The sequence below is a fragment of the Mytilus trossulus genome, chromosome 3, assembly GCF_036588685.1.
Source record: "Mytilus trossulus isolate FHL-02 chromosome 3, PNRI_Mtr1.1.1.hap1, whole genome shotgun sequence".
Classification (NCBI taxonomy): Eukaryota; Metazoa; Mollusca; class Bivalvia; order Mytilida; family Mytilidae; genus Mytilus; species Mytilus trossulus.
Window position 1 is genome coordinate 4646704 of NC_086375.1, and position 72089 is coordinate 4718792.

Consider the following 72089-nt stretch of genomic DNA (forward strand, 5'->3'; position numbering starts at 1 on the left):
AGATAATAGTAACTGCAATTACGATTATCCCAATATGGCGTCGGTAGATATAGGTAAAATCTTTACACTCATTTTTCTTAAATGTAGCATGCTTTTGTCAATAGTTACTCAGCTGCAAGGTTTATCTATACCATTACATCATATTTGAATCGTAACGGTGCACTGGAATCGTCTGAGCGCTTTGAAAATTGCCTTTGAAAAATTCGGTATGATAATCGTAACTCTATGGTATTTTTCTTCTTTGATAATCGTAATTTTCTTTATCGGATAATAGTAACTGAAACATAATAAATATGTCTTTCTGCATTTCAATGGTATTTTGTGTGTTAAAAATGCAAATGTCAAGTTTAACGATGACATAAACGCATATAAAAATACATGAAGAAACTTGCAGGTTAATATATAGGACAAATTTACCTATATATTTATATATACAGTCATGGGACAAAAGTGAGTTCCCAGTAAAAAAAAATCCTATCATTTCAACTTGTATATCTATTTATAACTGACAACAATATGAATAACCTTTTAATTTTAACATATTTTATTTGCAAAAGTAGCAAAAGGGAATGGACACAAGTTATAACATCATTAGAGACGTCCTCTCCCAATATAAATATAAACACAAAGTACATTAGATAATGGCAAAAAAACCACAACATAGTAGTAATGCATGTAATACATACTTCAAACAAAAATTAGAAATAAAAAGAAAAAAGAAAAAAAAAACAATATAATAAGGAATAATAATGAAACAACTAGACTGAAGTGAAAGGTTGTAAAGTAGAAATTTAGAATGTTAATTGATTGTTTTAAATCTTTGTGTTATTCTGATATAAGATTGTACGGACTCAAAAATGTCTTTGTTTTGCTGAAAAGAAAGGTCACCGTCACCAGATAATAGAAGCTCAATGGATATAGCATAACTTTCTAATTTTGAAAACAGTATTTCTCTGGCTTCGTTGTGAAGAGCGCACTCTAAAAAATAGTGTATACTATCCTCAACAGGGTGGCCACAGCTGCATGCGGGACTGGGTTTCATATTAACACGATGTAAATCTGAATTTAAAGAACTGCACATATTTCTCAAACGTGTATGAATAATATTAAGTTTTCTATCCCCACAACTAAAATAGGAAGGTGGCTGTATCAATTTGGACTTCATCTTTCGTTTAAAAATATTTATGTTTTGGACGTAAGTATGTCGGGGGTAAGGCTATTCCATTCAATAGTAGTGGATGGGGAAAAGAATTTTCTAGTTATGTCTAGTCTATAACCGAGTACTACATAATTATTACTGTTTCGCAAATCATAGTTAGATACTTGACCAACAAGCGGGGGCATTACATCACAGAGATAATCAGGGGCAGTCCCATTATGTAAAGAATAGAACATATTGAGCTTTCTGGATTTTCTTCTGTCCACAAGCAATTGCCAGCCAGTTTCAAAATATATAGCTTCCCGACTAGCAAACACGGGCAACCCAGTTACTAACCTTCCTGCTTCTAACTGAACATGTTCTAAATTGTCGGCTTCTTGTTGAGTACAACCATCCCATAACTCACATGCATATTCCATAACGGGTCTTATAAAAGTTAAATATATACGAGCAAGATAATTTCTATTCAATAAATATTTCAATTTTTTAAGAACATTTAATCTCGCGCTTGCACACTTTAAAATATTTTCTATATGTGTATGGAATTTACCATTGGAATCAAAAGTAATCCCTAAGTGTTTATGACAGGAGACAAATTCTACTAATTGGTTTTGAAATTCTATTTCAATATCATCTGGGGAAGTATGGCAGGAGAATATCATAGCCTTTGTCTTATTAGGGTTAAAGTTAATAAGCCAATCTTTAGACCATACTGAAATTTGTTCTAAATCGCTGTTTAAGACATCCTCTATAGTGTAAGGGTTATTGCTGGAATAAAAAAGAGATGTATCATCCGAAAACAATCGAGTTAGACTTGTCAAATTATCAGCTATGTTATTTACATAAATAAGAAAAAGTAGGGGACCTAATCCAGAGCCTTGCGGAACTCATGCATTAGTATTATCAAAAGGCGAATAGGCATTTGAAACAAAAACGCTTTGTTTTCTTTTTGAAATATAACTTTCAAACCATTTATACAGATTTCCATCAATACCATACGCTTTTAGTTTTACTAACAGGCCACTATGCCATACCCTATCAAAAGCTTTCGAGGTATCACACAATATAAGAGATGTTATACAGCGATCATATCCTATAATAAATTTCTATTATCTGGTGAACCTTTTGATATATACATGTACCTGTTAAAGATACGGAAAATGAAGCAGCTGTCGAGTCAGCTATTGTGGTAAGTAGATATTTTGATTTTTTTCAAAGTTTCAGTGTTGTGTGCGCGTTATAAGTCCGTTTTTGTTTGGTTTTTTTTAGGGGGAGGGGGGAGGATGGATTAGCTTCAGAAAAATGTATGACAATTAGGTTAGGCTAATTTTTGTTTTCATTTAATAGAAAATAACTTATTATATGGCAAGTATGCAAATACAAAAATGTTCCTTGTTTAGTACCTTCAATATTTGTCTCTACAATATCTGCCATGCATATGTATGCATCATACTTTTCATATACCGAGTATTTATGAATTTTTGAATTAGTTTGTTTCTAATATTGCGGAATATGCGTTATTTTATTTTCCACTTTGCAGTCATTCTTTGAATAAGTATTTCTTGTAAGACAATTTAAAGCCACATCAACTTCATTTCTTCATTTTCGGGCTTTTGGCCAAACTATAAGAGAACACAAATCCATGTTTGTCAAAGAACTCCACGTTACTTAATTTCATAATACACAAAAAAATCCCAACCTTTCTCTATTCTTATATAGCATTAAATGTTTAAAGGATGTCATATTGTTATAATTCAAAATTAAATTTGTGTTGTTTATAGTTATATTCTGAGACATCGAAATTTCAGTGACAGTCATGAAGTAGCTAAAATGCCAAAAAATATGGTATGATTAACAACGTATATATATCTTTATTTCTCAACAAACCAAATTACAATGGTATAGAGATACACACAATAATTACATAGTGTATATGTACAGACATACAAAAATTATACGAAAGCAAGAGGAGGTACATATCATATATTACGATATACATATTAAACTAAATGATATCAAGTACATGAATTACCCAGGAGAGCCTAGATGAATATTTACAAGTCTTATATATTTGCACAAGTTATTAAGATCAGAAAGATTTGTTCTATTCATCAGTTCATTAAATTTCAATGCATTTGGTTGATTTCTATATTTTTTTCTCAAAAACTGTTTACGATCATCATTGAATACAGAACACATAAAAATATAATGAAATTCATCTCCGATGTCACCAGAATTACAAAGTAAGCATTTTCTATTTTCTCTTGCAACGTTTTGCCATCTACCAGTCTCAATAGGAAATCTATGACTTCCTGTTCTCAATCTACATAATGTAATAATATTTCTATCATCTAAATGTTTAAAATAATATTCAAATTCACAGTTTTCTTTATGCATACGGTAGTTTATAGCTTTTGGCGATTCTTGCACGTTAGTGTGCCATTTCTGTTTAAATTGATCAACAAGATTTTGTTTAAAAATAGTATATAGCCATGTATCGTTTACAAAATATTGGGTATCCCACACAAATGATAAACCAGATTCATCAAGAATGGATTTAACATGTTTCAACCAAGTAATATTATTTTCATATTTATACAATGAGTACTTGTATAGTATTGCAGGAGGTTTTTCTTGTTTTCCAGACAACAATTTAGTCCAGTAGTTAATTATACGGAGTTTTATATCAATCTCCAAAGGATATCTGCCCAATTCTCCGTATATCATGAAATTAGGTGAAGAATTTTCAACCTTAAGCAAAAGTTTGCAGAATTTCATATGAACCCTTTCTATAACCGAATTATTACCAAAACCCCAGACTTCACTCCCATAAATTAAAATAGGTTTAACAATCTTATCAAATAATTCAATTTGACATTCAATAGAAAGATTGTGCCATCTGCCTTTTTTGATAACGTCGTACATAGCACACATTGCTTTATTTGCTTGTGCTTTTTTAGCCTTTAAAAAAATTCCTGTTCTACTGAATAAGACACCTAGATAAGTAAACTCATTAACAATTTCTAGTACAATATCTTCATAATTAAACTTAATATTATTAGGTAGTCTACCTTTAGAAAAAATTACAATTTTACTTTTTTGTACATTCACTTTCAGTTTCCACAATTTACAGTATTCAGATAAAGTATCCAGTTGCTTTTGTAAGTCAACCTGAGACTCTGATAACAAGACTGTATCGTCTGCATATAATATAATAAAAAGTTTAAGATAACAATCTAGTTCAGTTTCTAATTCATCTGATAGAGATTTCAAACCATCTATGTTCTTTTCTATTAGAAAATCTTCTAGATCATTTACATATAAAGAAAAAAGTATAGGAGATAAATTTTCCCCTTGCCTAACACCAACATTACAGGAGACAACTTTCCACAAGAGACCAACATGACTCAGGAATTAACAAAAATAGGTCACCGTACGGCCTTCAACAATGAGCAAAGCCCATACCGCATAGACAGCTATAAAAGGCTTCGAAATGACAATGTAAAACACTTAAGACGAGAAAACTAACGGCATTATTTATTAAAAAACTAAATTTTATGATATACTAGATATAGGAAGATGTGGTGTGAGTGCCAATGAGACATGCAACTCTCCATCCAAATAACAATTTATAAAAAGGTAAACCATTATAGGTCAATGTACGGCCTTCAACACGGAGCCTTGGCTCACACCTAACAACAAGCTATAAAGGGCCCCAAAATTACTAGTGTAAAAAACAATGTCATAACATCACAACATAGAAAAACACACGTTAAAATATCAATTGGCAGACTTAACTCAATCAAAAAACATAAATTAATACACATATGTACATGTAGCTGTTTTCCTAAGAACTGTTAATAATATATGCATAAAAAGAAATGTCATAAGATGTTGGAACGTTTCGTAAATAATTCATCGACATAACTTCATTATATGCTATCAGATATATGTTTTTAGTGTCAATATCAATAAAACACTTTCCAGTTACGATTATCTTTTCATTTTTAAATACCATAATTACGATTATTTTTTTTCCGAGTTACGATTATCATACCGAATTTTTCGACGGCAATTTTCAAAGCGCTTAGACAAATCCAGTGCACCTTTACGATTCAAATATGATGTTATGGTATAGATACACCTTGCAGCTGAGTAACTATTGACAAAAGCATGCTACATTTAAGAAAAATGAGTGTAAAGATTTTACCTATATCTACCGACGCCATATTGGGATAATCGTAATTGCAGTTACTATTATCTCTTTAATACCAGTGCTTATGATAACAACTGTAATGCATTTTCACAGGTATTTTAATACAATATTATGAATATACAAATGAGATGTGTTATGATTGCTAATCGATAGTGACTATCCACCAAAGACCTATGTTACTAATGGCTGGATTGGTCGTTTCTCTTAAATGTTCTCTCAAACATTAGCTGTTAATGCAAATTGAATCAAAACAGTTGGAACGACAATTGTGTCACGAAGTTGAAAACAAAAATGTTCAAAATATATATTCAAAATCTAAGGCTATTGCAATAGTTATCAAAGGTACCAGGATAATAATTTAATCCGCAAGACGCGCGTTTCGTCTACAGAAGACTCACCAGTGATGCTCAGATCAAACTGAAAAGCATTGAGGACCCAAATTCCCCAAAATTGTGCCAAATACAGCTAAGGTAATCTATGCCTGGGATTAGAAAATCCTAAGTTTTAAGTAAATTTCAAATTTTTTTTAAACAGGAAATTTATAAAATGACCCTATAAAACTTTCTGCAATATGTCCTTCATTTTTAAAAAGTCACATATAATGAAATTTTGAGTTGGGATACAAAAAAATGCGAAAGATTAATCATAAAACTAATGAGTGAAATAGATTAAATATGCTGTAAAAGTGCTACTGATTACATTTTTCCTTTAGAAGTTTAAATATTGTATGTCGTCTTTTAAATGATGGCACGTTTGCTTGGCTTGGTGCTTGTTATTAGAATACGGTTACCATGGTATAATTTGATGTAATGAATTATAAAAATTCTAAGGAAATCTAGACAATGGCATACATGAATTTCGAAACATATAATTCTTGTTTGCCTTTAATAAGATGAGGCTAATTCATTATGTCACGTGAAGGTGATTAATGGTTGACTTGCTTGCTTGTTATTTGATTTTGCAATGAGATTATGGACTTTCCTAATTGATTTTCCTCTGAGTTCAGTATTTTTGTGATTTTACTTTTTGCTTTACTTGTCTAAAAAGTTAATCACAAAAAATACTGAACTCCGAGATGGCAAAATCAAATGACAAAACACATATATGACGAATGGACAACAACTGTCAGATTCCTGACTTGGTACATGCATTTCAAATGTAGAAAATGGTGGATTGAACCTGGTTTTATAGCGTTAACCCTCTCACTTGTACGACAGTCTCATCAAATTCCGTCTAAATGCTTGCTCAAATATGGTAATCAAGATTGACATCTGCAATCTAGATAGGCAGCGCTTCAGCTTGTACACGCTATGCTCAAATGTTATTCATTGTTAAGTATAATGCAGAGTATAATGTAAGCGAGATGTAGCCCCGACTATCTATTGATTGCATATGTCAATCTGAATTACAATGCTTAAGCAAGCATTAAGACAATAAAGCAAGCACGCAAACATAACATTTCTAAGTGTTGCTTGCTTACCACCCAATAACATGTTTGATGTTAACCATTTTCTGGATTCTCTTATAACTTAAATAATTCATAACATTTAATGATACATGTACAATGGTATAATAACATGCACCAAGCCATATCAACGTGCCATTTTAATAGACTATATACAAAATTTCTAGTTAAATGGGATACATGTCACCAGTAACTTTTTTTAAACATAACCATATAAGCAGGAGGTTGGGCTAGCCATACAACCAACCATTATCACTAAAAACATCCAAGTCAGAAATATGGCAGTCTTTATCAAATATTTTTTTCTTTTTATGTGGGGCTTTGTTTTTATTGTACTTTAGTGTTCCTCTTTTAGTTGATGTTACCCTAAGTTTTAGTTTGTAACTAGAGTTTGTTTTCTCTCAATCGAGTTAATGACTTTTGAACTGCGGCATACTGTTGCCTTTATTTACAGTATATTATCAATTTTATTCATTAGGTTTATGACGGCTTATCTTTTGCAAATTTATCTCATCTTAAAAACATATTATATACGTATGTTTCGAAACATGAAGCTAGTGGGACTTAGTGAAAAATCGTTAATTGGATTTATGATATTCCATAGCCAAGGGCATTTTTTGTCCCCAAGAGGTTAGAATAGGAAACTAGTGGCTTGAAAAGATGTCTAGAGAAAACAATTGTATCTTAATTCGGCTAATGAAGATAAGTTGGTTGAACGAAATAACGTATACAGGTTCTTGCCAGTAACCATTTTATTTTTAAAATAAGGATGGTTTGTTAAATATAGACATCACTTGAATCGTTCGAGTCTTTTGCAATCCGTAGTCACACAGTTTTGAAATAACTTTGAACCTTTTGGTTTTGAACTTTTTCAAAAATGGGTCACCGGTCACACTAAATTTCTTTCCCAGGATTCAAAATTGTTCACCTAGTAAAAAATGATCTTTAATTTTACTTTTTATTTTTGGTGTCTCAGACATATTCCCAATTCTATCAAACAATAAAGTTGTTGAGCAAAACTACTTTCTACCAAATAAGAGGAGCATAAAGCCCTGCTCCACTTAAACTGCCACATGAATATGTTTTAAATAAAGGCAACAGTAGTATACCGCTGTTCAAAACTAAATCCATGAACAAAAAACAAAATCAGGGTAACAAACTAAAACCGAGGGAAACGCATAAAAGATGGCAGATATGTGGTGACAGCAGCTGTGTTTTTTGTCAAGCCCCTACCCGCCATTCCCTATGCAATCCTTAATTAAAATTATTTCAATAAGACTATAATAAAATTAACGGTACCAATTTTCTTGCACCAGATGCGCATTTCGACAATACATGTCTCTTCAGTGATGCTCGTGGCCAAAATATTTAAAATCCAAAGCTTATATAAAAGATGAAGAGCTATAATCCAAAAGGTCCAAAAAGTATAGCCAAATCCGTGAAAGGAATCAGAGCTTTGCATGAGGGAGATACATTCCTTAATTTATAATAATTTCTTATATTTTGTAACAGCAAATTTAATAACACAAACAATCCGTATTTTCATGCCAGTACCGAGGTACAGGCTACTGGGCTGGTGATACCCTCGGGGACTAATAGTCCACCAGCAGAGGCATTGACCCAGTGGTAGTAATCAAATTAACGGTACCAATTTTCTTGCACCAGATGCGCATTTCGACAAAACATGTCTCTTCAGTGATGCTCGTTGCCAAAATATTTAAAATCCAAAGCTTATATAAAAGATGAAGAGCTATAATCCAAAAGGTCCAAAAAGTATAGCCAAATCCGTGAAAGGAATCAGAGCTTTGCATGAGGGAGATACATTCCTTAATTTATAATAATTTCTTATATTTTATTAGAGCAAATTTAATAACACAAACAATCCGTACTTTAATGCCAGTACCGATATACTGGCTACTGGGCTGGTGATACCCTCGGGGACTAATAGTCCACCAGCAGAGGCATCGACCCAGTGGTAGTAATAAAATTAACGGTACCAGTTTTCTCGCACCAGATGCACATTTCGACAATACATGTCTCTTCAGTGGTGCTCGTGGCCAAAACATTTAAAATCCAAACCTTATATAAAAGATGAAGAGGCTGAGCTATAATCCAAAAGGTCCAAAAAGTATAGCCAAATCCGTGAAAGGAATCAGAGCTTTGCATGAGGGAGATACATTCCTTAATTTATAATAATTTCTTATATTTTGTAACAGCAAATTTAATAAAACAAACAATCCGTATTTTCATGCCAGTACCGAAGTACTGGCTACTTTCGGTACTGGCTACTGGGCTGGTGATACCCTCGGGGACTAATAGTCCACCAGCAGAGGCATATAAATGAGGATTCATAGATCTAAACTTGCTTGTTTATGAATTAAGTTTTCAATATATAAATGTAAACAAAAATCTTAATCCTCATTGGGAGACAAACTTCTTATGGAGTTGATTGACAATCACTTTTGATGTTTATAATTTCTGAATCTATCTATCATACAAGACAATACGCAACAATGTAAAAAGAAGTGAAACAAGAATGTGTCCTCAGTACACGAATGCCCCACTCGCACAATCATTTTTCCTGTTCTGTGGACTGTGATATTGGGGTAAAAACTCTAATTTGGCATTAAAATTAGAAAGATCATATCATAGGAAACATGTGTACTAAGATTGGACTTCAACTTCATCAAAAACTACCTTGACCAAAAACTTTAACCTGAAGCGGGACGGACCCACGCAGACCAGAAAACATAATGCCCCTCTACTATCGTAGGTGGGGCATAATAAAATTACTTGAGGGTAATAACTTCTTTAGATTTTGGCCGAAGGTTTCAGTTATAAATCAGCATACTTGCTGATAATTTTTGTTGTTGTTTACAGTATATGCCTATCAATTTTTAATTTTCAAGATAATAGACAATAACAAGAAGGCCAATAAAGGCAACAGTAGTATACCGCTGTTCAAAACTCATAAATATAACTCTTATTGAGTTGTCTGATGGGTTTCAATCATGTACCATTTTTAGTATGAACTATTGCTGATATTTTTTGCTTTTCACAGTGCCTTAAAATCAACTGATTTTCAGGGTAAAATTCCAGATTTTTTTCTTTCTTATAAAACCAAGTTCAAGGTACAACGAAAGATATTTTAATTTTTAATATACATATTTTGAACATGACAAGTTTGTACAAAACGAACAACAAGAATGAGAGATTGATGATCAACCTGGATGACCAATACTTCTATATTGATAATTCTAATTAATTTATACAAATTTTTTAATACCCGAATATTCAAAACAAAAACTTTCTTTTTTATTGGAATAGCCCCAGGTTAGAGACGGTTGGGATCCCGCTAACATGTTTAACCCAGCCACATTATATAAGTAAGTGCCTGTAATTCAGTAGTTGTCGTTTGTTTATGTGTTGCATATTTGTTTTTCGTTCATTGTTTTATATAAATAAGGCCATTAGTTTTCTTGTTTGAATTGTTTTACATTGTCTTCTCAGGGCCTTTTATAGCTGACTATGCGGTATGGGCTGTGATCATTGTTGAAGGCTGTATGGTGCCCTATAGTTGTTAATATCTGTCATTTTGGTCTTTTGTGGATAGTTGTCTCATTGGCAATCATACCACATCTTTTTTATATTGTAGACAAATGTGACAAGTTGAGTGAAAGCAAAGTCTTAAACATGAGAAGGAAACAACAAATAATAATTTCTCCACCAAATTAAAGCAGTCTGTTTACTTGTTTGTTTATTAGTTTGCAGATACAATGTGGGCAATTTCTATTTGGATAAAGTTATCCCATACCCCATTTACATACTAACAAAATACATATGCAGGTCAGGAATAATGCAATGGCTGCATCTTGCTTTAGTACGAGTTTCAAATCTTTAATTCCAGGCACTTGCTCATTATTGAAGGCTGTACGGTTACCTTTATACTGTGTTGTAAACTATTATTTGTCTTTCCATCTATTCTAATTTTGTTTGTTTCTGTCATTAAATTAATGTTATCTATTCTTCTATTTGTGGCTCTTTAATGCCTCAAAATCTATCCTTTTCCTGAAAACTTCTTTTGTTTGGCTTCCTTTTATATAATAACAAATATTTATCTGAATATTTTTATTGACTTTTTAACTCAATATTTTAGCATGATTTATATATGTATTTTACATCATCATTAACAAAATGTACACATCAACAATTAACAATAAAACTTTTATTACATACTAATTCATTCATAAAAAAATGTTTGACTATTTATAACATGATCAAGGACATGACAATGTTTATTTCATCCAAGTATGGCATTTATATGACCAGTGGCCATGATTGACTTTTATTTGCAGTCCATATCTTTAATCTATACACTCATACTTGCACACACTGTATGATATTTTTTTCTGGTCAGTTCAATTACAATTTTTATCATAAATATTTCATTATTATTTGCATATTGCAACTGATAATGCTGTGGGAATTTGAACCATTAATTTACCAGTTTCTGCCTCAGTAATTATGGTTTGGATACTTTAAATATAAAAAGTCATAACAAAATAAAAATAGAATTTACCTCTTAGAAACAAAAGTGGTGAATGCTTATATTATTTTGGCTGTAATTTTTTTTTAACATAGCGGCATGCAGACTATCAATTACTTATATATACAAAAAGTTAACATATACAGGATTCTCTTGTTCAGAAGTAAAACAAACTCAAAACAACCTGTAAAAGTTCCCTCCTCTTGTAAGGGTATTAATGCCCCATTTTTATTTATTCTCCAGTCAAGAAATACATGTAACAAATGCATATGTAGGTTTAAATGAACACAAGATGGCCCACATCTAGGTGGAATCATGTTGTTAAAGAAAATAAATAAACTGATAACTTCACTCCCCTGACGTCATTCATTCATTGGCGACATCAGGACATGGTTAATGTTATCAAACCTAACTGAGAATACATAGAAAAAGACTTTTAAGGACAATGTCAATGTAACAAGATGAACTAGTTCAAATTCCTGACTGAACAACACTAAAATTCTCACAATGCAAATAAATTCTTGGAATTTTTCCATATTTGAATTCTTTCACAAATAATTCTACAATTAACTGATCTAACATAAATATTTTGTAGTCCAGTATAAACTGGTGGGAGACATAATTAGTACTATACCTGCCTGAATACCAAGTACTTGTATTTGACAGACAAGACACCCATAAAGTTCTTTTTATAGACCTGTATATTTGTGACCACATGTATTTGTAGTCATATATATAATTCAGGTATATATTATGCACCAATAACATAAGAATTATTTCAATCATCTAGCACCTTGAGAACAATATAGAAAATTAACAAGTGCCAATTTACAAAGCTTACAGAAAACAAATATCCCATTCCTAATCATCATGAAATAAATTGATAAACTAATAAAACATCTTTTCCACTATCTAATGCCAGTTTCTAACTGATAACCATAAGGGAAATCAAATGCATATGAAACCACTCTCAGTTTCACCAATTATAAATAAATATAAGTATAATTTTGTATTTAAACACCTGTAATGAGGCAATAAACTCATCAAACTGTATTGTATTCTTTCTCCTTCATTCTGAAAACTATCTGTATATTTGTTTTTATGGAAACCAGAATTTTGTGTTTTAAGCAAATTGTTGACCTTTAACTGTTGCCTTGACCTTGACCTTTGACCTAGTAACAACATTCAGTAAGCATGGTAAGGGTGTTCTTTATTATCATAGTTTGTAAGATAAACACTCCTTGAAAAACTGAATCAGCTACGTAATGTCTAATATTTTTTTAAATGCAAATAAAGATAATTTTCAATGACAAGTATTTTCTTCAATAATACTCAGGCGCAGATCCAGGGGGGTGGGGGCCGGGGTTGGAACCCCCTTTTTTTGGACGATCAATGCATTTGAATGAGGACATGTAATTAGAACCCCCCTTTTTAAATTGGCTGGATCCGCTCCTGATACTAATAGAACAGCTAGAAGTGATTTCATAATTACATTTCTTTAATAGAAAAATATATACAATTTACTAGAATACTTCTCAAAGAACCTGATAAGAAATACTTTAAGAAACCCTTAATTCTAGATTGATGATTAATGCTCACAAGCACAAAATAATAGCACTTTGACAATTTATAAAAATGATCCAAGCAAAGTGACCTTTTTATTTGTTTGAAGGATTTCCTACAGACAAATCATTCTTTATAATTTGATTTAATCTTAATGTTTATGTAATGTTTACACAGTAACTTCAAGGTCAAAGTTCTGGAAAATGCATTTAGTTGCATACGGCAAAAACTTTGCATTGGGAAGTATGGTTTCTGTTTGACCAGGCTGTTACATTGTATATTAAATCAATTTTATGATTTATTTATTTTTTATCAATTTAAAACCTATTAACAAGCATATGCATACTTATCCTCCCATTATCCATGGACAAAAGACAATTTCATTTGTAAAGGGAAGCAACTCTAGACAAACACTTATGAACCACTGGAAAATGAATTCTGAGGTTAAAACTTTACGTACACATTCCACACATATCAAGTTTGAATTCTTAAAATATAATAAAATCCTTATTCCAGGAAAAGAATGTTCTTTAAGTATGATAATCAGTCACTTTTTAATGAACGCTTCTGACTTTACAAAGAACAGTTCTGGCGGAAACATTCTATACTTAGAATAGTTATCTGCCCTTGAATACACTTCCTGTTAACATGAACCCACAATCTGTTCCAGTTCCTTGGAGCAGAGTTCTGTCAGCTTTGGAAGCCATTTGTATTGCACCGTTTCATTATTGTTTCTCATTAATTATTCAGACTCCATTTCTTCATCCCCATTTTCCATGGGAGAATCTTCCATTTCGTCGTCATCATTGTCATCAGAATCTTTCTCTTCCTCATCCCCATTCTGTTGGTCTGGTGTCTTATCCATCTCTTCTTCATTGTCATCAAATAAATCTACATTATCCTAAAAGTATCAAATAAAAATATCTCTCAATATATCATGCATAAATTTCTTAGTTGCAATTTTGTATTTGCGAGTGTTCATTTCATTATATGGTTTTAAGGTATAATTTACTGTTCCTTCATGGTAACCTTTTTCTGTAAAACTAGCACTTCACAAAAATCAAACTTTATTGTATTGCAATTGAAAACAGGATATTTCTTAAATATTTAGAAATAAGATTTACCCACTGAAACAACTATCCACTTAAAACCAGTTGAAAAATATTGAGAATGTAAAGATCTACACTGTAAATTAAGATTAAGCTCTACTGTTGTTTATTTCATCAAATAAAACCAGTTCCTCTTATCTGACCTGAAAGCCAACAGAATGAGTCATACAGTTTCTTTTATTTTCCCATTTTAATCTGATGAGACAGAGTATACAACCTCACAAAATATAACCTATCTTACCTCTGTATCTGACTGTGTTGGAGCAAAATCATCCAATCCAAAGTCTTCATCTGAAGATTCTGTAATACAAGGGAGACAATTCTTATGTTAATGCAATAATAAGGTAAAGAAATGTTTTAACACATTATAGTAGGTATAACAATTACTTTTACATTGTCCTAAATGATTATTTTTTATTAACCTTTATTAGTACTGTTTGAACCTAAGTTTTTGAGAGCAATAAATGATTTATTACTTAAATAAATAAGGAGCTATTTGACTAAAAGGGACTTAAATAAAGAAAGCAAAACATTGCCTACCTTCTTGATACATTAATAATGGCTGTTCTAATGACTCAGTTTCTACTTCTGGTTGGTCTTGTGCTGTAACCTGAATTATGAGGAAAAAGATCAACATTTTGAACCTTGCAACTATTTAGATATCTGCAGATTCAAAGCATTCACTGGAAACCCTGCTATTTGTAAATTATCAAACGATGAATTTGTACAGAAAAGTGACATTTCCTTCCCCCCAAAGATTAACTTTCTAATACTACATTATACACTTGAAAAAAAGTAAAATATCAAAATTCCAAAACTCAGAGTAAATTCAAAATGGAAAGTCCATAATCAAATGACACTTGTACCCAACTGTTGACTTCTAAACATCTATTAATTATTCAAATTAAATTGGCTGGAATTTAAAATATATTTTTAAATACCTAACTTTTTTTTCAGCTGATTGCATTGAGTGTATATGTAAAAATAATATGCTTGCTAGATGAACTGTGAAGTCATTATTAGGTAAGGAAAACTACCCTCCTTCTGAAATAGATAGATTATTTGTCGGACAAGTCTACTCTTAAAGGAGGGTAGTTTACCTTACCTATTAATGACCTCACGGTTCAGCTACCAAACAAGCAAACAAAAGATTTTACCTTTTGTATGCATTACCTGCACACTCAATGCAATCGTAAATATATATAGGTGTTATCTTTCCTTTATTTACCTGTGACAAAACTAGGTCTAATTTCCCCTGTAAGCGAGACAGTTTGTTAAACATCATTGTTCTAGAATCCATCATCTGGTACAAGGTACTTAAATTTTCAACCATATCAGGAAACTACAAATATTAAATATACAAGAACATTAAATTTAACAATCAACAATAAGAAAAGAAGAGCATTCCAATGTCCTCTGCCACAGCACAGCTCCATAGGGGCAACTACAATAAGTGTCAATTATATCTATGAAGGCCATATAATTATTCGAGAAATAAACATGGAAGATAGCTTACACTACAATTATTTTTGATATAGTTTCCATTTCCAAGGGTAGTACTCCTGTAAAATCAGAGCTCATTTTTTAACTTGCTTAATATATTGCTGATCTAAATTTCTTACATAAAAATTGAAAGAACACGAATACATGATTCTGAAAGAAAAACTAAAAGGCTCATGGAAACTTGGATCTTTAATCTTTCAAAATCCACCCACAAATCTATATCATAAAATTCTGCTTTAACACATTTTCTCTAGTGCTGCAATTTAAAACCCTCCAGCTCCCTCCCTCAAAATCTCTTGACTAACTCCTCTTGATATTTTCTCAAGTGTCAGTATTTCACTTACTGTCATAAGATATGAAGTATGAATTGTCAGCAGTGTTTTTATCCATCTCAGAATCTTCGATGAACTGAAAAACACAAATAAATCTAATTAGAAAAATAATCATACACAATATGAAAAATGCGGGAAAACATCTAAAATTCTGAAAACTATTAAACAGAGAAAACATTTTATATAGGGTACTCCATTGATTTTCTGTTTGAATGGTTTCACAGAAGTATTTTTTTCTGTCCTTTATAGCTTGCTGTTTTGTGCAAGCCAAGGCTCCGTGTTGAAGACAGTGACCTATGATGGTTTACTTTTTTAAATTGTTATTTGGATGAAAGAGTTGTCTCATTGGCACTCATACCACATCTTTCTACATCTAAAACAATAAATATAAACATAAATTCAAGTGTTAACAGAAATTCATTGATTATTTTTATTCATAAATTTTGAACAACTGAAACAGATTTTGAGCTTTACCTATTTCTTAGACATCTCAATATATTGTTGAAAACAGGATGTTGCACTCTAGAATCTCTTGGTTATGTTATTCCTTGGGTTGCTGTCTCAAGACATTTATTGTTATAATAGATAATAGTTCATGAACCAAAGGTATAATAACTAAGATGACAAACAAGTAAGTACTTACCTTTGAGCATGTGTATGCATTCTCGATGATAATTCCTGAACCAATGGAATAATAGCCTGTATAGGTAACTTCCGCACAGTATTTTGTACAACTTTTTCTGAAGCTTGCATCAGCACATTCTAAAATTACAAGAAAGCAATTGCTTAATGTACAGTGGAAAATATTTAATTGGTTCTTCTCACAAGACAAATTAACAATCAATATGCAACCTACAGACCCTGCCAAAAAAATGTTGCGCAGGGACTTCTTGCACTACAAAAAGCCTTAGATTAACTTCCCTAATTCTGACAGGATGAGGTTACAGATTTAAAGATGCTCAATTTTAATAGCAAGGGTTTAAACCTTCAGGGATGAACATATTTATATCCACTTGTCAATCTTGCAGTAAGGGTTAACTAAAACAATTAACTGTTTTAATTTTGCTGTACTTTAGATAAGAGCTAACCAGCTTCACAGCAATCGTTTTCATTGTTGATGTATGCGTATTAAAAAAATATCAAATTTTTACATATTCAGCAGGATTTACAATTGAATCCTATCATGTCAATAAATAGCTCATGAAAATAATTGTTTATAGTAATTTGTATTTCTATATTTCTTTTTCACCTGGACTGCATACCTGGCCTTAAAAGACCTTTAATTAATGACTCAAGTTTTAAAAATACATACGTTTATCATTTTTTTATCTTGACTCTGTAGCCCCTGTGTTAACAGTCTGGCTAATGTATCAGCCTGGGGTGGTTCTCTTGTAGGGTGACTAGGATGATCAACACTGATAGCATTCAATCTCTCTTCCATACTCATCTGTAAAGAAAAAGAAACATGATTTCATCTTGTGGGGTGTTCTTGACATGATGAATTTTAACTTTCATTTGCATACAAATATCACACGAAATAAGACAATATGGGAGAATCTGGGAAAAGTTTCCTTTTGGCATCCCCTCAGAATAAACTCAAAGGGTTGATTGTGTTTATAATGCAGAGCTCCCATATGGGACTGTTACTAGAATTTATTTCTCTTTTGACCTAAGATGTACTATTGGCAGATTTTATTTCTGCAAAACAAATTTTATTCCATCTGAGACAACAAGAAATGGTCACCATATCTTTCATTATGAAATTCTGTTAAACCAGAGATTATAAGAAAATTTAGAACTGAGATCAAGTACACAATGAGTTATCAAGTTTGACAAAAGTTTAAGACAAGCCAAAATTGGCAATGAATTAAAAGAATGCAATTAACAAATTCCTCATTTATGAAAGCTTTTTTCCAATTTCTGTGATGGACCAGTCCTGAAAAATGATAACTACATTTGTAATGGAGGATTTTCTTTGGGCCTTCTTCCTGGTTCCTGTGAAGGACTAGGGAAGGACCAGGGACCAGTCCAGATCATAGATGATACTTACATCTGTAATTGATGGTTTTCTTTTAGACCTTCTTCCTGGTTCCTGTGAAGGACCACTGGGTGCCATAAGACCAGGTACTAACACTGTAGAATCTTTGGAAACATCTGGGGTTTGTACCTGGATAAGGAAGAGAAATCATGTACAATAATTACATTATAATTAAGAGTACAATGAGTACATTACAAACATAGATCACTAAGAACTATAGTACATCTGGGGTTTGTAACTGGTTACGGAAGAGAAATCATTAATATAAGTAACATTTATTATCAAAATATTTTGAGTACAATGTAAACATTACAAACATGATTAACTAACTGTATACAGATCATATTGCATTATATTATCAAGTATTATAGTTGTAATAAATTATTGTTTGCTTTTTAACAATGAAACTTTACAAATTTCCATGTCATTTGAGGTTTAAGACAAGAGAAAGCCGACTTGAAAGGAGTTAAGCCCTTTGAATGGAAAAAGAAAAATTAATAACAATAGCAAGACAAGAAAAGTTTTGCTTAGGTATAAATGATCTTTAATATAGGTTTGACTGTACTTTAAAGGCTCTTGTAGCACTCAATGTAACATACATCTAAGGCTTTCCATATAATGACTGAGCAGTTCTAAAGATATCAAATCAAGAAATGCAGAACAATGAAACAGATATTTCCTAAGTGCTGTTTCGGAAAATACTATGTCCCCCCCAGGGAAGGCAATTTTTTTTAAATATTATGCGGGTGGTTGTATTTGAAATACCAAAATGCAAAGGGAGTGCTGTTCTAATTAAATTTTATTTCTGTGGGTGGTGGGGGTTAAAAAAAAAAGTGCCGTCCCTGGGGGGGACATAGTATTTTCTGGAACAGCCATAAGCTAAAGCTTACCTTTGACAAACTTTTATCTGTTTGAAGTGAAACTTTCCTGGGATCTTCTCTGATTAAACACTGTACAGGATCAGCAGAATTATATTTCTGAAGAACATAATGAATTTAAGTTATTAGATATGTTATAGTTTTACTGCTTTGGAAAAAAAAATATACATGTACAGGTCTTAAGCACATATGTATCAAACTTTTCCTGTTTACTGGATTGCACTTCAAAGCATAATGGTATGTTCCATATAAAATCACTCGGTGTTGAGATTTAAGTGTTGTTGTTTTTTAGATCGATTGCACACAAGGTTTTTGCTTTTTTAAAGATGTCTAGCTAAGTTTTGTTGTATGGACTATAAATTTTCTTTCATTCAAAACCTTGTTGAATAGGATAAGATTATCTATAAATTTGCATGAAATATTATTAAACTAAATTGGAGCTTAAACTTGAGTGTGATATTACTTACCACTCTTTCAAATGTTGGTTTAAGGAAGTTTCCATGTACAATAAGAATGTCTTGATCACAAATCTGAGCTGCTAGTATAGGTATAGGTAACGGTAAGATGTCTTTGGCACCTGATGTTGATACTTGTAGGAGCACTTTAGGTTTCAATGGCTTTTTTAATCTCCTGAAAGAAGAGCAATAAAACAAATTATAATTCTATTCTTTTATTTTTTCTGTTTTCAGCTTGCTCTCAGTAAAATGTATAAATACTGTGTTCTCTATTACTGTATTGCTTTTACTTCAGTTATGGTAGTCAATCAGCTTAAAATAGTAATGTTTTTTGCCTGTAATCATTTATACTAGGATAGAGATCGGAAAACAGGATATTGTCAAAAAGACAACCGTGTCTAATGGTGCCTAGAGATCTTTTATTAGTCACAGTTTCAGCTTTATTCACAACTTTGGTATTTATTTTAATAAGATGATATAGAGCTTGGCATATTGTCTAAACACTAGTCTTGTTTTGGACACTATGGTTACCTCTATAAGTTTTTGGGTGGTTGGGTTGGTGACTTATTGATACATTTCTGACACCTCCATTCATTCATATGATATAATATGATAACATTGGAAATTATTGCTTGTACTTTTAACTATATATAGTATCAATAGTTTATATCAATGTTTTATATAAAAAACGGTCATCATCATCATCATCATCATCTAATTTTCAAATTCTGAAGTGTGTAACCAACTAAAACTTTAAAGCTTTCCATAAATAGTTCAGTAGACTGGAGATATTCAAATTAAAGCATTTCCAAGCCTTACCCATTTAATTTGTGCTCAAATATTACAACCTGGCCACTTCTTGTTACAGCACACAACATTACAACCTGCAAATGTAAAAACAAAAATTAGTGATAATAAATTTTTTCAGCTGTCATTTTCTCAGCCATTTAAAATGCCAGCTGTAGTTGCAGGGGTTGAATTTAAGCTTTTTTGAGTACTGGCCAGCCGGACCAGTGGACTGAAAACTCTACTGGTCAGGCTCCAAATCTACTGGTCCTGCAAAACTGACATTTATTTGACAAACACTAATATAAATGACAGATGTTTAATTTTATTTTGATGCTTTCCTTTACATAAGTTAGACAGTAACAAAGGAATAGTCTTTATTCTGATTTTGATAAAGCCTTTGGTAATCTCAATGATTTTCTTTATCAAAATCAGGATTAAGGACAGAAAAAATATCAACATTGTCTTCCACGTCATCGCAATCCTCACGACGACCATAGGGTGCCTGACTAGGTCGTCTGGAGCGCTGTCAAGAAATATTCCACACTTCAATCCAATCTGAAATTTGACTAACCAGTTACGAAAATACATTTCCTATCTAGGTCTGTCACTGCAAACTTTTCACATATTGTACAGTTCATTTAATTCCGATCTACTATACAATGCAACCATTCACGATCTCTTTCCCATGATTTTTGGAATTTGCGTTTCCTTTTGTCACTTTCGTATACTTTATTTCTCACTCGAGATATTAATTAACTGGATCAACAGTACCTTGTAATTGATTTTGCAGGTAAATTGTTTTGTAAACAAACAGAGATTGCGATGCAATCAGTGATTTTTATCGACAAATTTCTACTGGTCCACCCACCAGCTGACAAAATTTACTGGTCAGATGCAAATTTTACTAGTCCCGGACTACCGGACTAGCGCTAATAGCGACCCCCTGTAGTTGATATACATGTATGCTTAGAGTACTATAAGCAATATATCATAAATATTTTTTGTCCACCATCTTTGTTGAGGGCATCCTTTTTTCTTTCCAAATACTCAAATAATTCACCTTATCCATTTATAGATAAGATAAAACTTGAAATATGAATAATTGAACAGTAATAAACCCAAGTGTCTATTCTCCTTGAACATCCATCAAGAACTGAATTTCAAATGAGGGGGTTTGTGAATGTGTGTGTGTGGACTCGTATAATTAAGAGTCCTCTTATTTTGTGAAGAAAAAGAAGAAATCCACTGTACCTGTTCTGTCGACTGTTGACAAACATCTAATAATGTTGGTTCTTCAGGCAGTGAAAATGAAGTAATAGAGTTCTTATCAGAAGATGTTGTGTTTATTTGCCTGGAAAGAAACATGTAAATATTAACCAGTAAGCTTTAGCAAAAGTCTAGGAAATGATTTATTAAAATTAAAATTGATATATAATACATTATCAATAATTAAACAAAACACTAACTGGTGTTTCGGGCCATCTTAATCCTGCAGCTAGGTTTGAGCTTTTGCTTCATGTTAAAGAACACAGTGAGATGAAAAACAATAAAGGTGCTGATTCTTTGCTTAGGGTATTAACAGGTGTGTTTGGGAGTTTGTGATATTGAATTATTACATCTTATTCCATTCTTTTTTCATGTTCATAAAAAACAGTAAAATGAAGAACAACAATAAAGGTGCTGATTCTTTGCTTAGGGTATTAACAGGTGTGTTTAGGGAGTTTGTGATATTGAATTATTACATCTTATTCCATTCTTTTTTCATGTTCATAAAAAACAGTAAAATGGAGAACAATAAAAGTGCTTATTCTTCGTTTTGAATATTAACATGTGTGTTTAGGGAGTTTGTGATGTGAATTATAACACATTATTATTTCTTTTCATGTTCATCAAAGTTAAATCACTATCCATTTCTTATTAGCATTTCTTATTCTATATAAAATTCAATTTTAAAATGCAAAAATAAAAACTTGTATACACACCATGCATTAATGATTCTATCATTCTGAGCTGCTGATAAAAAGTACATATTTTCCGGTGAGTCTGATGCCTCTGCTGAGAGTGGTAAAGGAAGGAGACGGAAAATTTCTGTTTTATGACCAGTAAATGTCTGAAAGAGAAAACAAAATGGTTTAAAAACAAATTCTGGTTTGAGGAAATGATAGGAATCAAATGTATTGGCATATTTATTACTGAAAAATGTGTGGAAACAATACACCTTTGACTGCCTTTTTCGTTTAAATGTTTGGTGTTATTTGATGTAAATTAAATTAATTGGGAAAGTGTCTGTGGGACACAGATGAAACCCTTGCTTGCATGTCATATAAAGTTATAAATTGACATAACTGAGGAACAGTAAAAGTAACTCTAAAAAAATGTGTACTTGATCTGAGTTTTGCATACCTGTCAACCTCTGAAAATGAAAAGTCAGGTCATGACCTGCATTGAGAAAAAAAATCTCAGGTCATAACGCGTACGACATTTTGCGGGCTCAATTGAAGAACAAAAATATGTTTACATATAATTTATATAGTCAATATGTATATAAAACAGTTAGAACATGTATACAAGTTTATTTCAGACTATTGTTATATTCCATAGTAGCAGACTTGGCATTCTTTAAAAGAACTGCACTTGGTTTCAGTTCATAGCAATGCAAATGTGTATTCATTTTACAAGAAAGAAGAGCACACAGTGTATCCTTGTTAAGATCAGCCCTAAACTCTGTAGCTATTTTCTTTACTAAAGAAAATGCCCTCTCACTGTCTGCATTGCTGTTTGGCAAAACCAGTAATGTTTTAGCAAGTTCTGACAAAACAAAAAATCTTGGCTTGTTAAGAAAAATGTCATGCAACTTGGACATTTCTCCCCAAAATGTACCAATGTCAGTTTCAGGGGAAGTGCAAGTGGAAGTTCATCTAATGGAGTCAACTGAACTCATCTTGAAGCTTGTTGAAAATATCGTTACGTAGCTCAGGTAAACAAGTCCTACATTTTGACTTTTGGTTACATTGAAAAAGACCGATAAAACCGAAGGTCGTATTACTTCTAAATACCGGAAACAATTCCGGTCAGAAATCCGGGTGAAACGGGTAATGTTAGAAATTCCTGGGACCCGCCGGGTAAAGAAAAACTCCCGGGTGAGAGGTGAAAATAACGGGTGTCACCCGCAAAAAACGGGTGAGTTGACAGGTATGGTTTTGTGGTAATAAATATTATAAATAAGTTAAATTAAATTTGGTTTAGGCAAACTTGTTAGAAAAAAAAATTGAAAAATTAAACTCCAGCATAAAAGTGGCATACCCCAAAAATCAAAATTTATCTGTATGTTGTGGTTATATGCATAATGTATAAGTTTCAAAACATTTTGTTCAGGCAAATTAAAGTTAGAGAACGAAAACTTCATAAAATTTTCAATTTGTAAAGGGGCACAACTCTATATTTGTTAGTGACAAAACTAAAATTCAAACTTGATCAGTGTTTTGAAGTAATAAGCATTAGGCCGTTTTTATTAAATAAGTTGGTTTACGGATCCGCCGACCCGAATTTTCGCTAATTCAAATAAAAATAAACGCATATTTGTCCTAAAAAATTATTTCCGCCGACCTCATATTTATCGATTTACTAAGAAAATTTTAAACGGAATTTTTGTGTTTACGTTTCGTATTCTGTTTCCTATTACTGCACTAAAAAATCGTAAACCAGTGCACCGGAAACGTGACTGGTTAGCTTTCCCTGACACCCAAAAGCGAAAACAAGTCGCCTTGTTCTTGACGATACCAGTCGCATCCGTCATCGGACATTTTCAATTTTTAACAAGTTGATGAACATCATTTTTTTATTGATAATTTAAGAAATAAAGACATAAACGGTTCATTATCTTAAGAAAAGAGGCTGAAGCATTGTATTTGCAGTGTGTAGCAGTTTATTTGATAAAAAATACAACTCATCACCTCGAACATTTTTGCAAGTTCCGGTGCTTGTCACTCGAAAACGTACATCAACCTAAATTTCGACGGCAAAATAAGTTTGTTACTTCATTTAAACGTGATAAAAGTTGCCTCTAGTAAATGTTTAATACATTTATTGCATTAAAAACGTCATGTTCCTTTCCAAATAACTTGTCAAACATCGTTTATATTTGTAAATTTTCTTGCATTCGTCCGCCATTTACCAATTTCTAAACTACGGATCTGAACCGGACCAGCTAAGACCGAAATCCGTACTTTTACAATAATTATTATGGACGCACGGACGAAACAGCTGACAGACGAATATTGACCACAAAGGGAAAAATTATGTATGTCACATGCATTAAGAGACTTTTAGTTACATCTAATTGATTGGTGTCTATAATTCCCTATATTTTTTTATGGATTGAATTTGTTTCAAACTTGATTAAAGTTGCTTAACTCTGAGACTATCACACTAGCTAATATCAATATATTATGGACCAGGTTAATAACTTATATATTTTTTGATGAGAAACACTGAATTTCATACTTAAGATAGTTTTGAATTAAATTGTAATTGATATATTATAATTTCTTTACATTTTTCAAAATAAAAAAAAAACAATTTAGTGCTAGATGGAAGTTTCTCACAAGAACCTAAGTAAACTTTTAATTTGAAATGTTACTTTAATTGTATAATCAGATATGAATTGAACAATATAAAAAGAACATTATTTACATATGACCCTTTATACTATAGTAAAATCCAAACATTGTAGGGCACCACACGAATGAGCACTTCTCTTTCAAATCTCACCACTTCTCCCCATCAGTTTCAAAAAGAGAAGTCACTTCTCCCTATAATTCTGAAGAAGTGTGAGCCCTACAGATATCCGTAAACCAATAAAAAAAAAAAAAACTGGAAAGATCTAGTTTAAATTTATTTTTTTTCCCTCCTCCTACCCTAAGTTTTTTGGGCTGATGTCCGTAAACCAACTTATTAAATAAAAACGGCCTTATGTACAAGTTTCATAACATTTGGTTGAGGCAAACTTAAGTTAGAGAACAGAAATCAATTTCAGGATGTATGGATGGATGAATGTATGTGCCTACATATACTGGACAAGGGTAAAACTAAATGCTCCAGGGCCTCCGCTAGGGCGGGTGCATAAAAATATTACGTTTCATAATGTTTTCTGATTAATATTACCTTTAACAATTCTTTATTTTCTACATTCCACAGTTTAATTGATCTACCAGCAGTTAACAAATGATTGGAGGAACAAAGGCACATTGAATGCACACTTCCTTTATCTGCTTTCCATTTGCTGAAATTATAACAAATTTGTTTACAAATGAAATCTAATTATATCCAAATATTACAAATAAGAACTATTCATGGATGTTTTTCATTAATAAAAACATAAAAGAATGCAAATGGTAGATGTATACACTCATCTAGATTAATTTCCAGTTTCAAACTTTTTTAATTTGATTTCACATCTTATTTTTAGAATCTGTTGTTCATTTTGGGAGAAGATTTAAACAAGGCTGGAAATTTCTACTTCAAATAATCCAAGTTCTTAAAATTGTCTAGGCTATAGAGGACAACTACCATGAGATACCTACTGTCTAACATTAGCTGTAGAAACATCCCATTGTACGACATGGTGGTCATTACTACAACTGTACAAATAACCTTGATTTTCATCCCAACAGAGGTCATTTACTGATTCACTATGACCTTTATCCTGAAATGAGATTTCCAAATAGGTATGAATATATATTGTGCACATTCTACATGACATCACTTTTTAGGATGTTATTACTAAACATTGCTAAATATATTTTAATACATAAGGGAAGATATTCTTCTTTTTTCCTTGCCAGTCATGAAATTAAGTTGCTTTAGAGTATTCAAATTTAAAGTAATCAACTACTATTTCACAATAGTTCCAATCTTAGTAAACAGATTTTTTTCTCTCAAACAGCCATTTTTAATTTTGAGTATCAAAAATTACTTTCCTTGAAAAATCAAAATTAGGAAAATTCTTTTAAGTCTTGTATTTGTAGGACTTTTCATGAATAAAATGTGGAATTAAAAATAAATTTTAGAACACTAGAATAGTATTCCTCATTTCATGGGTTGTCCCAAGCTGTTTACTTTCAGTCATACATCATGAACATTAAGTGAGATGCTACCTTTATTGATTGTTTAAAGGACATACACAAATTTTGTTATGCATTAGTACATGTACAGTACGCCCAGAGAGTATGTAATCGCGAACTCTAATCACCGATTTCCGTGTGTAGCGGATTGACACCGCGAATCACGGATTACACTCCCAATTTCCTCCAAAGATTCTCTCCCAACACCGCGTGGCTGTTAATTGGTTTATTGCCCATCGTATGAACTGAAAATTAATGACGCGTGACAACATCATCGGACTAGTCAGATTTATTACCTTTGTACATTTAATCGATCTTGATTGCACCTGTGTTCTTTAAAATACGGTATTTAAATGTCCTTTCATTGTCAGATAAAAGTGTGACATTTTAATTTAAAATAAGATAATTATTTTTGTATGTATATGCCCATGTCATTGTCTTATGACAGGCAACGTACAACGTATAAAAATACGAATAAAACACTTATTTTGTATTTTCATTATAGTCCGATCCGGTCATAATTTTTGTTTTTTCAACAAAGATGATTTTACCACAATCAGAACCTTTTATGACCTACTCAGTGAGCAATATTCGGTTCATTAATAGTTCAATATCATATAATTAATATCAACTGGCTTAAAACAGAATGATGTTTTTACGGTTATGTTCAATCTAAATTAAACCCAAGAGTTAATTTATCAGATCAACAAGTGAACTCTGTTCAGGCCAAAAAAATAATATGTGTGTTTCCTGTTTCCTCTTTGAAAAAAATAGGGTAGGTAGGTAGGGATTTTTTTTTATTTTACCATTTTTTTTTTACATTGAGTCTATGGGAGAGAAATCCTGACTTTAACAGTGCTTATTGAAAAATGACCAAAAAAACTTTAGGGTAGGCTATTTCTAAGCTTAAAATATAGGGTAGGTAGGGAAACAGGAAACACACATGCTTTTTTATTTGGCCTTAATACTTTCAATTTATTTTGAAATGTAAAATATTATGTTTCACTACCTCGGTAGATTACCGACTTGAAATATTTGAATTTAAAAAAGAAACTGTAAAGTGACAAATAATTTTGTATGTATGCAATGTGGCAGCCCCTAATTCATAAATACTGACAACACAATAATCACAACCTGATTTATTTATATGGATAAAAAAATCAGGTGTTTTTTTTATCCGTAATGATCTGTTAATGATCTTTAATTATTTAAAATAAAATTGGATTAGGGCGCAATCCGTCCGTATTTTACTGCTTGTTAAAATCCTCGGCGAAATATAAAAAGAAGTATTTCAACAATATTTAAAATAGAATATTAAAATGAAATTATATCGTATTTCAAGAAAGAAATATGTAAATAAAAAATTGGATCGGATTTTTACGATATCGACAAATATTCACAGAGGATCTCTACAAACGCTCATCAGGAACTGAACGACATGCATCCTGTTTTCATCTACCATTAATATATAGTGTTGACTATGGACGTATAAATAATCTCCGGTTTTATTTTCTCTGTTGACTGAGAAACGTAAAAATAAAAGACTGATATTGGTTTATTCAGAAAAGGAATATAATTTAGAATCCTGTTAATCAATTGTGAAAGGACCTTCTAGAGCCTCAATCTTAACGCACACACATTTATGTCAATTTTTTACAAAGCAAGTTTAAACCTTGAATGAACTTTCCCACGGTTATCCAGAAAGGTCACCTGAGTTTACTGTTACATGATACTATTTCCCGCCAAATAAAAATCTCGTGGACAAAATTGATGTCACTATTTTTAGCATTCAATATTGTGAGCCAAGTCAAGTTCAAGTTCAACTACGCACTGTTGATCACTGAGATGTGTATCTTCTTCCCACGGCAATTAATTGCTTTAAAAATATTTAAAGATCACTCTTCTAAATACAACACAAAAGTTTACATTCATTGTGCGTAAATGAATATTATGCAACGACGAGTTGATGCAGCTATATAGAAGTAATCCTGTTGTAGCCGAAATGTATTATTTATCCTAAAGTAATGCTAACAAACCGTGAAGAGAAAATGCCGTAGACTTATCAAGCATAAGGAATGGTGAATAGTATTTTCTTTTTTTTTTGTATATTTCATAAACAAGTTTTAAAACGTTATTTTCTTTCTTTCTCATATTCCATACCTTTGGCGTTAATTTCCGTTTATTTTCACGCAAGTCTCTTTTCGTAACTTAAGTTATATAAATTACCGATAAAATAAATCGAGATCATAATCAAGTATAGATTTTTTTTATAAAACTTTAATGCAATTGTAAGCAGTAACAACAACCTTTTGCTTTTTAAAACTTTTATTTTGTACTCGTAAAATGGAAATTGCGTAGACTTATTAGCATAACAGATAGTGAATAATACTTTCTTTTTTACTTGTATAAAAAATTTTGAGACCTGTGATTTTTCTTAACACTGCCCTAATTTATTCAGCGTTAGTCTCTGTTTATTATTACACAATTATATCTCTTTTAGTAAATTAAATATTTATTAACTGATAAAACACGGAAGTCAAAATCAAATATAGTTTGTTTTTAAAACTTGATTTAAATGTACAGAGTCAGTGCAATTAAAAGATTTAACAACAACGTTTTGATTTTTATTTAATCTTTCAATCGTTTCAAGCAATCAGATATAAACTGATAATCAATAGACAGGAAATGCAATTGTTTAATTACATAAGAAATCTTGCATACCTTGACTGTCGCTTGTCGGCATAGATCAGAAGGATTAGGGCAATTAATTACCTGGTGTGACACCGCGTCACTCCAGACTGGGAGAGATGTCGCTAATACAATAAACAAAAGGTAACGGATTTACGCGAAAGTCGGAGGGAATACTCCCAAATTTCTCCGAGAATTTAGGGAGTGATGTCGGAGTTTCCTGGTGTTACACCAGGAAAAAACTCGGTGTATGGAGTATGGGATGGCTTTCGCGATAACTGAACTGTACCTACCAACTGACTCTGTATATCTGCTTTTACTATACTGTACAATAAAATATTTCCAGAACTGGTTCCTATTGCAACAATATCATTTTTCTCTTGTTCGTCTGAATCTTCTGATAATGATTTCCTTTTTTTCTTTTTCTTTGGTGTTTTCTTAAATATAAAAAAAGATAAAATCTTATTGAAAAGCTTATTACATTTAAAAGTTGAATTTGAAGTAAATATCATGATTAATTTATATTTGGGGAAAGTTCATCCTTGAAATAAAAGGTGTCATATAAATAATTTTACGTCAGACCTCAAGATCAAATCCAAGAAATGGCCAAATAAAAAGTTGGCAAAGAGAACAAGATGACAAATAGTTTGCAAACTTTATGTCCAATGGCAAGGATCGCAAAGGATTGTGGCACATGTTGACCGTCTTCACCATGTCGCAGCACTAGACAGCAAATGGCAGCATAATTTGGAATCACTTAATCAGTCTTAATCTGATAACAAGAATTAGGATACATTGCACAGATAGATTGGTGCATATGGTCATGGCTTAATGTAGAGATAATTTCCTACAAAAATATTTTCAATATTCCCAGGTTGCCAATAAAAAAATCAACATATTTTTTCACTTGCTTCATAAATAGTGGACATATTAATAACCTTTGGTCAATCATTCTTATGCAAGAAAATTGTTTCATTTCTTTACTTAAGTATATCGGTTTAAAAAAACAAATACTGCTGCTTTTGAATTTATCTCTAATGACTTACAGCACTGGGTCTCTTAGGACCCCATGATAAACAAGTACACGTTGCTGTCAGGTGTGAACTTGGAGTATACTGTTGACTGATTTTTGAGGTCGATGTATCATATACTTTAAGAACGCCATCAGGACTTGAATACATGCAATATTCTCCATTTGAAGAAAAAGATACTGGTGTGGAAAGTGCCATTTTCAACACGTGTTCTAATATACGCATGCGTCAATTTTCTAAAAGTTTATTTCCGTTTCCTGCTTGTTTCACTTTCAGCTGACTTGTTGTTTACAAAATTATAAAAATAATTTAAGTGACATTAGCTCAGTAAACGATGAAGTTTTTATCAAAGTTTTAACTTAAATTAGAATGCAATCATCGGGTCTAAGTCACATGCCGTATCCTTATTTGCTATGACAAAAGTTTTTTGAACTGCAGTTCTAGACAAGCACTTGTAAAATATGGAATCTCAAGTACCACCACCTGATCGCAATGCTGGACCAAAAGACCGGTATAACAAGTTAAATTCGTTTGAACAAAACGAAAAATGTTTTTAATGTTTTTGCTTATTGGAAATGTGTCTTTAATATCAACCTATTTGTCTACTGGTGTCCCTTTTCTGAAAAAGGGGGGTGGTGGGGAGATGGGTGGTAATGTGTGTGTGTGTGTAGTATCATGCAGTACAGTAGAGGGATTCAAGAGTATGATATTAGAATCTGCTCTATCCCGAACTATTCTGTTATCAAATGTATATAGTTTTATCACAATTTATTTTTTCAAATGTACATACGTTATATATGAGCTGCGTCGGATAGAAATCGACCTTATGCAAGTGTACGTAAATATGTACATGTATAAGACTCTGATTGATTTTTTGAACTTTTATATACGAAAAACAATGAAATAAAAGATGAAGTTAAGTCCGTCTTGTAGCATTCGATTAATAATGCAACTTGCAAACAGTTCTACACTTTCTGTTGATTTTTTTTTTCAAAGCCGAAATTGGTTAAAAGATGTATTGTTGTTAAATTGCATAAGGTCGATTTCTATCCGACGCAGCTCATATGTTGTTTTTTTGATTTTGTTATTTTTGATTTTTTGTTGCTAAATTAGTGTAAATTATAAATTTTATAGTCGACGCCCGGCGAATAATCTTCAATAATTGAAGGATCGCTAGAAACCTAAAGAAGAAGAAGAAGAAGAAGAGGTGGGGGTAGGAGTGGTCCTGTGCTCTAAATATTGAAATCCTGAGGTCCGGAATTTAAAGAAATATAAATCCTGACATCCTGTAATTTGAAAAAAGAATTCCAGGATCCCGAAAGGCATTAAAGGATCCCAAAATCCCAAACTTAAAAACATCCGATCCAGATTCCTATTAATGGCATGAATGGTCCTACCCCCCCTCACATCTGTATGTGGTACACAAAAAAAATGTATGAGATTGCAAAGATTTCCAAATAGTGATAAGTAATAAAAAAGATCTGGTTACAATTACCAATGAGACAACTCTCCACAAGAGACCACATGGCACAGAATTAACAGCTATAGGTCACAGTACAGCCTTCAACAATGAACAAACCCATACCACATAGTCAGCTATTTAAGGCCCCGAAATCGCTAATGTACAACAATTCAAAGGAGAATATAAGGTCTATAAATAGCATGCATAGATGTTTAAAGGGTACAACTATTTCCCAAGAACTGCTAAATAAGCAATATGAACCTGTGAAAATTTTATGTATGCAGTAGTATTACTGTTTATATAGATAACTAGAGTCTATAATTTTAAGATATATGTCCTAACAGTGCCAATTATCAAAAAAAAATCCCACATTATTTTTTCAAGGATGTAATAGGAAATATGTAGATGATTATTTTATTTGGCCTAACAAAAATAAGATGTGGTATGATTGCCAACGAGACAACTATCCACCAAAGTTCAAAATGAAGTGCTAAGTGGATGTAAACAATTTTAGTTTAAAACTACGGAGTAGAGAAACAATATCATGTATATTTATATCATATTTTATCTTAATATATACTATACCTCAGGTATGTTTTTACTTGTATTTTACATTTAAAACAACTTTATTTCTGAATTCAGAACAAACTAATGTTTCTACTTACAGGTTGAATATTGTTTACATTATATTTTATGTTTTGGGAATCGGTTCATTGTTGCCATGGAATTTCTTTATAACAGCCAAAGATGTAAGTTATCTCTCTTAGTTTATGTAAATGATATTTTAAGTGAATCTCGGTGAAAAACTATGATAGCAGAATAGGGAGACAGATAAGCATATGGACAATTTTTTTTTCTAAATCACTCTGATCAATATATTGAAAGTTTTTATGTATGACATCATTTCAATTCAAAATAGTTTAAACTAAAAAGGGTAATTGAAGATGATACCTATAGTCTGAATTACCAATCTTATATCATATTGTAAAATTTTGTACAAATAAATTGTACAAAGTCTAAATGCAAATCATAATAACTATAAAATAATTTCTGATGTCAAAAGTATTTAGATTAACAAAAAATTAATGTAATCAAAAGATTTGAAAACCATAAAGATTACTCACATTCTGCACAAGTAAATTTCCTTGTTCTGCTAGCTCTCCATTATAAATAAAATTTAATGTCCCTCATAAGGGAGACAACTGAAATAGGGATCTCTAATTACAGGGTCAATTACGAGAATTTGCAAATAGCCTATTGTAGGCCTTCAACAAGATACTGTTATATCATATGTCTACAGACAACAAAAATTCTCCATATGACAATAACATTGCGAGCCAACAATTGATGCCTTTCCTGACTTGAGACAGGTATAACTCATTGTATGTCATTGATATGCTCCAAAAATTAAAAGTCTAATTTCCAAATTTTCATGATTAATCACATACAAATCTTTCTTTTTCAGTACTTTGAATTTAAGTTACGTAACACCTCTGTACCAGAAAAAGATTACAAAGATACTCGGTTCCAAACAGAGTATCAGCTGATCTTTGAGAGCTCCATTGCTGTATCCTCCATGGTTCCTAATCTTATATTTAATTTTGTCACTGCATTATGTACTCAGCGGTAGGTATAATATAAGTATATAACACACACACACTTTATATGATAAATTCATGATTTCAAATACTAAAATCAAAAGGTCAACTAGAAGTATTTTATAGAGTGTAAGGTGTTTATATCCGACTGGCCGGTTTCATTTTACCTTGAATTCTTTTTAATGGTTCATTAGCCAATGCTATAGTTTTGTGGTTTTGCCTATTTATCAGGTACTATAAGCAATAGGTCGGCTGTTTTTGATTTTATGCATGATAGTTAGATGTACATATCTGTCTAGAAGGTTTCATTTCATTTTGAATATTTTTTTAATGACATGTTTACAAATAAAAAAAATAACCAGTACAAAAGTTTTCTGTTTACTTTGAAGTATTTTACAATCTTACTTATAATGGAAGTATTTATGTTATTTATGTTACACAGAATACAAATACAAATTAAAAATTTCTTCTTGGATATCATGTTGAAATATATGTTCGCATATACATCAAATGTACAAATGTAGATAAGATTATGCACCTGTACATACATGTATATAAAAGATACTAAAAAAATATAACTGAATTTATAAGATTAACAAATAATTTCTTTTTCTTTGCAGCTTACCTTTAAAGTTTAGAATGACTGTCTCTACGATGATTGTTTTTTCTTTACAGCCTACCTTTAAAGTTTAGAATGACTGTCTCTACGATGATTGTTTTTTCTTTACAGCCTACCTTTGAAGTTTAGAATGACTGTCTCTACGATGATTGTTTTTTCTTTACAGCCTACCTTTGAAGTTTAGAATGACTGTCTCTACGATGATTGTTTTTTCTTTACAGCCTACCTTTGAAGTTTAGAATGACTGTCTCTACGATGATTGTTTTTTCTTTACAGCCTACCTTTAAAGTTTAGAATGACTGTCTCTACGATGATTGTTTTTTCTTTACAGCCTACCTTTGAAGTTTAGAATGACTGTCTCTACGATGATTGTTTTTTCTTTACAGCCTACCTTTAAAGTTTAGAATGACTGTCTCTACGATGATTGTTTTTTCTTTACAGCCTACCTTTAAAGTTTAGAATGACTGTCTCTACGATGATTGTTTTTTCTTTACAGCTTACCTTTAAAGTTTAGAATGACTGTCTCTACGATGATTGTTTTTTCTTTACAGCTTACCTTTAAAGTTTAGAATGACTGTCTCTACGATGATTGTTTTTTCTTTACAGCTTACCTTTAAAGTTTAGAATGACTGTCTCTACGATGATTGTTTTTTCTTTACAGCTTACCTTTAAAGTTTAGAATGACTGTCTCTACGATGATTGTTTTTTCTTTACAGCCTACCTTTGAAGTTTAGAATGACTGTCTCTACGATGATTGTTTTTTCTTTACAGCCTACCTTTAAAGTTTAGAATGACTGTCTCTACGATGATTGTTTTTTCTTTACAGCTTACCTTTAAAGTTTAGAATGACTGTCTCTACGATGATTGTTTTTTCTTTACAGCCTACCTTTAAAGTTTAGAATGACTGTCTCTACGATGATTGTTTTTTCTTTACAGCTTACCTTTAAAGTTTAGAATGACTGTCTCTACGATGATTGTTTTTTCTTTACAGCTTACCTTTAAAGTTTAGAATGACTGTCTCTACGATGATTGTTTTTTCTTTACAGCTTACCTTTAAAGTTTAGAATGACTGTCTCTACGATGATTGTTTTTTCTTTACAGCCTACCTTTAAAGTTTAGAATGACTGTCTCTACGATGATTGTTTTTTCTTTACAGCTTACCTTTAAAGTTTAGAATGACTGTCTCTACGATGATTGTTTTTTCTTTACAGCTTACCTTTAAAGTTTAGAATGACTGTCTCTACGATGATTGTTTTTTCTTTACAGCCTACCTTTAAAGTTTAGAATGACTGTCTCTACGATGATTGTTTTTTCTTTACAGCTTACCAATGACTGTCTCTACGATGATTGTTTTTTCTTTACAGCTTACCTTTAAAGTTTAGAATGACTGTCTCTACGATGATTGTTTTTTCTTTACAGCCTACCTTTAAAGTTTAGAATGACTGTCTCTACGATGATTGTTTTTTCTTTACAGCCTACCTTTAAAGTTTAGAATGACTGTCTCTACGATGATTGTTTTTTCTTTGCAGCTTACCTTTAAAGTTTAGAATGACTGTCTCTACGATGATTGTTTTTCTTTACAGCTTACCTTTAAAGTTTAGAATGACTGTCTCTACGATGATTGTTTTTTCTTTACAGCCTACCTTTAAAGTTTAGAATGACTGTCTCTACGATGATTGTTTTTTCTTTACAGCCTACCTTTAAAGTTTAGAATGACTGTCTCTACGATGATTGTTTTTTCTTTACAGCTTACCTTTAAAGTTTAGAATGACTGTCTCTACGATGATTGTTTTTTCTTTACAGCTTACCTTTAAAGTTTAGAATGACTGTCTCTACGATGATTGTTTTTTCTTTACAGCCTACCTTTAAAGTTTAGAATGACTGTCTCTACGATGATTGTTTTTTCTTTACAGCCTACCTTTAAAGTTTAGAATGACTGTCTCTACGATGATTGTTTTTTCTTTACAGCCTACCTTTAAAGTTTAGAATGACTGTCTCTACGATGATTGTTTTTTCTTTACAGCTTACCTTTAAAGTTTAGAATGACTGTCTCTACGATGATTGTTTTTTCTTTACAGCTTACCTTTAAAGTTTAGAATGACTGTCTCTACGATGATTGTTTTTTCTTTACAGCCTACCTTTAAAGTTTAGAATGACTGTCTCTACGATGATTGTTTTTTCTTTACAGCCTACCTTTAAAGTTTAGAATGACTGTCTCTACGATGATTGTTTTTTCTTTACAGCTTACCTTTAAAGTTTAGAATGACTGTCTCTACGATGATTGTTTTTTCTTTACAGCTTACCTTTAAAGTTTAGAATGACTGTCTCTACGATGATTGTTTTTTCTTTACAGCCTACCTTTAAAGTTTAGAATGACTGTCTCTACGATGATTGTTTTTTCTTTACAGCCTACCTTTAAAGTTTAGAATGACTGTCTCTACGATGATTGTTTTTTCTTTACAGCTTACCTTTAAAGTTTAGAATGACTGTCTCTACGATGATTGTTTTTTCTTTACAGCCTACCTTTAAAGTTTAGAATGACTGTCTCTACGATGATTGTTTTTTCTTTACAGCCTACCTTTAAAGTTTAGAATGACTGTCTCTACGATGATTGTTTTTTCTTTACAGCCTACCTTTAAAGTTTAGAATGACTGTCTCTACGATGATTGTTTTTTCTTTACAGCTTACCTTTAAAGTTTAGAATGACTGTCTCTACGATGATTGTTTTTTCTTTACAGCCTACCTTTAAGGTTTGGAATGACTGTCTCTACGATGATTGTTTTTTCTTTACAGCTTACCTTTAAAGTTTAGAATGACTGTCTCTACGATGATTGTTTTTTCTTTACAGCTTACCTTTAAGTTTAGAATGACTGTCTCTACGATGATTGTTTTTTCTTTACAGCCTACCTTTAAAGTTTAGAATGACTGTCTCTACGATGATTGTTTTTTCTTTACAGCCTACCTTTAAAGTTTAGAATGACTGTCTCTACGATGATTGTTTTTTCTTTACAGCTTACCTTTAAAGTTTAGAATGACTGTCTCTACGATGATTGTTTTTTCTTTACAGCCTACCTTTAAAGTTTAGAATGACTGTCTCTACGATGATTGTTTTTTCTTTACAGCCTACCTTTAAAGTTTAGAATGACTGTCTCTACGATGATTGTTTTTTCTTTACAGCCTACCTTTAAAGTTTAGAATGACTGTCTCTACGATGATTGTTTTTTCTTTACAGCCTACCTTTAAAGTTTAGAATGACTGTCTCTACGATGATTGTTTTTTCTTTACAGCTTACCTTTAAAGTTTAGAATGACTGTCTCTACGATGATTGTTTTTTCTTTACAGCCTACCTTTGAAGTTTAGAATGACTGTCTCTACGATGATTGTTTTTTCTTTACAGCCTACCTTTAAAGTTTAGAATGACTGTCTCTACGATGATTGTTTTTTCTTTACAGCTTACCTTTAAAGTTTAGAATGACTGTCTCTACGATGATTGTTTTTTCTTTACAGCTTACCTTTAAAGTTTAGAATGACTGTCTCTACGATGATTGTTTTTTCTTTACAGCCTACCTTTAAAGTTTAGAATGACTGTCTCTACGATGATTGTTTTTTCTTTACAGCCTACCTTTAAAGTTTAGAATGACTGTCTCTACGATGATTGTTTTTTCTTTACAGCCTACCTTTAAAGTTTAGAATGACTGTCTCTAAGATGATTGTTTTTTCTTTACAGCCTACCTTTAAAGTTTAGAATGACTGTCTCTACGATGATTGTTTTTTCTTTACAGCCTACCTTTGAAGTTTAGAATGACTGTCTCTACGATGATTGTTTTTTCTTTACAGCCTACCTTTAAAGTTTAGAATGACTGTCTCTACGATGATTGTTTTTTCTTTACAGCCTACCTTTAAAGTTTAGAATGACTGTCTCTACGATGATTGTTTTTTCTTTACAGCCTACCTTTAAAGTTTAGAATGACTGTCTCTACGATGATTGTTTTTTCTTTACAGCTTACCTTTAAAGTTTAGAATGACTGTCTCTACGATGATTGTTTTTTCTTTACAGCTTACCTTTAAAGTTTAGAATGACTGTCTCTACGATGATTGTTTTTTCTTTACAGCCTACGTTTAAAGTTTAGAATGACTGTCTCTACGATGATTGTTTTTTCTTTACAGCTTACCTTTAAAGTTTAGAATGACTGTCTCTACGATGATTGTTTTTTCTTTACAGCCTACCTTTGAAGTTTAGAATGACTGTCTCTACGATGATTGTTTTTTCTTTACAGCCTACCTTTAAAGTTTAGAATGACTGTCTCTACGATGATTGTTTTTTCTTTACAGCCTACCTTTAAAGTTTAGAATGACTGTCTCTACGATGATTGTTTTTTCTTTACAGCCTACCTTTAAAGTTTAGAATGACTGTCTCTACGATGATTGTTTTTTCTTTACAGCCTACCTTTAAAGTTTAGAATGACTGTCTCTACGATGATTGTTTTTTCTTTACAGCCTACCTTTAAAGTTTAGAATGACTGTCTCTACGATGATTGTTTTTTCTTTACAGCCTACCTTTAAAGTTTAGAATGACTGTCTCTACGATGATTGTTTTTTCTTTACAGCTTACCTTTAAAGTTTAGAATGACTGTCTCTACGATGATTGTTTTTTCTTTACAGCCTACCTTTAAAGTTTAGAATGACTGTCTCTACGATGATTGTTTTTTCTTTACAGCTTACCTTTAAAGTTTAGAATGACTGTCTCTACGATGATTGTTTTTTCTTTACAGCTTACCTTTAAAGTTTAGAATGACTGTCTCTACGATGATTGTTTTTTCTTTACAGCTTACCTTTAAAGTTTAGAATGACTGTCTCTACGATGATTGTTTTTTCTTTACAGCTTACCTTTAAAGTTTAGAATGACTGTCTCTACGATGATTGTTTTTTCTTTACAGCCTACCTTTAAAGTTTAGAATGACTGTCTCTACGATGATTGTTTTTTCTTTACAGCTTACCTTTAAAGTTTAGAATGACTGTCTCTACGATGATTGTTTTTTCTTTACAGCCTACCTTTAAAGTTTAGAATGACTGTCTCTACGATGATTGTTTTTTCTTTACAGCCTACCTTTGAAGTTTAGAATGACTGTCTCTACGATGATTGTTTTTTCTTTACAGCCTACCTTTAAAGTTTAGAATGACTGTCTCTACGATGATTGTTTTTTCTTTACAGCCTACCTTTGAAGTTTAGAATGACTGTCTCTACGATGATTGTTTTTTCTTTACAGCCTACCTTTAAAGTTTAGAATGACTGTCTCTACGATGATTGTTTTTTCTTTACAGCTTACCTTTAAAGTTTAGAATGACTGTCTCTACGATGATTGTTTTTTCTTTACAGCTTACCTTTAAAGTTTAGAATGACTGTCTCTACGATGATTGTTTTTCTTTACAGCTTACCTTTAAAGTTTAGAATGACTGTCTCTACGATGATTGTTTTTTCTTTACAGCCTACCTTTGAAATTTAGAATGACTGTCTCTACGATGATTGTTTTTTCTTTACAGCCTACCTTTAAAGTTTAGAATGACTGTCTCTACGATGATTGTTTTTTCTTTACAGCCTACCTTTGAAGTTTAGAATGACTGTCTCTACGATGATTGTTTTTTCTTTACAGCTTACCTTTAAAGTTTAGAATGACTGTCTCTACGATGATTGTTTTTTCTTTACAGCCTACCTTTAAAGTTTAGAATGACTGTCTCTACGATGATTGTTTTTTCTTTACAGCCTACCTTTAAAGTTTAGAATGACTGTCTCTACGATGATTGTTTTTTCTTTACAGCCTACCTTTAAAGTTTAGAATGACTGTCTCTACGATGATTGTTTTTTCTTTACAGCTTACCTTTAAAGTTTAGAATGACTGTCTCTACGATGATTGTTTTTTCTTTACAGCCTACCTTTGAAGTTTAGAATGACTGTCTCTACGATGATTGTTTTTTCTTTACAGCCTACCTTTAAAGTTTAGAATGACTGTCTCTACGATGATTGTTTTTTCTTTACAGCCTACCTTTGAAGTTTAGAATGACTGTCTCTACGATGATTGTTTTTTCTTTACAGCCTACCTTTAAAGTTTAGAATGACTGTCTCTACGATGATTGTTTTTTCTTTACAGCCTACCTTTAAAGTTTAGAATGACTGTCTCTACGATGATTGTTTTTTCTTTACAGCCTACCTTTAAAGTTTAGAATGACTGTCTCTACGATGATTGTTTTTTCTTTACAGCTTACCTTTAAAGTTTAGAATGACTGTCTCTACGATGATTGTTTTTTCTTTACAGCCTACCTTTAAAGTTTAGAATGACTGTCTCTACGATGATTGTTTTTTCTTTACAGCTTACCTTTAAAGTTTAGAATGACTGTCTCTACGATGATTGTTTTTTCTTTACAGCTTACCTTTAAAGTTTAGAATGACTGTCTCTACGATGATTGTTTTTTCTTTACAGCCTACCTTTGAAGTTTAGAATGACTGTCTCTACGATGATTGTTTTTTCTTTACAGCTTACCTTTAAAGTTTAGAATGACTGTCTCTACGATGATTGTTTTTTCTTTACAGCTTACCTTTAAAGTTTAGAATGACTGTCTCTACGATGATTGTTTTTTCTTTACAGCTTACCTTTAAAGTTTAGAATGACTGTCTCTACGATGATTGTTTTTTCTTTACAGCTTACCTTTAAAGTTTAGAATGACTGTCTCTACGATGATTGTTTTTTCTTTACAGCCTACCTTTAAAGTTTAGAATGACTGTCTCTACGATGATTGTTTTTTCTTTACAGCTTACCTTTAAAGTTTAGAATGACTGTCTCTACGATGATTGTTTTTTCTTTACAGCCTACCTTTAAAGTTTAGAATGACTGTCTCTACGATGATTGTTTTTTCTTTACAGCTTACCTTTAAAGTTTAGAATGACTGTCTCTACGATGATTGTTTTTTCTTTACAGCTTACCTTTAAAGTTTAGAATGACTGTCTCTACGATGATTGTTTTTTCTTTACAGCCTACCTTTAAAGTTTAGAATGACTGTCTCTACGATGATTGTTTTTTCTTTACAGCTTACCTTTAAAGTTTAGAATGACTGTCTCTACGATGATTGTTTTTTCTTTACAGCTTACCTTTAAAGTTTAGAATGACTGTCTCTACGATGATTGTTTTTTCTTTACAGCTTACCTTTAAAGTTTAGAATGACTGTCTCTACGATGATTGTTTTTTCTTTACAGCTTACCTTTAAAGTTTAGAATGACTGTCTCTACGATGATTGTTTTTTCTTTACAGCCTACCTTTAAAGTTTAGAATGACTGTCTCTACGATGATTGTTTTTTCTTTACAGCTTACCTTTAAAGTTTAGAATGACTGTCTCTACGATGATTGTTTTTTCTTTACAGCCTTCCTTTAAAGTTTAGAATGACTGTCTCTACGATGATTGTTTTTTCTTTACAGCTTACCTTTAAAGTTTAGAATGACTGTCTCTACGATGATTGTTTTTTCTCTACAGCCCACCTTTAAAGTTTAGAATGACTGTCTCTACGATGATTGTTTTTTCTTTACAGCCTACCTTTAAAGTTTAGAATGACTGTCTCTACGATGATTGTTTTTTCTTTACAGCTTACCTTTAAAGTTTAGAATGACTGTCTCTACGATGATTGTTTTTTCTTTACAGCCTACCTTTAAAGTTTAGAATGACTGTCTCTACGATGATTGTTTTTTCTTTACAGCCTACCTTTGAAGTTTAGAATGACTGTCTCTACGATGATTGTTTTTTCTTTACAGCCTACCTTTAAAGTTTAGAATGACTGTCTCTACGATGATTGTTTTTTCTTTACAGCCTACCTTTGAAGTTTAGAATGACTGTCTCTACGATGATTGTTTTTTCTTTACAGCTTACCTTTAAAGTTTAGAATGACTGTCTCTACGATGATTGTTTTTTCTTTACAGCCTACCTTTGAAGTTTAGAATGACTGTCTCTACGATGATTGTTTTTTCTTTACAGCTTACCTTTAAAGTTTAGAATGACTGTCTCTACGATGATTGTTTTTTCTTTACAGCTTACCTTTAAAGTTTAGAATGACTGTCTCTACGATGATTGTTTTTTCTTTACAGCTTACCTTTAAAGTTTAGAATGACTGTCTCTACGATGATTGTTTTTTCTTTACAGCTTACCTTTAAAGTTTAGAATGACTGTCTCTACGATGATTGTTCTTGTAATGTTTATATTAACAGTCGTATTTGCCAAGGACAAGGACACACAATATTGTAAGTTTTCAATTTTATCAGCTTTTGTCTGTTTTGGTCTCTGTTTTACTATAAGTAATATGTCAACTGATATGTGTTGTATGGAAGGATAGAAAGCTGTATAGGTCTGTCTGGCATGTACATGTATCATCTGATGTTGACCTCATTTTGGTGGTTCATTGGTCAATATTAAGTTTTTGTGGTCTGTTTCCTAGATATACTAAAATGCAGTCAAGTTTAGCATTTGATAGTTCATTGATTACAGTCTGGCGTATCACAAACAAACAACTTGTTACGTCTCATTTCATTGGCCGAAAGATTTAAATACAACAATGTAGTCAGTGTGCAGTTTGTAATCAAATGATGTGAATTGACACAGGTGACCGACAATGGAATTTACTATGATCCACTATGTTACTACGAACGTAAAAACAATGATTTGTATAGTTTACAAACCTTTGGTCAAAAGAATTAAATAAGTGTTTTGTTAACTTCAAATAGTAGGGTCGAAATATTATACTGATATTTTGTTTTAAGTAATATTCTAAGTCCAGACTTTATGCAGAGACATATATACACATATATATATATATATGTCTCTGCTTTATGCATGCAGCAACTCAATTATCTTGTACCCGGCATGATGAGAAATATAAGGATAAAATAAAATACATGTGCCGCTTTTATACGGATGAATATATGAACCACTTTAAATTTCTTTCATACTTTCATAGTTTATAATCCTAACAATGTCGTAGTCACTTATAATACTGATCCATTAAAATAATTAATCAGGGGTTGCACTGACATCCCTATAAGTAAACCATCATAAGTCAATGTACGGCCTTCAACACGGAGCCACTGAACAACAAGCTATAAAGGTCCCAAAAATTACTAGTGTAAAACCATCTAAATGGGAAAACCAACGGTCTATAAATATTTACAATATATAATTTACGTTCGTTTTTCAACCGAGAATAGCAAAACCTATTGAAGTATATCATTGGAGTTTATAAACTACATTTAATTATTAATTTGATTGGCCATCTCTGTTTTTTCTTAACAAAGCATGGTTGGTTACATGTTATGAATTTACTTACACTTTCAGGATTTTTTTTTCTTCAAGTAAACGGAATCAGAAAAAAAATCACTATCCTATGTCGAATACATAAAACTTGGAAAATAATATGAAGTGTTTGTAGTAAAGTACGGTCTCATTTTTCAAGTACAACGTTAATTCATCAAGTCCATTGAGTAAAAGAAAATGCAGGATAAGCAATTTGGGGGGTGAGGGAGTAAATGAAAAATATGTGAATTATTATTTTTTTTTTTATCCTACATTGAACTTTTGATGTCGTCCCTTGATCTAGAGGAGACATTTAAATTGAATATTTAGATGTAAAAACTGTTAAAATTTTAAATTTTAAACTTTACTGATCTTTACTACCAATCGCAGAAAACTATAAAACCAATGAATTTCACATGCACATTTATAAAAGCTAGAATTGTGCATTGGAATCATGTACGAGAATACGTCGATGGAAGCTTTAGACGACCTTGACCAGATACGTGAATATTAATCAGTCCATTCAACGTTATAGTACGTGTGTTCTATTTTCGAAGGTTTGAGGTCGAAGGTTTGAATTGACCAATGGAAACGATCGTTCCTTAGAGAGTTAATATAATAAAGTTTGTTTGACTGATTACGTCGCACTACCTTTAGCGAAACTAAGCTGCATATGAGTGTACTATAAGCAATAAGTCAACTATATTTAGTGTATTGAATAATTGTAAGTTGTATATGTATCTCTTGTTTGGTTTATAGACTTTGACCTCATTTGCTTGAATCATGTTAAGTTTATTTGATAGTTGTAGTAAAGCTTTATATTTGAACGCATTTCTTTAGTCAGTTATTATTAAACTTATAAATAAGTATGTTTTTTTTATATAAAAAATAGTGTACTATTTGTATTTCATTACATAGACTATTTGCCAGTCAATATTTTCAAAGACTTTTACCCAGGTCAATAGTTTAATCAAATGATGTGATTAATATGCAATCAAAATCTCATGTCTCTGTTCAGCCTTCATTGTCTTATCTCCAAGTCTACATTTATTTTGTTAACTTTACTATAATGTAGATTTATTTCTATTGTAGGGCAATCTGGATTTTATGCCTTTACTATAGTCTCTGTTGTTATATTAAATGGTAAGTTTTTTACAGACTAATAAACAGATATGAGGAGCAAAGAGTTGTTAATTCAGTATATTAGAAAGAGATGAAGCATTTTTGTAGGGATTTTCAAACTGAAGGGTGATGATTGTCTCTTGGCACCCAAGCTTCCTTCCAATTAAAACTAACTTCCATGAAATATCATAATATTAAATGTTGAAAGTAGCATTAGACACCAAACAATAAATCACTATAGGTTGCATTTCTGTAAATATTGACAATGCAATTTCCCATAGGAACTCCTTTTAAGGCTAAAGCTGTACCACTTTTACTATGAAGTTTTGAAAAAAATCTTAGGCTAGAATTGAAAGTTCATATGCACCACAATTTTTTTTCAAAGTTTGAAATATAGGGCTGTGCTTCATATTTTCAACGTTTATATGCCCTGAACTTCTCAGAGTTTAAACTAACACTAATTTTCTTAACTACCCCTACCTCGAATGAAAGGTTACCACAGATTTCAATGTAAACAATATGCACATGTTTATTTACTGGAAACATTCCCAAGTTATGTCTCTGTGAGATGGAACACAGAGAGCATAACTGGGGACCAGTATGTAAACAAACTTAATTTCTATGAATATTCAAGATCTCCCCAAAAGAGGCGTGCTTTGAGAACAGCAACCTATAGGAGTTAGTTTTAATTGATTCTGTTACGCAACACAGAATATATGTAAAAGTGGAATGCACTTTTCCTGCACAGTAAAATTGTTATTTCAGCATGATAAATATGTGTGAAAAAAAGAAATATGTTGCATGAAACATAGCTTTTACTAATTTCAGCTGCACAAATAGTAGATAACAGGCTACAAATGCAGAAAAAAATCCTGCACCCGGAGTTGGTCCCCATCTGGCCACTAAATAAAAATGGTATCTAGTTTAGTGCAAATGAACATCATAGTGATCATACAAAACTCCAAATCATAAACATGAACTAAAATTAAAAAGCACATACAAGACTTACATAGACCAGAGACTCCTGTTTGGGACAAGTGCAAAAATGCTGCAGGGTTAAACATGTGAGAAATGATTGCATGCATTTATATGTGCTATTCAAGAATGGACAAAAATGTAAGAACTATTATTGAGATTTTAGAAAAATAGAAACGTAGAGATGTATCAGATATCAGAATGTGAATTTTTTCCAAATCAGCCAGGACATCCATATTATTTTAAGAAACTTGTAATACTGTTGCAATTTGCAATAATATTTATTTTTTACATTTAACAGCCTGTAGTTCAGTATTTACAACGTCATTGTTTGGATTAGCTGGTGTATTACCACACAGATACATGCAAGCCAGCATGAGTGGTCAGGTTAGTTTTTTTTATATTATGATTTAAGCAAATAAAGGCAACAGAAGTATACCCCTGTTCAAAAGACATAAACCCAGGTAACAAACTAAATCCAAGGGAAACACATCAACTATGAGAGGAAAACAACAAAACATGAAATTGAGTTATGTCCATTTATTATGTTATATGCTAGCTGGGCATCATCTGTGCCCCTATTGACACATTTCACATTTATTATCACCAAAGATAAATTATTTTATTAGATATAACATTTCTTTGTAATTATTATGTAAAAAATAGCAAAATATATTTATATTATTATGTTTCAGGCGGTAGGAGGTATATTTGCCGCTGTAGCCAATATAGTAACAATAGCTGTAGGGACTGATGTATCAGAAAGTGCATTCATCTTCTTTTTAATAGCAACAGGATGGACTCTTATAACATTGCTAGGATATTTATCCCTTTATAGTAATGTAAGTTTAATTATCCAAAAAATATTTAATCATAAAAGACAGTGAATCAACACCTAAAAACACAAAATAAGATGAAAAAGTTTCATTGCCTATGGCACCTTCATGGGGATAAAAAAAAAATCACAGAAAAATCGCACTGAAAGTGACTGCACTAGGCATTAAGGTAGCACAATATTAAGATTTTTCATCACCAATCAGGCATCTTTAAACTGATGTAATTCCACTCATCCTTCTTTAAATGTTATAAATGAGGTACCAAAAGAAAGAAGAATGATTAATCTTTCAAATTGTGATAATTTCATTATGACATAATAATGCAGTTTTGGAGGTCAAGCTGTGTTGTACAAGAATCTATAAAATATTTTGGGATGCTATGAAGAACAAAGATGCTAAATTCATTCAAGTGTGGATATCACAATAAAGCAACTCATTACATAACAATTGATTATGCAATAATTATGTCATAATGAAATTATCACAATTTGAAAGATTAATCATTCTTCTTTCTTTTGTGTACCTCATTTATAAAATATAAAGAAGGATGAAATGAATTACATCAGTTTAAAGTTATCAGATTGGGAGTGAAAAATTCTTTGTATTGTGCTACCTTAAACATGTTGATCTCATAAAATAAATGCAACAATCTATCTCTAAAGTGTTTATGTTATAGAAGTGTTCACAAAAATATTTTATGTTGTATAATTTATGTCAATAAGTCATTTAATGATACAATATAAAAATTAGCAGATGTGGAATGATTACCAATCAGACAACTCTCTAACAAAAGACAGAATCACAAGGTGTAAACAAATATAGGTCAAAATTCTGCCTTCAACAATGAGTCAAACCAATAACACATATAAAGCTGCAGAGTTGAGGTTTTTTTTGTTAAGAAAATCAATGAATAGCTCAACCAGTTTTGTTTTTTCCCTCTTTTTATAGCTTGTACAAATGAGTATCACATTTATAGATAAAGAGACATAATAACTTGTTGTTTTGTTTTTTCAGGAATTTTCAAGATATTATTTAAATAAACAAGGTTTGTATTTAAGAAGTTTTTGTAGTTTTGTTTTGAAAAAAAAAATAATACTTAAAAATGTTTTAAACTAGAAAAGAATTAATAATTTTGCCAAAGGAGTAGGTCTGGTAAGACCCTTTTTTGGCCCCAAAATATGGCAGTTTTACAAAATTGTTAAAATGTAAACTTTTAGTTATTTATTGGATAGTGAAATGGTTCTGCTACATAAGTATGGGCTGTTTTTGACAATACAATGCACATATATTGGGTACTAGCACCATAAAGTCATGCTAAATTACTGAAATCTTAACAATTCCAGCATTTTGCTTAAATTTTAGACGGTTTCCGTGTAAAACGGAAGTGGCCGCATTCGTGTTCATCCAAAATATTGAAATTGAAGTTGTATTTGATAATAATACATAACATATATAAAGGTTGAGGATGAACACGGATGCGGCCACTTTCGTTTTTGACAAAAACCATCTGAAAAGTGACATTTTTTCGTATATTTGGTAGATTTTTCATATTTCAGCTTGAATCGGATCGTTTTTAATGACGAAAAAAGTTAAAGACTTTCACATAAATTTCTTGAAACATATAAAATAGACACTTAAGTGTTTAAAAAGTGGTCAAAATCTTTCGTCAGATGAAACTGAAATTTGAGGCCAAAATCGGTCCTTACCGGACCTACTCCTTTACAAATACTTCTAATTAAAAAAAAATGAAATCTATTTTTGTAGCAAAATCAATATACCAGGCCTTGCAAGTCTTAAAACTTTACTCAGAACTTGGGATGACAAAATATGTGCATGGAATACTTATCTAGTACAAGGGGTTACAGTCATACAAGTTTTGAGTATTATCATCTTACTCAGACTCAGAAATAAACTAATCAAATAGCTGAATTACCTCTGGTTTATCATCTGTCTACTCAGACACTGGTGGCGTTTAAAAAGTAATAGAAGAAGCTGCAAGCTCTTGAATACCAATAAAGTTGGGAAATATGTATCCAATACGTTGATAATTCTGAATTTACAGTTTTCAAAAATAACTTACAATTTATTTATATTTTGCCATATGGAAAATTAGAGATTGCATAATAAGATGAGATCTGTTTTAATATTTTTTTTAGCAAATACACCTGCTGAAACTGTGACAGTAGGGGGAGATAAATCTGTAAATAATTCATATAGTTATGAAGACGAAAATGAGAAAGAACCTCTTATAAAAGATGATGTTATTAGTGAAAGTGTAGAATTAAAGCCTTTCTCTTATCACCATGATGTGTTTAAAAAGGTAAGAAGATTATTTGATGAATTTAGTTAAAATTCATCCTAAATTGCAAAAAAAACAAAGAATTGTTAAAATGAGTCTTATTACCAGGATTTTTTAACCAAATAATTTGAATTGCTATAGAAAAAGAAACAACATTTTTTTCTGTTAAAGTTATTATTTCATATAAAATGTTCTTGGCTGTATAGATATATAGTATGACTTGTACAATATTTTTAAGTAATTTTTTCTACCAATCTCTTAACTTATAATCTAAAAACTTTTAAAACCAAAAATATGGATACAAAATTGTGTAAACTTTCTTGCATAGATATGACATTTGTTTTTCATTTTCAGATTTGGTCTGAGGGAGTTAGTGTATGTTTGGTATTCCTAGTGACGCTAGCCTGTTTTCCTGCTCTGGCATCAAGTATACAGTCATGTGATAGTGGGGACTGGAGATGTATGTCATTATTCATTAAGTTGTCTAAATTACACCCCCTGAACACTTATGGTGTTTAAATATCATGAATATGCTGGGTATATTTTCATCATATTTTTCTTAGTAACTAAGGCATACCTTTTTATACGACCGCAAATTTTGAAAAAATTTTCGTCGTATATTGCTATCACGTTGGCGTCGTCGTCGTCGTCGTCGTCGTCGTCCGAATACTTTTAGTTTTCGCACTCTAACTTTAGTAAAAGTGAATAGAAATCTATGAAATTTTAACACAAGGTTTATGACCATAAAAGGAAGGCTGGTATTGATTTTGGGAGTTTTGGTCCCAACATTTTAGGAATTAGGGGCCAAAAAGGGTCCAAATAAGCATTTTCTTGGTTTTCGCACTATAACTTTAGTTTAAGTTAATGGAAATCTATGAAATTTTGACACAAGGTTTATAACCACAAAATAAAGGTTGGGATTGATTTTGGGAGTTTTATTTTCAACAGTTTAGGAATTAGGGGCCAAAAAAGGGCCCAAATAAGCATTATTCTTGGTTTTCGCCAATAACTTTAGTTAAAGTAAATAGAAATCAATGAAATTTAAACACAATGTTTATGACCACAAAAGGAAGGTTGGTATTGACTTTGGGAGTTTTGGTCCCAACAGTTGAGGAATTAGGGGCCAAAAAGGGACCCAAATAAGCATTTTTCTTGGTTTTCGCACCATAGCGTTAGTAAAAGTAAATAGAAATCTATGAAATTTAAACACAAGGTTTATGACTATAAAAGGAAGGTTTGTATTGATTTTGGAAGTTTTGGTCCCAACAGTTAAGGAAAAAGGGGCCCAAAGGGTCCAAAATTAAACTTTGTTTGATTTCATCAAAATTGAATAATTGGGGTTCTTTGATATGCCGAATCTAACTGTGTATGTAGATTCTTAATTTTTGGTCCCGTTTTAAAATTGGTCTACATTAAGGTCCAAAGGGTCCAAAATTAAACTTAGTTTGATTTTAACAAAAATTGAAACCTTGGGGTTCTTTGATATGCTGAATCTAAAAATGTACTTAGATTTTTGATTATTGGCCAAGTTTTCAAGTTGGCCCAAATCGGGGTCCAAAATTAAACATTGTTTGATTTCATCAAAAATTGAATAATTGGGGTTCTTTGATATGCCAAATCTAACTGTGTATGTAGATTCTTAATTTTTGGTCCAGTTTTAAAATTGGTCTAAATTAAAGTGCAAAGGGTCCAAAATTAAACTAAGTTTGATTTTAACAAAAATTAAATTCTTGGGCCTCTTTGATATGCTGAATCTAAACATGTACTTAAATTTTTGATTATGGGCCCAGTTTTCAAGTTGGTCCAAATCAGGATCTAAAATTATTATATTAAGTATTGTGCAATAGCAAGTCTTTTCAATTGCACAGTATTGTGCAATGGCAAGAAATATCTAATTTCACAATATTGTGAAATAGCAAATTTTTTTTTAAATTAAGAGTTATCTTTCTTTGTCCAGTATAGTAAGCAAGAAATATCTAATTTCACAATATTGTGAAATAGCAAATTTTTTTTTAATTAAGAGTTATCTTTCTTTGTCCAGTATAGTAAGCAAGAAATATCTGCAAGATTTTTTTTTAATTGGAGTTATCTTTCTTTGTCCAGAATCAACTTCAATCTTTGTTATATACAATATACAATGTATATTCACTTTTTACTACCAACTGATAAATTTAAATAATCTTTACCATTCAGTGATAAAAAGCAGTTTTTTTACATCATGTATTTAAATGAGTAGTAATTGTAGAATATTTTAATTGAAATTAGTTTTGGAATAAGGGAAAGGGGGATGTGAATAAAAAAATGGGTTAAATTTTTCTCATTTGAAATTTCATAAATAAAAAGAAAATTTCTTCAAACATTTTTTTGAGAGGATTAATATTCAACAGCATAGTGAATTGCTCTAAGAGAAAACAAAAATTTTAAGTTCATTTGAATACATTCATTCTGTGTCAGAAACCTATGCTGTGTCAACTATTTAATCACAATCCAAATTTAGAGCGGAATCCAGCTTGAATGTTGTGTCCATACTTGCCCCAACCGTTCAGGGTTCAACCTCTGCGGTCGTATAAAGCTACGCCCTGCGGAGCATCTGGTTGATATATGTGAGGATATGATAAGCCAGAAACAGCCCAGAGTACATCAGGTTAGAAAAAAAACATAATTTCAGTAAGCTGCAGGAATGTAAAAGCCCAAAATGTCTGAAATTTTATTCTCATATAACAATAAAGCAAAGTATGTTCATATATAAGATAACTCCTCAAGAAAATATTTCAAGAAAATTATATGGCAAAATTACTCAAGAAGACACAACTACACTCACTGAATAGTAGTACTTTGACTTATATATAAAAAAAATATTATGACATCAATGTGTATTGTGACTTCATAACACAAGGAAAGATACTTTATATGATTCGTTAGAGGTGACTGATCTATGGAGTTGTATCAAATTGGTAAAATAGGTGAGACAACTGACCTGATAAAAGAAGTGAAATTAGAATAAGGTTCAAAATGCTTATTATAACCATTACTACAGTGGAACAAGTAAAGGGCCTTCTTACAAAGACACATTATTCTTTAAAAGAGGTTACATTGATTGCAGGTTTGACTGCATATATCGTATGTTGAATCAAATTGATTTATATTAAAAAAAAAATCTTATTTCAGTAAAGTATTTCACTCCTGTTATATGTTTCCTGTTATACAATGTTGGAGATTGGACAGGAAGATCTTTTACTGGAATTGTTCATTTTGTAAGTAATAACTCAAGTAACAAATCAATACAGTTGTGTCTTAACGCTGCTTTCTAACAGCGGGAAATACTGTGATTCATTATTACTAGTTGGATACCACTTTTATTGATATTGTAGGTGAAAGTTAATCAGAAATTCAAATGTTCAATGACGTATACATTTTCTGTATGCTCTAGTTTTAGCTTATGTATGTCAGTACTAAAAAGTCCCATAGCAGTTTAAAATTTTTCACTTAAATGTCCTGTGTCCGTGTACAGAGATAAAAAAAAAATCACAAAAAGTATGATTAGCAGGGGAAAAAGGCATTGATTTTGCTTTAAATGGTTTTCAATTGATATTCAGTGAATCAGAACCACATTGTATGGAACAAATTATATATATATATATTTCATGAATTATGTATTTACTTTCAGCCTCGTCCAAACCAGACGAAGTTAATGCTAACATTGTCTGTTCTACGTTTTGTGTTTATACCCCTGTTGATGTTCTGCAATGTAATGCCGAGACATAATACCACACTTGTGTTCAATAGTGACATGTATCCACTGGTGTTTATCATACTGCTGGGTATTTCTAATGGTTATCTAAGTACACTGTGTGTAATGTATGGTCCAAAGTAAGTACATATATAGATATAAGAAGATGTAGTATGTGTGGAAATGAGATCAAATTGAGAAAGGAAATGGTGAATATGTCAAAGCGACAACCACCCAACCATAGAGCAGACAACAGCCGAAGGCAAGCAATGGGTCTTCAATGTAGAGAGAATTCCCGCTCCCGAAGGTGTCCTTCAGCTGGCCCCTAAAAATATGCATAATAGTACAGTGATAATGGACGTCATACTAAACTCCGAATTATACACAAGAAACTAAAATTTAAAATCATACAAGACTAACAAAGGCCAGAGGCTCCTGACTTTGGACAGGGGCAAAATTGCGGCGGGGTTAAACATATTTATGAGATCTCAACCCTCCATCCAAATTACAATTTGTAAAAGTAAACCATTAAAGTTCAAAGTATGGTCTTCAATATACATCGTACTGCTGGGAATTTCTATTGGCTATCTAAGTACACTGTGTGTGATGTATGGTAATCTTTCATAATAATTAGCAATCTCTCGGACACATCACTTTTTTTTGTCCAAGTTGTTTAACAACTGGGCATATTTAATGGTTTATTTTATGACATATTACCTAATGTTTGTTCCTTAGTAAGAAGAATGAATAAAACTATTTTAATTTGCTCTTTTTGCAGTAATTTATTTTATTTCTTTTGGTGATTTTTTAAATTTTGTTGATGTTAGTTTGTCCTATCTATATTTTGTTTATTTTATTTTCTAATTTTAAAAGCTGCATCAATAAATAGCTCATAAATAAATGGCAAGAGTAGTATACCGCTGTTTAAAAGTAATAAAACGATTGAGAGAAAAAAGCCTGGGTTATAAACTAAAACCAAGGGAAACACATCAACTATAAGAGGAAAACAATGAAACAACAGAGCAATGAAATGCAACAAAAAGCAAAAGATCATGCAAAATAAAAACTAAATGGTTTACAGTATATCTTATGTACCAGACAGTCACAACCCTCTCACCACTTTTTCATTACATGATAGTATAACCTCTTTTTTATTTCTAATATCTTAGAGCACTGAACATAATATATGGTAAGTATATTTGATGCTTAAATCCATTCACTTAATCACAAGACGCTCACAATGTGACATAATAAGTCACAAATTTGGCTTTTTTGCTGGGTTTCTAATCAGCCCTATCTGTGTGTTATAAGGTGCTTAGTAAGTATCTCTGTAATTTTGACAGAATAAATTCCAATCACTTGGTCACAATACTTTTCCATTCACTCAACCACATCATGAAAACAAACTCCTCTTCCACCCAAACTCCTATTACTCTCCTAGCAGTATTATTAGATATCAAGGTTCAATTTATTTTTTGATTTTTTATGGCCTCAGTTGGAAGAGGACATAATAAAAAGTTGTTAATTTCTATTTTTAGGAAAGTATTCCCTTAGAATTCAGAGGTTATTGTAATAAGTTGTTATTTTCTATTTTTAGGAAGGTATTCCCTCAGTATGCTGAGTTTACAGGAGCTACGATGTCTGTGTGTATGACTGTCGGTTTAGCATTGGGATCATTGTGCGGACTATTACTTGTTAAAATAGTCTAGTCATATGTGTAAAGTCATGTGTCAAATGTTTGTTGTGGATTTTTGAAAGTGTTTGTATTCATTTGTCAAGCATTTGTCACATTTGAAAAACATTTGTTATTGTGTGCCAAACAATTGTAATCAAGCATTTGTCATCTAATGTCATTGACATTATGTCAAGCATTCTTGTAAATGATGTCCAGAAAATAATTTGTTTGATGATTTGGACAATAGACCAAATGCAATCAGGTCATCTTATCTGAACTGAAGACATATTCCAGTCTTTGAGATATTTATGCATAAAGAAATTTAAAGGATGAAATTATGTAGGGGAGAAAAAAGCAATTATAAGATTAAAATTTAGTGTAATAATTATTCTCAAATTGTATGTATATTTACATTAGTGACACATTTAAATGGCTTTTGAAATGAAATAATAACCATTATCATAGATAGGTAGACTAACTGAGGTATTTTTTTCATAAGTGTCAAATTAGAAAATGTTAATGACTTGCACATCAGAACTACCTTTAAAATCATGTTATTAGAATGTTGCAGTACTGGGGTAGTCATAATGCTTTTCATAAAAGTAATTTTTTCCAACTGAATATGTAAATAATTCTAGTTTTTATTTTTTCAATAGCTCAACTTAATACTCAGGTTGTTTTGGTAGTTTTTATGTGATAATTGCAAATATGCATAAAGTATAAAATATTCCACTAAGGATGCTTTATATAGTATATGCAAAATGATAGCATTCAATAAATTAGAAGAAAGGTCCTATGGGAATTGACCTTATTTCAGGGTAAAACAAAGTAAATGAGATATTCATTAGATCTGTTATCATTTAATACAGCTGTCTCTAGAGTAATCCCAAAGATATATAATTTGGTTACCAATATAAATGTAGGCTTCTTCCTACTGTACATTTTATAGATCTGTGAAAAAGTGATCTGCCAGTATATTTATAATCAAAATAGTTGTTGATGATTTTCAACTGAAATAATCAAGATGAATTTAATTGTTTATTAATGCTGATTACTGATTACTTTACCGACCAGCTTGCGATGGCTGTATAGCCAGTCAAGGTCGTTAAAACTTCCTTTTGTTGATTACTGAGGTGGTTTTTTTTCTATAACAAAATTAGATATCATCAGAATATGCTCCTAATAGATTATTTGTAGACATTACAATATGTCAATTAAAAAATAGTGGATTAAATAAACTGTAGATATACTAAAAAAACTGTATTACTTGTAGAAATACCTTGATCGTCAACTTGTAAGTTGATAGCTAATGACATATTGTTTGTCATGATTATGTGGTAATGTTCTGTCAAGTGATTATAATTATAATACAGTACTGACATTGTTCTTAGCTTATGATTTGTAGCAAAGCTCGTGTAACACTTTAAAAGTATTATGCATAAAGTATAATATATATATTTATATATTAAATAATTAAGCTGCAAGTGAACATTTCATGTTCGTCCTGTTTATTATATTTCCTTGCTCTTTATGTTATCTGAAGATTTATCTACGAAATCTTTCCAAATGATTTATATCTGCATGCTGAATTTGTATTTAAAAAATACTGATTTTCATTAAAATTTAAGATATGCTCATTATGGTGTTTTCTTTGCTTAATTTTAATCCTCAAATTAAAAAAATGCAAAAGGCCTTGTGTTTAAAAAAAGTTTTATCTATACCACTGCGGTCAGAGACAATTTAATGTGTCTATGTGGGAGATATGATTTTTTTGTTGAACTTCACATTTGAGCAAAGAAAATAAATCTTCAACTATGGTTGTAAGTGAAGCACTAAGCAGATTATATAAAGATATGATTAAGATAATATTTGTCCTTATATTTGCAAGTGGATGTTAAGTAGCATTCAATCAATCAAGTGCTTTATATCAACTTTTAACTACTACATATAAATAAGATGATGTGATATGAATGCTAATGAGACAACTATTGTTTTATAGAAACATTGTTTACATGTGACATCAGACTCGGACTTGTCTTGAACTGAATTTTGATGTGCGTATTGTTATGCCTTTACTTTTCTACATTGGCTAGAGGTATTGGGGGAGGGTTGAGATCACACAAGCATGTTTAACCCCGCCGCATTTTTGTGTCTGTCCAAGTCAGGAGCCTCTGGCTTTTGTTAATCTTGTATTATTTTAATTTTAGTTTCTTGTGTACAATTTAGAAATTAGTATGGCGTTCATTATCACTGAATTAGTATATATTTGTTTAGGCCAGCTGAAGGACGCCTCCAGGTGTGGGAATTTCTTGCTACATTGAAGACCTGGCTTGTAACTTTTGTAACCTCTCTCGCTTGTTTTGTACATATTGTAAATATTCATTGTTGTATTTGTTATCTCTGTACCGATGGAATGCATTGGCTTTATGAGAATAAAGATATAGAAAGACCTGTTGGTTTCCTTCTGCTGTTGTTTTTTTCTATGGTCGGGTTGTTGTCGCTTTGACACATTCCCCATTTCCATTCTCAATTTTATGTGATACAAAATGAATATTATATTTATCATAACTGGATTTTCTTTGTTGAACCTTTGAAGTGAGATATAACTTGATGCATCTATTGGATTACGATAACTTTCCAATGAAATTTGATGATTCCTATCTACAGTACTAACTTGATTGCCTTTGGTTAATATGTATTCAAATTTAATATTTCACATGTTCTGTAATTTAGTTTTTAGAATTGTAAAAGAGGTGTGAAAGATATCATTAAGTCTAAGTTTATGGATCTCTTTGAATTTTTTTCAGAAGGTCTTATACCACAAAAAAAAGGTTGAGATTGATTTGGGGGTGGGGGATGTGATGGTCTAAACCGTTTAGGAATTGGGGGGGGGGGGGGGGGGGGAAGGGCCCAAAACAAGCATTTTTCTAGATTCAGGATATTAACTTTTGTATAAGTATTTCGATTATTCTGAAATTGTACCACAATGTTTATACCACATGTTTGGGATTCATGTAAGGGATCATGGGGCTTACAGTTTAGGAATGAAGGGTTAAAAAAGGGGTCAAAAACAAGAATGTTTCTACTTTACAGACAATAAATTGTTTTTAAGTGTATGGATCTCTCTGAAATTGTACCACAATGTTCCATATAACAATTGGAAGGCTGGGATTGAGTTTAGGGCTAAGCGCCCCAAACAAGTAGGAATTAGGGGCAACAAAGGGCCAAAAAGAAGCATTTTTTTTAGTTTCCAGACAATAACTTGTGTTAATTGTATGGATCCTCTGAAATTGTAATACAAGGTTCCATATTACAAAATCAGGGCTGCGAATAATATTTGGGGTTATTGCTCCAAGGGGGTTGCATTGAAATGTGTGTGTGTGGGGGGGGGGGGGGGGGGGGGGTTGATTTTTTGTTTTCCGAATAGAGCTAAGGTAATATTTTCCTGAGGTAGAAAATCCTTAGTTTTTCAAAATGTCAAAGTTTTGTTAACAGTTAATTTATAATTATGAACATATCAATGATAACTCAAGTCAACACACACACACGCCTTAATTTCGTCTACAAGAAACGAAGTTGAAGAGCCAATTAAAGACCAACAATTCCTAAACGTTTTTTGAAATGTAGATAAGGTAATCTAAAGCATAAGGGTAAATGCAAAATACGAACCTTTAAAAACATTTGAAAATTGACTCTTATTATCAAAAGAGTTAACAAGGCCACGGTTTTTTAATTTGTTGGTTTACGGATTTTCTCCATGAAAAGTCGGGTCGGTCGGTCGGAAAAAAAAAGAAAAAAAAGATCTTTCAAAACAGAAAACTGATATGCAAAATAAAAATATATTTCACCTTTCTAATATATGTTTGTCATACTATTTTTTCATCGTTCTTAAATTTTAGTTTGATAATTATTATTGCTTAGCTGTAAACATCACATGACATTGTCTAATAATTTACCGTAAAAAAGGGGGGGGGGGGGTACACTGACAAAGACGAAATTAATTCGTCAATTCACAAACAAGAAAAACAGATTCACGTCAGTTATTTGACTTAGCTTTTAATCAAAACTTGGTGAAAAATAATAAGCACGAAAACTGATAGAGAAAAAAAAGTAAAAACGTCGTACGAAAATAAGTTTCAACACACGTGTCAAAAACGTAATAGACTCGTCCATTGGAAAAACGAGAATATCAGGTTAAATAATCTGTTGTCATGCATTCCCGTTTTTTATCCAAATGGACGATATTTTTTTTATTATCTATGAAACAAGAAAATATCAAATGATTTGTTAAAACTCAGTATTTTAACTTGATGTCTTGAACTTCCACCTGTCCTCATTTGGACAAGTCTATTTATATGAGAACATGCATCTTACGGACTGGTGACAAATAAGGGAAACGAACTTATTGTGTAGTTGGTTTTAAACACAGGTTTCGTTCCGCAAAATTATTTGCGCAAACAACATTTCAAGGTCATTAATAATTGATTTGTCTATTTTTAGAAACGTAAACTGAAAGTTTCATTTTTCACAACAGAAAGTGTCATCACTTCTGTTAGTGATTAATGCATTTTATTTCATAAAATAGGATATTTTAATTATTTTTCAGGGATAATGCATTTCTTAGGGTCGGCGAGAATAAAAAAAAAGCCTGAAAATTAGATTTTATTTTTATTTTGGAAATCGGCAAAATCGGGTCGGCGGATCCGTAAACCAACAAATTAAAAAATCCTGGCCCAAGATGCACGTTGTTCTTTCCATAACGTAAATTTAATTATATTCATCAATAGAGGACAATATTCAAAAGAATATATGTTTTATTATTAATAAACCATATGCATAGGTTAAGATTAGACATGTATGTACAATATTTACAATAAAACAACTTTTACAAAATTGCTTAAACATTATATGAAGTCCACTTTTAACCAGGGACATATATATATATATATAATGCATACTCCCCTTTTTCATTTTTTAAAATTAATAAATCAGTTTTATCAAGACTGGTAAGATTTTTCGCTATAAATAATGAAATAAGTTACCATGATCATTTTTGTTTCACAAAATACAAAACGAAATTCTAAATTTTATGCAGTTATAAAACCAAGGTAAATCATGAGAAATTGCTGTACCAAGTCAGGAATATGACAGTTCTTTTACATTTAAATGACATTATCTTCAAATGTGTTGTTTAAGAAAAACAACACCTTGTTAAAATCCAATACAGAATTATCTTCAGGATGTAAGATTATAATTGTTAATAAATGAATAGCAATTCATGTGTAATGATTTTATCGATTGATAAAATTTCAATGTGAGGACTCATAAAAGCAATATTGAAAAATGTTTTTACAGTTTTGAAATGGTTTTCTTCTTTAAAAGAGGGATGAAAGATACCAAAAAGGACAGTCAAACTCATAAATCTAAAAGAAACTGACAACGTCATGGCTAAAAATGAAAAAAGACAAAAAGACAAAATTCATTCGAAATTGTTTTTTAACATTTTTCTTTCTCGCAAAAGATAATTCACTAATTATAGAGTTGAGTGGTCAAGGTTACCAGACTGCCATGAAACAATTTAGTTTTTGGATGTCACAATTGAGAAAATTCCAATTTACATTTAATTGACATTCTCTTCAAATCTGTTGTTTTGAGCAAAAGTGTAATATCTTTAAATATCTAAGCATATTTTACACGTGGAAATATAATTTTTATACATATATTAAAGAAAATGTAATAATTAAGGACACACAACTACAGAAAAGTAACAAATATACCGAACTGCAAGGAAACTTTAAAACGGAAATTCCCTAAACAAATGGCAAAATCAAAAGCTCGAATGGAAAACTATAGTCATGTTCTTAACTTGGATAAGTCACTCAATTGTGTAGAAAATAATAGGATTAGCCTGGTTGTTTAGATAAACCTTCCATTTGTATTAGAGTCGCGTTAAATTTCATTATAATGACAACAGTGTGAGCAAAACAAACAGACACCAAAGGTAAAAATGTCAAAATATAAAAAAAAGATATGATATAATTGCCAATGAGACAACTCCACAAAAGACCAAAATGACACAAACATTAACAAATATAGGTCACCGTACGGCCTTCAGCAAAGCCAATACCGCATATAGTCAGCTATAAAAGGCCCCGATAAGACAATGTAAAACGATTCAAGCGAGAAAACTAACGGCCTTATTTATGTAAAAAAAATGAACGAAAAACAAATATGTAACACATGAACAAACGACAACCATTGAATTACAGGCTCCTGACTTGGGACAGGCACATACATAAATAATGTGGCGGGGTTAAACATGTTAGCGGGATCCCAACCCTACCCCTAACCTTGGACAGTGGTATAACAGTACAACATAAGAACAAACTATAAAAATCAGTTGAAAAAGGCTTAACTCATCAGATAGAGTAGGGTATATCAATCAACATTGTGTTATAATCTAAAATTCTATAAAAACAAAACAATATATGTCAACAAAGACAAACCGTTTTGGTATATAAACACTCTATAGAAAAGGCGTAAAATTGGAATACTATTGCGCTATAAGCAGTCAGTTGAGTTCAATTTGGTCAAAATAAATTTGATATCGATTGAATCACATATGAAAATTTTAATCAAATCGTTAGTAAATAAATAAATAATCAGTTAATGCAAATCTAAAAGTTATTGACAGCTATTTTTCGTAGCTATAGTTATTATTTCTAGAACAAATAATAAAAGAGGGACGAAAGATACCAAAGGGACAGTCAAACTCATAAATCCAAAACAAACTGACAACGCCATGGCTAAAAATGAAAAAAACAAACAGAAAAACAATAGTACACGTGACGCAACATAGAAAACTAAAGAATAAACAACACAAACCCCACCAAAATCAAGGGGTGATCTCAGGTGCTCCGGAAGGGTAAGCAGATCCTGCTCCACATGCGGCAACCGTCGTGATAAAGGAACATTGGATAAAACACCTATTATCTTTTACAACAACAAAATAAAAGAGACAATAAGACACTTCCTTGTTTCTCCTCTCAGTTGACATAAGATAAATTGAATTTTGCTAAATATGTTCCGTAAAAATCACAAATAAAACCTGATGACTCATTTTCAAAATGATTCGGATTAAAACAAATACATCTAGGATTCTTAAGATCATCCTCTTTACTGGTCAGTACTTTACTCTCCTGTCCATCTTTTGCTATTACTATTATTTTACAAGATATCGGATCTACAACAAAAATGTTTCCACAATAATCTGTACAAAGTCCATTAGGATAAGATCCATTCTGCCTATATTTCCAGATCTGTGCACCTGATCCATCAACACAGTATATGGCATTATCATTATAGTCACTATAAATTACTCTGTCATTACAGTGAATAAGGAAATCCAGTAAGGATTCGCTCCGACCGTGAATTGACTTCAGTGTAATTCCTCCCAGGTTTATAAAACGAATTTTGTTTTCACTCAAACCAACAGCCAAAGAATTATCAGAGAATGATAAACCCCAGCATTCTTTGTCTAGTGTGATAACTTTAGTAACTGTTTCTTTTTCCAAATTGAAGTTCTTAATGGCTTTCTCATTATGATAAGTCATGGCAATAGTGTCCTTATTGATCTGTGTTACACTGTTGGCTCCACCGCATATTGTTAATTGTTTCTCCAATTTGCCATCAGGAGTAAGTAGGTTTATCTTATCATCTTCTTCAACTACTAAAACTCTCCCATCCATCAGACAAATCATGTCACTGATTCTCTTCTCTATGTTGATTTCGGTTATTGTCTCAATATTCATGGTCATGTTGTGAATGTTGGATCGTTCTAAAGATTTTACCTGTGCTTCTCTCCTCACACTTATTTCTCGTTTCACTGATGTTTCGGATTTATCCATAAAAACCTCTCCAAAGGATTTCAATGATTCTAAATTGCTTATTGTCTTATCTATTTCACAATTGTGCTTCAGTTTGATATCAAATTCTTTGATCTTATCATCAGCTTCAAGATCTTCAACATATCGTTGACATTGATGTATTTGTTGTTCAATCTGGTGTACCTCTAGAAATGATTGGAGTTTGGAACGTTGTGTTATGGCTGCATGTAGTTGGCTTTTCATTTTATTCAACTTTACCTTTGTTTCCCCAAGTTCAGTTATCAAATATGATGCTTTTGATTTTTCCTCATTCAGCATAGTGACTATTTCTTGAAAAAGTTTCTCCTCTAGATGGTCTAAATGTTTCTTTATTTTCTTCCGAAAGTTTGTAATTGTTTCTTTTATGCTTTCACATTGTTGTTCCCCTCTTTTAATGTTCCCTAACTTGTTTTTCACCATTGTGGAATATATATCTGTATCTAAATATTCTTTTGATTCTTCAATTAATGTTTTCTCCACTACGGCAGCTAATTTTTTTATTCCAGTGCATTTTGAATGACTTGTGGAAATGCATTCATCACAGCAAGGCATTAAATGACTGGGGCAGTATAAATTAAGTTGTTGACCATGTTTGTCACATTCTATTGTTATAATTCATGGAGGGTTTATGCATATTTATATCAACAGTTTTGTGATCACGTGACAACTTAGATATTTCGTGAAGACCAGAACAACTTGAGCATAATCCTTTGTCACAGTTGTAACACCAGATGTCAGATTTTGTGTTTACTTTTCCTTCTTGACAAGGTCCACATGGTATAGGTTTACTGGATGCCATGACCTATATATACAAAATATACGTTATTGAGCCAGCTTAACAAGGTCCAAGTTAACAGGTGGAGTTGATGCTATGACTATATATTGACCCTAACAAAAGTCATTTGTTTTACCGAAATAATTTTTTTTTCTATTTAATTTAAACATACTTATCTTTACCTGTTTCGATATGCATTTCTTGCAAATTGGAGCAAGTTTTCCTGTTTGTGTAAAAGACTTATATTTTGGCAGGTAACGTTTATATCGATCTGGAGTACTGTTATGTTAGGATCTTAGGCAAAATTTATAGAAAGAAAAAAAATGTGCATTTCATTGATAAATTGACTTAGTTTTTTTAAGGAGTTTAAACCTAAGTTTGTTATCCTTTTCATTTTCATAAACTGACAATTTAAGATAGTTTGATTATAAATCATGTCAGTACCAAATGTCTGAAAGACTTTTTTCAAAACTTAGCAATGCAAATATCCACAATAACCAAATACCTTGATGTATGAAAAGTCCTTTTGTATGACACCTTCAATCTATTTTCTGCACAGCTTTTCAAAATGTCGCCAACCAGGATGTTAATGCATACATGTATATACCTGATCCCAGTAATATAGATATTTAAATGGCATATAATATATTTAACCAAGTACCATTAATATAATATGTTGATAACAATCCGACCAAACGGTGATTTATGAATTTTGTCAGATCTAATGTTATTTGTACTTATTTATCTTCATAGGTAACTGTGAATCTGGTTAAATCTGTGCATAGATCAGTTTGATAGATCTTTATTTCATTTTGTTAAATAGAAAATTATCAAAACCATATTCTTCAAGCAAAATGTTGAGCGAAATAGAAGAATTTATGGCACATAGAGCTCACAGTAACTAATTAAAACCATTGGTAATTGAAAAAGAACAGTCAAGTATATTGTAAAAATAAAATCATGATATATTACATAATCACATGAAGAAAAGAAAAGTAATTGATAGCTGTGGTAAAGTGCTGTTCAAAGTAGCGTATGGTTAATTACAACCTTCAGTTACATGTGGTGAACTACAATAACCAATTACTTGGTTAATTGTAGTTGTCCGTTACATGTGGTTAATGGCAGTAGTAAGTCACATATTGTTAATCATAATAATCAGTTTCATGTGGTTAATTCCAATAATAAGTTACATATGGTTAACTATAATAGTCAGTTACATGTGGTGAATTTCAAAAATCAGGTTCGTGTAGTTAACTACAACAATCAGTTACATGTGCTTAATTGCAATAGTAAGTTGCATTTGGATAATAGCGATAGTCTGTTACATGTGGTTAATTACAATAATCAGTTACATGTGGTTAGTTGCAATAATCAGTTACATGTGGTTAATTGCAATAATCAGTTACATTTGGTTCATTGCAATAATCAGTTACATTTGGTTCATTGCAATAATCAGTTACATTTGGTTCATTGCAATATTGAGTTACATATGGTTAATTGCAGTAGTCAGTTACATGTATTTTATCACAATAATCAAATGAACGTATTTAATTGCAATAATCTGTGGCATGTGGTTAATTGCCATTAGCAGTTACATGTAGTCAATGGCAGAAGTCAGTCACATATAGTTAATCATAATAATCAGTTACGTGTTGTTAATTACAATAAACAATTACATTTGGTTTATTACAATAGTCAGTTACATGTGGTGAATTTCAATAATCAGTTTTATGTAGTTAATTACAATCGTCAGTAACATGTGGTTTATTGCAATTATCAGTTACATGTGGTTAATTGCAATAATTAGTTGCATTTGGATAATAGCGGTAGTCAGTTACATGTGGTTAATTACAATAAGCAGTTACATGTGGTTAATTACAATAGTCGGTTTCATGCGGTTAATTGTAGTAGTCAGTAACATTTGGTTAACTACAATATTCATTTACATGTGGTTAATTGCAGTTGTCGGTAACATGTGGTTGATTACAATAATCAGTTACATTTGGTTAATTGCAATGATCAGTTACATATGTTGTAAAATTACAATAATCAGTTACTTGTGGTTATTCAAAATTATCAGTTTTATGTGGTGTTTTTGTTTTGCAATAGTCAGTATTAAATCTCAGTTTGTTTTTCCTATATAAAAAAATAATGTACTATTTCAGCAATTTAATTCCATAGACTGTTTACTAGTCAATAGTTTCAAAGACTATAACCCTGGTCAATAGTTCAATAATCCAATTATGTGACTATTATGCAATCCCGATTTCATGCCTCTGTTGTTTTATTTCAAAGTCGAGATATTTATTTTGATAAATTTACTATTATGTAGGTTTTTTAAATTTATTATTGTAGGACAATCTGGATTGTATGCCTTTACCATAGTCTATGTTGTAATATTTACACGACGGATGCCACATGCGGAGCAGGATCTGCTTATCCTTTCGGAGCACCAGAGATTACCTCTAGTTTTTAGTGGGGTTCGTGTTGCTTATTCTTCAGTTTTCTATGTTGTGAAATGTATGCTATCGTTTGTCTGTTTGTCTTTTCATTTGTAGCCATGGCGTTGTCAGTTTATTTTCGATTTATAAGTTCGACTATCCCTCTGGTATCGTTCGACCCTTTTTTTAAATGATCAGACAAATAACCAGACAATATTATGAAGAGTTGTTTATTCAGTATATTTGAAAGAGATGATTTATTTTGTTTGGTAAAAGCCTTACTATAAGTGTTGGCAAACTGAAGGTTGGTGGTTGTCTCACCCACTCCAGCTCCCTCTACCTAAAAAAATCTGACTGTGATGAAATAGCCAAAATGTTTGTAGTGGCATTAGACACCAAACAATCTAGCTAGTTTAAATTGATTCTGTTAAGAAGAGGGCAGTACAGGATGTTTGAAAAAATGAACTCTTATTACAGCAGGACAGCATGATAAATATATGTTAACAAAGAAAATAAGCTTGTTACAATTTCAATTGCTCAGAAATTGTGTCTTATAGAACAGAAGTGCTTTTGTTCGGTAAATGTGATTTTTCACAGGAAAAAAAAAATAAAATAATATCAAAATAAGGAAAAGTGATATGAGTGTTGATAAGATAACTATCCAATAGACTAAAATAATACTAAGTGTTATATAGCATCTTTAGAATTTGACAGGAAACCTCTCTTTAGATTTGCCTATTTATAATACAGATATCAAAAGCTTATACAATAAGGTAATTATCGATAAAAAAGGGAAAATCACAAAAATACTGAACTTCGAGGAAAATTGAAAACGGAAAGTTAACCAAGCTAGTGGTAAAAATAAAAGCTTAGTCACATCAAACGAATCGATATCAGATATTCCTGACTAGGTACAGGCATTTTCTCATGTGGAAAATGCTAGATTAAACGTGGTTTTATAGCTAGCTTAACCCAAACTGTATGACAGTCGCATCAAATTCCATTATATTGACAACGATGCGTGAACAGAACAACAAAAATACATAACAGGTAAAAAGGTCTAATATGCAGTAATCAACATTGTGTCATAATCTTAAACAAATATGTAAGATTTTCTTATTGATATTATGATATAAACAAAAATTGTGTTCAAATGAGGTTGCGATGGAAATTTAAAACAGAAAGTAGTGGAAAGTTATACATATGGACTGCTTTGACCGCTGCAATGGTGATGGTGCAAGTTTTCCGAAATCACGAAAATTGAAACACACGATAATCAATGACTCCACAGTATACAGAGACTTTTGATTGCAGAAGCCTCCATATTCTTATATTTAATTTTGTGTTTGAATTTTGTAGTCAGCGGTTGGTATTCACATTTCAACGATACACAATTTCTAACAGGGTATCAGTTGATCTTTGAGACTTTTATTGCTGTAGCTTAAATGGTAATTTTCGGTTTGATTTCGGGACTGTTTTATAGAAAAAAAAGTAAAATCACAAACATACTGAACTCAGAAGAAAATCTTATAGGAAAGTCCATAATCACATGGCAAAATCAAATGACAAAACACATAAAAAACGAATAGACAAGAACTGTCATATTCCTGACTTGGTGCATGAATTTTCAAATGTAGAAAATGATGGATTAAACCTGGTTTTAAAGCGCCAAACCTCTCAAGTTGATGAAAGTCTCATCAAATTCCGTTATATTTACAATGATGCATGAAATAAAAAGACATAATAAATAAAATAGTCAAAATAAGGGTACAGCAGTCATCATCGTGTAACATTTTTAAAAGAAACAATTTAACAGAACGCAAGAAACATCTATCTACAAACACATCTATTGATTCGCGTGTCTGACGTCAGAAAATTTTATACGTCACATTAATTTGTCGTTCAATGTATTTACAAACAATTTAAAAATTTCACATGGGGAATGTTAGCATACAGGGTTAAAAAATCAAAGTATGTAAGAATTAATTTCAGAAATAGACCGAGATTTAAAGTAGTCCAAAAGTTATATAGAATTTATAAGAATCCACAAAGAAGATTGTAAGGTGTGCATGTCTGACTGACAAGATAATCTAACTTTGAACATAATTTCATGGTTCATTGGTCAGTGCCACGTCTTGTGGTTTAATTTATTTCCAAAATACAAAAATAATTTGATCTTCTGTTTTTGGCTTATGGAATGATTGTAAAGTGTTCATGTGTGTCTAACAGTTTTCATTTGACCTTGACGTTCTTGTGTGGTCCATATGACAATGTTAAAAGTGGTTTTCTAATTGATATGTTTCTCAGATACAATAGCTTATTTGATCGTGCTAACAATCAGTCTAAAAGTATAAGATTTCAAATATCAATATACGTCGTAACGTATTTAAATTTCATTGATATTTGGAAAACTGCCTGGATTGCGAAAAAGGCATATGTTCTTTATGATTACAAGACAGAATCCACAGCAAAATTTAGATTTTTTTAGTCTTTTGACTGATCAATTTTAATGCACCTATATATCAGTGGTTGTTGGTTCATGTCAGTGATTTTTGTTTTTCGTTAATTGTTTTGTCGAAAACTAGGCCGTTACTTTTTTTCCATTGAATTGTTCCATATTTTACATATCGGAGCCTATTATAGCAGATTATGTAGTATGGATTTTTCTCATAGTTAAAGGACACAAGGTTGCTACTAATTGCTCACATTATCTTAATTGTTTTGAACTGCGATTGTTGTTGTCTCATTTGCAGTTGTACCACATATCCTTATTTTCATACCATTTGTATGTTTACAGTTTAGTTTACCGATAAAGTTATTTATGCATATTTTTAAAATTGTTAATATCTTCAACAAACTTTTATTGGATGTAATGAACAATGGATATGATAAAAAATTGCATCTGAATAAAAAGTTTGAATATTTTGTACTAACAGCATCAAACACAAGGATAATACAAAATCATCAATAATGGTTTGTATATGATTTGATAAGCTAGAAGTATGAGTTGGCTACCTAAAACTCATCAGTGGCGTTGTGGTCACATGTAATCAGACAGTAAGTATGAAGCAAATTTGAAGCAAAATTAATGCGCAATATAATGTTTATATTGACTTATACAATTTACTCTGTTATTGTTTTTTAAGGTGGAAAACTATATTCAGATTGCACTAAAGAGGGAATACACGTTGAATTATGTTTTGAGAAATACAAAGAATATCAAAGAAAACAGTAGGTATTATATCCCTCGGAGCAATCAGGCTCTTTTATAATTCAGTAAAAGTTTTCATAGAATAAGAAGTCGCTAAATTAAAATAAAAAATATGTGCGCTGTATGATCTGATCTGTGTTTGAGCCCCTAGGGTATGAATAGGGTTCAGCTCTTACAAAAAAATAAATCAAGTCACTTTCTTAATGTACCTGTCCCAATAACGGATGTTGAAATCCAGTTCAGGGTTGTCGCTAAGGATTTCTGAGCGCAGGTACTCATATTATTTTACAATGGCAAGTCCAGCAATGACAAAATTACATTTATTGTCATAGAATTAAATATGTTAGACCCTATGACAAAATAGAGCAAGGAAATGACATCAAACATAGATTTTTCAAATTATTGTTATAATATGTATTGATAGATAAAGGAAGATGTGGTATGAGTGCCTATGAGACAACAATCCATCCAAATAATAATTTTAAAAAAAATAAACAATTATATATCAATTTTCTTTCATTCCATTTTTTTCTGCAAGAGAAAATACAAAAATATTAAAGACACTTATTGAGTAGTTATGAGTTGATAGCTAACAAAGTCTTATTCCCTACTATATACACAACCAAACTTATTATCATAAGTGTGTGTATACGGTTTATTGTTTTTACATTTTGTACTATTTATAGAGTTTGATGTGCATAAGGCACGATGAAAGTTTAGGCGGTTTCTACGGGTTGGGTTTAATAGTACTATATAACGTTTGGCATTTAAATGTAATAGTATCGAAGGTGCTCTCAGTCGCGTCGAATTAAAGCTAGTCACATTGGTATATTGACAGTTGCTGCTATGTTCATTGTACGTACAGGCGTTGTAGGTATTTGGCGAGGAAAAAGAAAAGATGCGAACAATGTTATATATCATGTATTTATTTGTGGTTACAATCGGAAGAAATCTGTACAATACAGTAAAATAAAATATTGTATCGCTGGTGAAAAGAATATGTTACTGCTAGCAACTATTCCTATATCTGTGTTTGTCTTGTTTATAGCCTATTGAATTTAAAGATGAAATACTTTAAATTCGGACGAGCAGGGTGAGGGAGAAGTAAGTTCTAAATATATTTTGATAAACTATAACAATTTTCTCACTTATTGTTCAGCATAGTAATCAAATATAATCTAAGGTAAGCACTCGTTGAAAAAAAAGCAATAAATCTATACAGTGGTCAGTGACCGGAAATTTAATTACATTATATTAACTCTTCAATCCATTTTAATCCTAAAGGTAATGATTTTACACTTATAGGTTAGACAATATTTGGTCATGTTTTATGAAAATTTAAGCCCGATTTAGAACATATTCACACTTTCAAGTGACTTTACAAAACCAGCCGTTCCCATTGTAATATTCAAACCTCAATAAGAGTTCACTTTTTATAATGAATTAAATGTAAAACATAGGTAATAGTTGATTTTTTTTATAATTTTAAACTCTCTGTTTACATATTTGAATTCAGACAATGCAACATTAAATGCTTACTTTTTATTGATTTTAATTGTATTGTGTTTCATCGAAAAAAAAAATTTGCTTTATATATCAGCAGTCTGGCATTATTTTCTCCAAAGATATTTTTTTAATTCACACAAGTGGCAGGTGTGTAAATTGAATAAGTAATAGTTTACCTACATCCTTACCCCTAATTTCATTTTGTTCTGTTTATTCTATATTCTGAATGTGTACCATTATATAAAGAACAATACATTGATACATGTGGTTAATAAAGGCAACAGTAGTACACCGCTCTTCAAAACTCATAAATCAATGGACAAAAAACAAAATCGGGGTAACAAACTAAAACCGAGGGAAATGCATTAAATATAAGAGGAGAACAACGACACAACACTGAAATGTAACACACACAGACACGGACTAAGCATCAGATAAAATCCCACGAGAATAACAAATATAACATCAAAACCAAATACATGAATTTGGGATAGACAAGTACCGTGACACGTCTTGTCGCAATGTGAATTTACACTAAAAAAAAAAGAGAAAACAAACGACGCAACGTTAAAATGTAACACACAGGGAAACGAACAATAATGTAACAATGGCCATCTTCCTGACTTAGTATAGGACATTTTTAAAGGAAAAATGGTGGGTTGAACCTGGTTTTGTGGCATGCCAAACCTCGCACTTTAATGGCAATGTTTAATATAACGTTGAAATGACAACATAATATTACAGGACTACAATACACATAAATAGGAGAACATATAAGACAAATAAACACATGATTAATAGATAACCAAAGGCATCAGGTTTAAAATTCAATACGCCAAAAACGAGTCTCGTCCACACAAGACTCACCAGTGACTCCCAGATATAAAAGATGGAAATTGAAAAAAGTACAAAATTTTACAGCACTGAAGATCAAAAATTGAAAAAGGTTGTGTCAAATACGGCTATGTTTTTATGCTTGGGATAAAACATTCTTGTTATTAAGAACAATTGATGCTATTGCAAACAGTAAATTTTATCAAAAGAATATAAAAAAGATATACATAATGAAACTGAAGTATTAACAAACCACAGAAAACCAAATCCGAAAACATAATGCCAAGACCAACACAGAACAGACACACCAGACTCAGTCCAACGCAACAATCACAAGAATGACGTCACACACGATGGCGAAAAGGCACAAAAAACACGTCACATCTGAACCTATGAATCCTCTGAAACAGCACAAAAATGACGTCACATATCAAAAACTATAATTCAAAGGTAAGTTAGAATTAGGATAGATTTAAGATCATAATAGAACTAAATACTGATATTACATTTAAACACAATGCATATTGCAATACTTATTAATAGCAATTAACTATAATATATATATATATATGTCCAGTTTGTTATGAATCCAACTTCAAACGTAAATTATCGTACAGATTGCGTTGAACAAAATTAAATCTTATAAATGAAGCAGTGATTAATTTTTCTTTCCATGACATATAAATATAATTAAAAAGACGTCAACACATTTGACAAAATTAAGTTAAGTGTTTAAGTCAGTTTTTTTTGTTCAATGCAGGTGTCTGTAACATGTGGTAAATTGCAATAATTAGTTACTTGTGATTTATTACAATAGTCAGAAACTTTTGATGTATTGCAACAGTTAATTTCTTATATGTTGGCCTATATACATTTTTAAACCTTTAAACGGGCCTAAAAACATGAAATCCCGAAATCCCGGGCTTAAAAAGAAAAAATCCCGAGGTCCCGAAATTCGAATAAAGAAATTCCCGGATTCCGAAAGGGTCAATCCCAAAATTCTGACAATAGAAACACCCGATCCCGGAGTCCCGATAAAGGTCCTATCCCCCCTCGCTACATGTATGCATGGGAATAAAATCTCAGATTGTTTTATTGTATGTTTTAGAAATAATAAAAGGTAAAAAAATCTCATTGCATCATAACTAGAAAAATCTAAAATATGGAATTAAACTTGCTATTGAAATAATAGTCAGTTATTTAAATAACATATGTCGAAACAGAATAGTTTTTACCTTAGCTTCCGCTTACTAAAAATCTACTATTTATAAAGCGCCGGCAACAAATTCCTGGTACCAGTAAAATAGCCATTTCTGGAGATGTAGGCTATTTTGCGGCTCGAGTTAATATAAGCAGTAGGTATTGATATTTCCTACTACCTTATGGAAACATTCAAGAGCCAGTAGGTAAAATACATTTGGTGTATAAAATAATGGTAAGTAATATATGTCAGGCCAGCAGGTTTCATTTAACTTTGTCCATATTTGTATGTTGAAGGCCGTACATTGGGCTATAATGGTTTACTTTTATAAATTATTATTTAAATGGAGAGCTGTCTCATTGGCACTCACACCACATCTTCCTATATCTATTGATTGGTCTATTAATTGGTCTATGCGAAGTTTTATTGATTTGGTCTTTTCACAGATACTATAATCAATTGATCGATTGTATTTGGCTTATGTAATGTTTGTAAAAGAGGGGCTAAAATACTAAAGGGACAGTCAAAAAGATTAGCAACCCGAACCAAACCAAAAACCGGGGGTGATCTAAGGTGATCCTGAAGGTTAGCAAATTCTACTCCACATGTTTCATTTGATTTTGACTTTTTTGTATTTACATAAGACAATGTTTAATGTT

The 72089-nt window shown here is 31.5% G+C and overlaps 2 protein-coding genes across 2 annotated transcripts; one reads left to right on the top strand and one right to left on the bottom strand.

The window, feature by feature from the left end:
• Positions 1-13464: 13464 nt before the first annotated feature.
• LOC134710027 (WD repeat-containing protein 43-like) lies at positions 13465-30130 on the bottom strand. The gene is made up of 17 exons (XM_063570176.1): positions 29910-30130; positions 29157-29300; positions 25636-25757; positions 25217-25334; positions 22036-22163; positions 21305-21404; positions 20084-20148; positions 19277-19439; positions 18822-18908; positions 17944-18060; positions 17206-17340; positions 16537-16655; positions 15906-15969; positions 15287-15400; positions 14599-14668; positions 14300-14358; positions 13465-13850 (listed from the first exon to the last, which is right to left on the bottom strand). The coding sequence occupies exons 1-17, from the start codon at positions 30117-30119 to the stop codon at positions 13692-13694; spliced, it is 1974 nt and encodes a 657-aa protein (XP_063426246.1). The 5' UTR covers positions 30120-30130; the 3' UTR covers positions 13465-13691.
• An 8-nt stretch (positions 30131-30138) lies between these two features.
• On the top strand, positions 30139-53706 carry LOC134710028 (equilibrative nucleoside transporter 3-like). The gene is made up of 13 exons (XM_063570177.1): positions 30139-30405; positions 32024-32105; positions 32822-32982; positions 41755-41852; positions 43990-44040; positions 45296-45381; positions 45690-45836; positions 46845-46875; positions 47987-48150; positions 48484-48589; positions 51298-51383; positions 51797-51999; positions 53457-53706. Exons 1-13 carry the CDS (start codon positions 30356-30358, stop codon positions 53566-53568), a joined length of 1377 nt encoding a protein of 458 aa, XP_063426247.1. The 5' UTR covers positions 30139-30355; the 3' UTR covers positions 53569-53706.
• The last annotated feature ends 18383 nt before the right edge of the window (positions 53707-72089 follow it).

Bases quoted from the DNA above. Each gene is read 5' to 3' on its own strand.
- LOC134710027 (XM_063570176.1), bottom strand. From the start codon at position 30,119: ATGCGTATATTAGAACACGTGTTGAAAATGGCACTTTCCACACCAGTA. The intron at 22,164-25,216 runs GTAATATTAATC...TTTCTCTTTCAG, and splicing joins AAAATAAAGAATTGTTAAAG to ACATTTACTGGTCATAAAAC. The intron at 17,341-17,943 runs GTAAGTATCATC...TTTTCTTTACAG, and splicing joins GAAAACCATCAATTACAGAT to ATGAGTATGGAAGAGAGATT.
- LOC134710028 (XM_063570177.1), top strand. From the start codon at position 30,356: ATGGAATCTCAAGTACCACCACCTGATCGCAATGCTGGACCAAAAGAC. The intron at 41,853-43,989 runs GTAAGTTTTCAA...TTTCTATTGTAG, and splicing joins GGACAAGGACACACAATATT to GGCAATCTGGATTTTATGCC. The intron at 48,590-51,297 runs GTATGTCATTAT...ATCTTATTTCAG, and splicing joins TGATAGTGGGGACTGGAGAT to TAAAGTATTTCACTCCTGTT.